At 40.1% G+C, this 71,933-nt stretch overlaps 4 protein-coding genes and 1 long non-coding RNA gene across 5 annotated transcripts in view; all 5 read left to right on the top strand.

Annotated features, from left to right (window-relative positions):
* Nucleotides 1-6,740, top strand: part of LOC113087172 (endoplasmic reticulum chaperone BiP-like) — a 10,591-nt gene extending 3,851 nt beyond the window's left edge. Inside the window, exons 3-6 of the mRNA XM_026255563.1 lie at nt 1-135; nt 3,900-3,957; nt 4,062-4,229; nt 6,184-6,740. The exon at nt 1-135 is cut by the window's left edge and continues 101 nt beyond it. Of these exons, the coding sequence (XP_026111348.1) occupies nt 1-135; nt 3,900-3,957; nt 4,062-4,229; nt 6,184-6,740 (918 nt within the window). The remainder of the gene's footprint in view (nt 136-3,899; nt 3,958-4,061; nt 4,230-6,183) is intronic.
* Nucleotides 6,741-10,731: 3,991 nt separating this feature from the next.
* LOC113070916 (endoplasmic reticulum chaperone BiP-like) lies at nt 10,732-29,180 on the top strand. Its single transcript, XM_026244268.1, has 9 exons — nt 10,732-11,151; nt 14,148-14,374; nt 19,002-19,233; nt 19,321-19,458; nt 19,550-19,662; nt 23,090-23,480; nt 23,842-24,079; nt 24,180-24,347; nt 28,020-29,180. Exons 2-9 carry the CDS (start codon nt 14,190-14,192, stop codon nt 28,574-28,576), a joined length of 2,022 nt encoding a protein of 673 aa, XP_026100053.1. The 5' UTR covers nt 10,732-11,151; nt 14,148-14,189; the 3' UTR covers nt 28,577-29,180.
* Nucleotides 29,181-33,706: 4,526 nt separating this feature from the next.
* LOC113070900 (endoplasmic reticulum chaperone BiP-like) lies at nt 33,707-37,771 on the top strand. The gene is made up of 9 exons (XM_026244264.1): nt 33,707-33,832; nt 34,481-34,638; nt 34,942-35,173; nt 35,261-35,398; nt 35,488-35,600; nt 35,681-36,071; nt 36,260-36,497; nt 36,587-36,754; nt 36,844-37,771. The coding sequence occupies exons 2-9, from the start codon at nt 34,523-34,525 to the stop codon at nt 37,407-37,409; spliced, it is 1,962 nt and encodes a 653-aa protein (XP_026100049.1). The 5' UTR covers nt 33,707-33,832; nt 34,481-34,522; the 3' UTR covers nt 37,410-37,771.
* Nucleotides 37,772-39,780: 2,009 nt separating this feature from the next.
* LOC113068936 (uncharacterized) lies at nt 39,781-47,695 on the top strand. The gene is made up of 3 exons (XR_003279632.1): nt 39,781-39,925; nt 41,024-41,156; nt 47,398-47,695. It is a non-coding gene; the product is annotated as an uncharacterized LOC113068936 (long non-coding RNA).
* A 638-nt stretch (nt 47,696-48,333) lies between these two features.
* Nucleotides 48,334-55,145, top strand: LOC113070884 (ras-related protein Rab-35-like). The gene is made up of 6 exons (XM_026244263.1): nt 48,334-48,536; nt 49,405-49,455; nt 49,653-49,776; nt 51,542-51,666; nt 52,287-52,411; nt 53,565-55,145. Exons 1-6 carry the CDS (start codon nt 48,485-48,487, stop codon nt 53,685-53,687), a joined length of 600 nt encoding a protein of 199 aa, XP_026100048.1. The 5' UTR covers nt 48,334-48,484; the 3' UTR covers nt 53,688-55,145.
* The last annotated feature ends 16,788 nt before the right edge of the window (nt 55,146-71,933 follow it).

Below are 71,933 nucleotides of genomic sequence, written 5' to 3'. Positions count from 1 at the left end.
GATATCTCCAGCCCCACTCCCGACCCAGAGACCAGCCAACCACCTTCCCGACAAACTGAGCCAGAGCCCACCGCAGCCGCAGAGCCCAAGCCATTCACTGACAAGAAGCAGGATCTCGAGAGTGCGACTGACCAGGTGTGTGAGCCGGCAACACCATGCATCGTGGGAGTCTTCGTGGAAATTGAGGGCGTGGAGGAAAGCCCTGCCCACACTTCCGTGACTGAGGGTGAGCTGTATGCGGTCTCGGGAAAGAATATGGAGCAACTTATGGACCTTATGGACTGGTCTATGGAGGTAATCCCTAATTTTCCTGTTTCTCTCTGGTTCCCGTCCAGCCCTGATCCCCCTGTATACCCTCTCAGTCTCCCACTCCTACCTCCTCCAGTCAGTTTCTATGCTCCATTTCCGCTGGTTCCGCCCAGCCCTGAATTTTCTGTTTCTCCGCTGGTTCCGCCCAGCCCTGAATTTTCTGTTTCTCTGCTGGTTCCGCCCAGCCCTGAATTTTATGTTTCTCCAGTGGTTCCGCCCAGCCCTGAATTTTCTGTTTCTCCGCTGGTTCCGCCCAGCCCTGAATTTTCTGTTTCTCCGCTGGTTCCGCCCAGCCCTGAATTTTCTGTTTCTCCGCTGGTTCCGCCCAGCTCTGAATTTCCTGTGTCTCCTGTATTCCCTCCCAGCCTCCCTCTCCCACCTCCTCCTAGACCTGCCAGTCCCTCTGCTTCACTTCCGCTGGTTCCGTCCAGCCCTGATCCTCCTGTGTTTCCTCCCATCCTTCCTCTCTCTCCTCCTCCTAGACCAGCCAGTTCCTCGACATCATCTCTGCTGGTGCCAGTTAGTCCCGCAGCTCACCCTCAGTCCGCGCCATCTGGGCGCGATGGTTCGCCGCTGGATTGCCAGTCTCCAGCTCCGCCTTGGCGTGTTAAGGCCCTGTCTCTGCCTCGAGCCTCCGAGCCCTGGACTCCACAGTCATTCGACCCAGTGGCTCCGCCTTGGCTCTTAGCTCCCTCGTCTTCATCGTGGCCTGGCATCCCACCTGCTCCACTGGGCTCCCTTGTCCCTCCGGCTCCAGCTTGGTCAGTCGTCGACCATCCGCCGCCTCGGGACTCCATTCCTCTTGTTTCACCTCGTCACTCCATCCCTCCGGCTCTGTCAGGCTCCTCCTTCCCTCTGGTTCCACCTCCATCCTCGGTCGCTCCGGCTCCACAGCGGTCTTCCAGGACCCCGCCTCCGCCTTGGTCGCCTGAGCCTTCTGCTCCACCTAGGCCCTCCGGATCCTCGATGTCACCCTGTCTCTGCGGCTGTGCTGCTCCATCTTGGCTCCTCACCCACTGGTGCAGTCTACGCCTGTCGGCCCCCTGGTGTCATCAGCTCATTCATCACCATGGCCCAGCGGTTTTAGAGGTGACAAAAAGGCGACAAATGGCATGGATAGCAGTGGTAAGGATGCCAAGATTACCTTCGATAAAACTCCAACACACATGATGGTGTGTTCAAAGCATTTTCACAAAGGTAAGTTACAATTACTCTCTATAAATGTTAACTAGCATGACATGGCTAGAAAATGAGCTTAAGTTACCAATTTACTAAAGCATAACGTTAATCAGTTTTAAATGTTGTACATCTAGGCTACATTGCAATTTATGTAGTGACTGTGTTTGCAGGCAAACCTGCCTATGAAATGTTGGAGTGTGATCCTGCTTTGATTACAGGAATAAATTATTTAGTTTATAATATATTAAAATAGAAAACAGTCATTTTAAATGGTCTGTCATGGCGTCATGTTAGAATTATACACCATGCTCACATCTAATATGTAAATGTTTTTTTTGTTTTCCAAAAGATTTTGTAATGTCTCTTCTCACATGTAATGTATTTTAGCCATGTCCGTAAATGAAATGCACATAGATTGAATGAAATTCTGCCTCCTTTATTTGTATTAAGGAAGAATTGTGCAAAATCAGTGTTCTTTGGTAGCAAAAACAATTACATAATTTAAATAGTAGTAACAACCAACTTAATTTCAGTTTCTTTACATATTTAACATGTAAATACATTTAGATAAATACATTAACATTTAAATACATTTACATGATACATTTACATTATAAAGAGTCCATAGAAATAATGAGAAACTGGAAATGTAGGATTATATTCTGTTTTTCACTCTTAATTTTTCATTATTTTCATGCCAGGACACTAGCCTATCATGCCATACCATGTAAACGGGCCAAACTTACCCATAATTCTTGGCTTTCTGATAACATTGCCGCCCAGTTGGTCACATATGTTAGCGATCTCTATACTGCGTAAACATGAACATTAATACATAATTATAGTAGACAGGTGAAGAACATGTGACGCGACATTCCCGCATCCGTGCGCACACTCTTTCTCACCTCATGTTTGCAGCTGTCTGCAAATGATCATAACTGATAGATAACTTTGCTCGGGACAAGACAACAGTAGTCCGGCACCAAGAAAAAAACATAAAAAGGCCAAGATGAGGCCCGTCCATCACATGTTCCCTTCCAAAAATTAACCATAGTGTCGAACGAAGCACTAAGATCCAATAAAACTAATAGAGAGATACACCCACGATCAGATGATAAGAGCAGATCATTTGTAACTCTAAGGAGAGCAGTCTCAGTACTATGATACGGTCTAAATCCTGACTGGAAATCCTCACATCTACCATTTTTCTCTAAGAAGGAATATAATTGTGAGGATACCACCTTTTCTAGTATCTTGGACAGAAAAGGGAGATTCGAGATTGGTCTATAATTAACTAGTTCTTTGGGGTCAAGTTGTGGTTTTTTTATGAGAGGCTTAATAACAGCCAGTTTGAAAGTTTTGGGGACATATCCTAATGACAATGAGGAATTAATAATAGTCAGAAGAGAATCTATGACTTCTGGAAGCACCTCTTTTAAGAGCTTAGATGGTATAGGGTCTAACATACATGTTGTAAGTTTAGATGATTTAACAAGTTTATACAATTCTTCCTCTCCTATAGTAGAGAATGAGTGGAACTGTTCCTCAGGGGGTCTATAGTGCACTGTATGATGCGATACTGTAGCTGACGGCTGAATGGTTGCAATTTTTTCTCTAATAGTATCGATTTTAGAAGTAAAGTAGTTCATAAAGTCATTACTGCTGTGGTGTTACTAACTATTAATAAGCAAATTAAGAATTTATTGAGAGAAATTTCGTGGTTATTAGTTAACAAGTGTTACCTATTCTAAAGTGTTACCAAAACTTTATCTGCAGCCAGAACTAACTCTGATGTAAAATCACCAAACTCTTTAATAAAGTCTGTATGGTGGCCTGGTGGCCTGTATACAGTAGCCAGTACAAACATAACGGGATTTATTATTAACATTTGTTTCTCTGGATAATGTTATATGAAGCACCATTACTTCAAACGAGTTATACTTGAAGCCTGCCCTCTGAGAAATCCTGAAAACTTTGTTATAAATTGAAGCAACACCTCCCCCTTTGCCTTTTAGACGCGGCTCATTATTATAACAGTAACCTTTGGGGGTGGACTCATTTAAAATAATTTAATCAACAAGTTTTAGATAGGTTTCTGTCAAACAGCACATCTAGATTATGATCAGTGATCATATTATTTGCAAAAAGTGTGTAGAAAGGGACCTTATATTCAATAAGCCAGCTTTATCATTTGTTTATTTGTATTGCATCTGTTTTTTATTTGTTGAACCTGAGTTAAATTGTTCATCTTAATTTGGTTTGGACATTTTTTTGTATTTTCCAGTTCGGGGACCAGACACAATCACAGTGTGGTTATAACCTAAACCAAGCCATTCATACAAAACACACATCCGGCTCATTTTTTGAGATGCACAACTATGACTGCTGCACTTGTTATAAAATTATACGAGGCCGTGGCTAATGGGGCTGCTGTCCAGGCTGGAGTCTTTTCTGGAGAAGAAGACATTGGTGAGTCCCTCTACAACCTTTAATGATGACCACGTCTAGGGCTGGCCTGTATAACCACACCAAGTCTCTTGTGAGATGATTGAGGACTGAAATGTGTTGAACAGGTGACCTGGTGCTTCTGGACGTTTGCCCTTTGACCCTGGGTATTGAGACAGTCGGAGGAGTTATGACCAAACTCATTCCCAGGAACACTGTTGTGCCCACCAAGAAATCCCAGATCTTCTCCACCGCTTCTGACAACCAGCCAACCGTGACCATCAAAGTTTATGAAGGTGAGCAACACTTAATTTACTTGATTTAATTCTCAATTTACTTTTCTCAATTTTTTAGTTAGTTTACATGAAAATGGTTTTAATGGTTTAGTTTTTGATTTTGAAGATAAAACAAAGCAAAAAATGTTGCTGGTTTGTTATGGGGGTCATTTGATGGTGCTAAAAAGAACATTATTTGGTGTAGTTGTAACGGAGGCCAACGAGTAGTGCTGTGCAGGTAAACCTCACTCCCCGATCTCAAGAGACGCACTAGCGACAGATGCTAGTGGCTGTAGCCATTTAGCCTCCTTGTTAGTGTGTCCGCCTCCCATGCCGGAGACCAGGGTCTACGTGATATGCCGTTACCCACTAGAAAAGGCCAAGGATTTCCGTATACCCACTTCAAAAAGCATGAGGATACGTAGCAACTTCGTTTTGTGTCAGAACTTTCACACTTTCATTCATAAATTCACCCCGTCTGTGTTTGCGAAGTGATTGAATCACGGAATCCAGTCAAAAATGGATCTGGCTGTATAAAGCAGAACGTCACAGAATTTGTCTATTTTTGAATGAATACATCTACAGTAGAGTTATACAATGAATCAAATATTGATATGGACTAGTATATATGAATATTAAAGTTAAAAGAGATTACAATTGTTCTATGTGTCTCTGGGAATGAGTGCTCAATATGTGCATTTTTGTCATTCAAATACACACAATGATCACTGTGTTTTCCCCCACACCTACTCCACCCTCACCACGCCCCCAGCTATGACTAGATGCCAACTGTATGTATTGCTCTTGTCTTAACAATCAAAACTGAAAGTGTATGATGTCCTGCCATCGCTTTTTTCCCCTGTTGATTCTGCATCACGGTCTGCTCTGTACAGTTGGAATCTCAACATATTTAACAGGTTGTCCAGTATGGCGTTATTCAGCCAGGTTTCCGTGAAATCCTTATTTGTCCAGGAGAGCAGAAGTTGTTCATCCATTTTGTTGGGTAAAGGGTGGAGATTTGGCAGATCGATGCTAGGCAATGGTGTTTTGAAATCCACGATGCCTGAGCTTCATGAGCGCACCAGCTCTTGTGGTGTGTTCTGCCAAATGTTCAGCAGGGAAAAAAAAAACACTTTACTTTACAAATTACTTTTGCGGGAAGTCGAGGCCTAGTGGTTAGAGAGTTTGACTCCTAACCCTAGGGTTGTGGGTTCGAGTCTCTGGGCCGGCAATACCACAACTTAGGTACCCTTGAGCAAGGCACCGAACCCCCAACTGCTCCCTGGGTGCCGCAGCATAAATGATGAACACTGCTCTAGGTGTGTGTTCATATCTTTTCACTTCCGTAGCCAGATGGCAAAAACTGAAACACTTAGGAGTTTGTTCCCCCAGGCCATCAGGCTCCTAAACTCAAAACCCAGCATCTACATGTCTCCATTTAATATTCACTTGATAAGTAAGATATGTATTATTCCCTACCTCACATTGGCATACTGATAGTGTCAATCTGTTTGCACATTTGCCTCTTGTACATTCCTGTGTATCTTAATCTTTAAGACTACAGTGTACTTTCCTGCACATTTTCAATTCTATATTTAATTCTACAGTATACATCTTATTTATATTTTATAATATTTTTATTGTTTAGTTTTATTAATACATATTAATTTATATTTATGTTGTGTTGTATTCTTTAATAATTGCAATGTCCATGGAGCGGAACTGACTCACATTTCACTGCTGGTTATATATACTCTATATAATTGTGTATGTGATGAATAAAAATCTTGAATATTGGATGGTGAAAATGACAGATGCCATTATTTCACTCTCTTTTATAGCATTGTCAAGCTTTGCCTTTCTTATTGTTTTGAAAATGTGACCTCTAGCTGCGACAGCAATATGGTATATGGTATGTGGTGCCTTTAATATTCAGAGTAGAATCTGTTCTCACTCTTTCCCTCAATCTTTCCAGGCGAGCGTCCGCTGACCAAGGATAACAACCTCCTAGGCATGTTTGACCTGGACGGCATCCCTCCAGCTCCCTGCGGTGTCCCCCAAATTAAGGTCACCTTCGAGATTGATGTCAACAGCATTCTGCGTGTCACCGGAGAGGACAAAGGCACAGGTAACAAGAACAAGATCGCCATCACCAACGACCAGAACCGTCTGACCCCCGAGGACATCGAGCGCATGGTGAAGGAGGCCGAGCACTTTGCTGATGAGGACAAGAAGCTGAAGGAGCGCATCGACGCCTGCAACGAGCTGGAGAGCTACACCTACTCCATGAAGAACCAGATTAGGAACAAAGAGAAGCTGGGTGGCAAACTGTCATCCGAAGACAAGGAGGCCATCAAGAAGGCCATCGAGGAGAAGATCGAGTGGCTGGAGTCTCACCAGGATGCAGATCTTGAAGACTTCCAGGACAAGAAGAAGGAGCTGGAGGAAATTATGCAGCCCATCATAAGCAAGCTGTACGGCAGCGCTGGCGGACTGCCACCAAAGGATGAAGATGGAAAGGTTGAGTTGTAAATCGTCTAGATTTACAACGTTTTCAGTCGCATGATGCCCTCATCTCTCTAAGTGTACATATTAAACACACTGACATTTTTATACAAGACAGGCGAACCTAAAGCTTCAGATCTCTTCAGGGAAAAACATGGGGGAAGAGTTGCGTTTGTAGTCTAATTTTCTCTTCATTCTGCTGAAGATTCTGTCAGCCCAGTTTGAGGTTTGATTGAGGGTGCAGGAAAAAAAATTATTGACATGTATCATGATTATATCTTCTAAATAGATTTTCTAAAGTGTTAAATTTCTTTAACTTTATTGTACTTGTTATTGGCACATTAAGAGTTATTCACAGTAAGCCGTGAAAAAGTACTCAATGAAGTGTTCACTCTGACGGACACAGCCGAAGTGCGAGCACAAATTCCGCCTCTCAGATGCATGCAATCCTGAATTCAGTTGTCTTTCACAGCTTATTGCTATAATAAGGTCAAATTCACACACACACACTTATGTCAAAGTACACAGTCTGTTGTGTAATACGTAAACATAAGCCAATTGGATGTGCAACATTATATTAAATCAGTGGATTTGTTATAAACTGAGTAATAAACTGTAGCCACCTATTTCACTAATGTTAATCAAAAACAACATGAATCACTTTTTGAATTTCTATTATGGATCAATTTATATGTAGTTCATATACTAAGATTATAGTGTAGTATTTTTATATTTGATTATTCAGTTTCTTTAGTATTTATTAAGACATATTAATTTTAGGATGATGTATGTATTTATTTAATTTGACAGTTTTGCCTATTGTATTTGTCCTATTGTTTATTTTATTTACCAGTTTAATGTTTGAAAGAAGCAAATGAGAGGAAGGAGCTACAATATGTGGTAATGTCAAACAATGCTGCCATCAGCAGGGCTGGAAAGCTTCACTCCACCCTGTCGAGGTTGGCTGCCGGGGCTTTGTATAAACATCTACCATCAAGCTGATTAAGGAGTTGGGAATCCATGGTTAAACTGTGCACAAGACCATCAGAGCAGTGGCAGATGCTTCAGAAAACTACAGTCAGTGGCTATGGTTAAGGAGGAAAGACCCAAACTGGGCCCCAAGAAAATAGGGGGAGTAGGGTGAAAGACGACACACAGACAGAACAAAATGCTGATAATCATTTTGAAATTGATTAGAACAAGTAGGCACTGCACAAAAGTTGTCACACTGAAACACCCTGCTAAGAAGCTTCAGGTGTGCTCATGCTCAGGTGAGCCCTGCTCTCGCTTGTTGAAGCCCTAAGACTGACAAGAGCAGCTTCCAAATCTTCAGTACCTATTTTGCTGGATCTGTCCACTGCTTTTGAAACTGTTAACCACCAGATCCTCCAGTCAAACTTCATGGCAAAAGGGGAATCTCAGGAACTGCACTCCACTGGTTTAAGTCTTACCTCTCAGATACACTGTAAAAAATAAGTGTAATTTTAACTGTAAAATTTTGTAAAAACGCTACGGAAAAAAACTGATAATAGGTTAACAGTAAGTTCCCGTACTATATACAGGGAAAAACTGTAAAAGATCTAACAAAGCATTTAATGTAAATTTACAGTAAAATTCTGTTAATTATACAGCTTTTAGAAGTAAAAAAAGAACAAATCAATGTATAATTTACAGTCTAAAACTGTAAACTGATATTCCCAGAATTCCCTGCGTGACACTCCACGTTTGAAAGTATTTTGTTTAAATAATCATGTTTTTAAATAGTTCTTGTTATCAGTTATGTACATTTGAGCTTTATGTTACATCTTCTGTTGCTTAATGAAAGTTTTTTGCATTATTTAAGTATCACGTGTGTTAGCATGATGGTGTTTTGTGTTTCCATAAATGTGCACCTTCTATATGTTAATATATACTTCTGCTTGTGGTGAAGCTACTTGTGATGAGCTTTGATACTTCATGTGGCTTTCTCTTATACAGTACCATCTTTATTATTAAGGTGGTTGTCAGTATTTTCAAGGTACAAAACAGATTTAATTTTGTGTGTTGTTGAATTTACTGGTTTATATTCACATTTTCTTGTTTGTAAATTACAGCTTTATATTGTAAAATTAACAGTTTTTTGACGTAAATGTGTTTACAGTTTTCTGTATTTTTACAAAATTATTCTGGCAACCACAGCTGCCAAAAAGTTTTTGTAAAAACAACAGGAAATTTTTTACAGTGTAGGTCCTTCAAGGTATCTAGCTACTTGCGTACCTCAGGGCTCAGTGCTTGGACCACTTCTCTTCTCAGTCTACATTTCATCAATAAGTTCTGTCATTCAGAAACATGGTTTCTCCTATCACTGCTATACTGTTCACTCAACTCTACTTCTCATTCCATCCTGATGATCCAATGATAGCTGCTTTCAACTCGGCATATGTTTAACAGTAAAAAAAAAAAACTATTAATGCATTGGAAATTAAGGACCACCTATTTCAAACAATTCTAACAATACTCAATCAGATTGTCTGCAAAAAAGGCGAATGACTCCACTTCTTTTGGACGAGTTTGAATCCTGAAATGACCAGACTATTAAGACCTTTATTATTATTATTATTGTTTTAATTATTACATGATTATTATTATTAAACTCAGTTCTGTCGTTATGATACCAACATCACGTAGTGAGAACAGATAATTGCAATGGACATGCTGCACATGTTTGAAGAAATTATGAATCCTTAGCGGATCGTTTCACAGCTGGAATTAAGCTAAATAAGTCATCAGATAACACGGAAACCAGTTAAACCGTAACACTGGCACTTCTGACATGTTGACGGTATTGAGTCAAAGAATGCCGGCTGAAGGTGTTTTTGTAGATTATGCATTAGTCAGTGGTTATTCTGAATGGATCCGTATAGTAATATGTACAGTCAGGTATAGGCAGCAGGTTTAGTGTTCTTTTGGTGTCTCCCTGTGGTCCTGTTTGGTATCGCAGCTTAACTGGTGCCTATTTATATAAAAAAAATGCTCTAAATAATTTTCTTTTTTTCTATCGGGCAATATATACATTCATTGGGAATTATGAAATCACATAAAAGGGCGAGTGTGTAACAATCAAAACAGACCATCAATTGCTTGCACTAAATTTGGTATTTGTTCAAAGGTTACATGCAATTCGTAGGATTGATTGTATTTGTGAAATAAGATGTATGCTCATGTATTTCTATTTGTAAAGCACAATACGTTTTGCTACACCTCAGGGGGTTTCGCTCACTCTGACCTATGTATGTAGCCTATTTGCAGATCGCTTTCTGTTTGTTTGTGAGTCTACTTTTCCTTTCCGAAGCAGATCAAGTTTGTTTGCAAAATACTGGATTTGTTTGTTTTGTTTTGGCACAGTATTCACTCCATAAAGGTTGAAACAGGATCCGCGCTAGCTTTAGGCAGAGCAGGGCCTCGGGTCTAGGGCCTCGGGCTTTGATGTGAGGCTTCCATAACACCGTCAAGACAGGGAGAAAAATACTAGTCTCTCTGTTCATTCATAATGCAGCTGTGTGAGTAGTCATCTTCTATTTCGGAGTGAATGCAAAAGTTTAGAACACTACTATTTTTTATGTTTTTTTTTTTTAAATAAGTCTCTTATGCTCACCAAGCCTATATTTATTTGATCAAGAAATACAGAAACAAAAACAGTAATGTGAAATAGAAAATAAAGAAGAAAGAAAAAACACGTTTGGGTTTGTATTTATCAGGTGAGCACGGAATTTAATGGCCTTTTTTGAATTGTGATTATGAAAGTGAATAATCCTAATTCTGCTTGCGCAGCATTATTTGGGGTTTTGCGCATTGCACAAAACTTTGCATGATTTGGTCTAATGTTACACGTGACACTGAATCTTCAAATCGCGTATCGATTAGGCAGCTAGAATCACGTGATCAACCAAAAACGAAACCTCATTTTCTTTCCAGTCACGTGAATTCTTTACTTTGCGTGTCGGTATGTTTGAATCCAGGTTTATGAAAGTTGGGTTTTCCCGCAACTCAGATGTTGGTGACTTGGGCAGGTGGACAACATTTGTTTGTCCGTTTTCAAAGATAAAACATTGGTTAACAAACAAACCTAGTGTGTCAAACATAGCTTATAAGGATTTTCTTTTTATACATATAGCCTAATGAATTATAAAGTAAAACGTAAAATAGAATGGAAGGAGATGGCACGAAGGCTTAACTCTACCCCAATTTAACTCTAAAATCAAACCACAAAACTTAATCAAAAACTGAATATGGGACTATAGGTCACTGTCCTGCATCAGGACGTGATTAAACGCTCCAGACTGGTCTTGTAGTGGCACTGAAAGCTGCTGGACTTTATTAGTTCAGACTGTGTCAAGTTCAGTAGGCAACTTCACGAAAGACTTCCTCATTCTGTCTGAAGTTCAAGTGTGACACGAAGGTAAGCGCATTATTGTTATGGTAAATTGTTTTAGTCTCGGATTATCGTACATTATTTTATTTCTATATCAATGAATGACAGTTTCAACTGTAATGGTGTATGCATAAACAAATATAAATATGCTACGTTGTGTTTTCACGTAGACTATATTGGTCCCTTTTTGCATTTACCCTAAATTGACTGTTGACATTGGAAATGATGCATGTGATTTTTCGAGGGTATCAGTTAATATCTTGATTGCCGTTTTAACAGTGTGTGCCTGAATATTTTGTCATTATCTTTAATAGCCTATTTGCCCCTTATTTGATCCGTTTACCTGGAAAATGTCGATTTATATTGTCGTCATTATTTAGTTTCAATGCGTTAAAAATGGTCTTCATCAAACTAGATTGACATGACAATAACATTCTATCCCATTATTGTGAGAGTTCAATGTTTTGGGCTTTTTTTATTGGAGTGGGCAGGATTTGGTGAGCTTTTGGGCTGTAAATGGTCCATCCGCAGTTCACTTCTGAAAATATATTTACTTTTTTTTTCAATATTCCATTAAACTTGCAAACATCAAGTATAATTCTCAGTTCCACGCGCGTGCCCGGGAGAGTAATGAATATTAATGTTTGCTCCACCCACTGAAACAGACAATCTCAGAAACCGAAAAAACCTGCTTATATACAAGTGAGAGCAGAGCAATAAGTTACTGAAACTCAGAGAAAACACGTGTGTGTGTGTGTGTGTGTGTGTGTGTGTGTGTGTCTGTGTCTGTGTGGCATGTGCAAGTTTGGGAACTCCTTGCAGATTCTGTGAAAATGTGAATTATTTGAACAAAATAACAGAGATCATACAAAATGCATGTTATGTTTTATTAAGTACTGTCCTGAGTAAGATATTTTAGATAAAAGATGTTTACATATAGTCCACAAGGCAAAACAATAATAATAATAATAATTGATGAAATCATTTAAATAACCCCATTCAAAAGATTGGAACCCATTGGTTCTTAATGTGTAGTTAACCGGATGATCCACAACTGTTTATTTGTTTTGTTCTTGTTCTGAACAGTTAAACTGAGCACAGTTCTTCAGAAAAATAATCCTCCAGCTTCTGCAGATTCTTCAGTTTTCTGCATCAATTGAGGGACTCAAACAGAACTATTTTTTTCCCCACATTATAAAAAATAATAATAATAATAATAAATGGTCGTGGATTATCCAGGTAACCACACACAGTATTAAGTACCAATGGTTCCCAAATCTTTGAATGGGGTTATTTTAATAATGTAATAATAATAAAAAAATGGTTGTCTTGTGGACTAAATGTAAACATATTTTATGTACAATATGTTACTAAAGACAATACTAAATAAAAAATAACAGGCATTTTGTATGATTTCTCTTATTTTGTTGAGAGGTGGGGTTTAGGGGTTCACAAACTTCTGCATGCCACAGTGTATATATACATATGTAGCATTTTTTTCAGCACTTTGAAGGCTTTTGTATTAGAAATAAACTCATAAAATGCACAAAACTTTGGTTTCACTTTCAAGTTCTTAGATTTGTTATCTAAAAACTTTCCCAGCATGTTGTTGTTAACCAGGAAGTCATCTTTGTTATTATTTAAATTTAAATGAAAAAAAAAAACGAAAAGGAAATTAAGGATTATATCAACAAAAAAGTAACCATATATCCTTGGGTCCTTCTCATAAATAAGCGGCATTTATAACAATATAATATGCACTGTTGTTCAATATTAAATTACAGCTACAGATGCATGATTCATTCGTTTGAAACAAGCAGGATACACAAGAAGCATGTTTCACGCAGATGGTTGAGATGGTAATAAACAAAGTAAACCGTTCCAATGCCTGCACTTACCCAGATAGCACACGTACGTCTGCAAGATGTCTGTTAAAGATCTGGAAAGCATCTGCTGTGTACAAACAATTGATAGATGTCTTTAAGATGTCAGTTTAACATACATTCTAAGTCATAAACACCTTAAAGACTGCTTCAAATCCTTGTATGATCTGGCTCCCTGTTTGATTCATGAACTGTGGGTATGGCCCCTGAGTGAAGCATGTTAATGTGTTCTTGGCTCTCAGCTGAGATTGCAGATGATATTCTTAACTTTAGGACCCCTCTACGTGGTGCCTGTATGAATTCCCTGCAAAGTTTAGATTTTTAAAATTGGAGGTTCGAATCCCAGGGAACACATGATAGGTAAAAATTTGATAGCCTGATTTGCACTGTAGGTCGCTTTGGATAAAAGCGTCTGCTAAATGCATAATTTTAATTTTTAAATTTAAATTTAATTTCCTCGAACTTTGTGATGACTCTTTTGGAACTGTACTTTTACAAACAAATTTTGGCAAGACATTTTAGGTTTCATTAGTAGTAAAATTTATAATGGATTGTGTTCTGTTTTGGAAGGATATGATGCTGGGTTTGAACAGTCTAAAAGAAAAACGCTTCTTGCTAAATTCCACATTCATAGATGCAATTTATTTATTTATTTTAATTTTATTTAGTTTTATCTTGTTGTCATTGTGAAATAATGTTTATTTGTTTGTGATTATATTAATTTGTATAATGTCTTTGATCAATAAAAAATCACCAAAATCTTGTGACCCCTGCTGGTTAAAATCATGAAAATGCAATGAAAATTACTCTAAAACATGCAAATTGCATTTACAAAAGCATTGCAATTATTTTGTATTAATATAAGTAATGCAATTCACATCATCAAATAACATTACATATTAAGTGTCTGTATAACATGTTTTTTTTTTTTTTTAAGTTATTGATGTGCAGGGCTTGTTTTGTTTGTTTTATTGAAAGCTTGTCTAAACAGCAAATAAGAGACTATTAACCTGATGTGATGTCTGCATTTACATCTGCAAGACATATATATTTTAGAGTGTTTGCTCATCTGCAATACATCTATGGGATGTTTCCATCAGATGTCACATATATGCCCTCACCTGTGACCTTTGTTTAAAGTATCATTACAGAAGTGACCATTTGACACAAGATCAAATCAAAATGCGATTGCTCTGTCTGCTCCTGCTGGTGGCCAGTAGTTCCTGCTGGTGGTTTACTGAAGAGGACGACAAGAAGGAAAGTGTCAAGGAGGAAAGTTACAAGAAGGAAAGTTACAAGAAGGAAAGTAACAAGAAGGAAATTATTGGGACAGTGATTGGAATAGACCTCGGGACGACCTACTCATGGTGAGAATTTGGGAGTTTGAAATCATAAACAGGGTTCACAGGATTAATAGTGTGTGCTTGCATGCATGTATGTATGTATGTGTATATGCACATACAGTGCATTAGGAAAGGATTCACAGCCCTCACTTTTTCCACATTTTGTTATGTTACAGCCTTTTTCCAAAATAGATTAAATTTATTATTTTACAAAAAATTATACAAATAATACACCATAATGACAATGTGAAATAAATTAAATTAGTTTGAAATCTATGCAAATTTATATATACAAGTATGTACATATGTAACAATGTAAAATGTGGAAAAAGTGAAAAGGAAAGTGCCGGATGCACTGTGTGTGTGTGTGTGTGTGTGTGTGTGTGTGTGTGTGTGTGTGTGTGTATATATATATATATATATATATATATATATATATATATATATATATATATATATATATGTATGTATGTATATAAATGATAATTATATTGGAATATATCTTTTTGTCATATCAAGTCACCTTTATTTATATAGCGCTTTAAACATGAAAGATTGTGTCAAAGCAACTGAACAACATTAATCAGGACAGTTTGTCAATAATGCAAAACGACAGTTAAAGGCAGTTCATCATTGAATTAAGTGATGTCATCATTCATCTCAATTCAGTTTAAATAGTATCTGTGCAATCATTTGCAATCAAGTCAACGATATCGCTGTAAATTAAGTGTCCCCAACAAAGTAAGCCAGAGGCGAGAGCGGCAAGAAACCAAAGCTCCATCCAGGAATCAGTTCTCCTCTGACCAGACGAAACCAGTAGTTCAATTCCAGGCTGCAGCAAAGTCAGATTGTGCAGAAGAATCATCTGTTTCCTGTGGTCTTGTCCTGGTGGTCCTCTGAGACAAGGTCTTTACAGGTGATCTGTATCTGGGGCTCTAGTTGTCCTGGTCTCCGCTGTCTTTCAGGGCAGTAGAGGTCCTTTCTAGGTGCTGATCCACCATCTGGTCTGGATACGTACTGGATCCGGGCGACTGCAGTGACCCTCTGATCTGGACACAGACTGGATCTGGTGTCTACGGTGACCTCGGAATAAGAGAGAAACAGACTAATATAAGTGTAATGGAGGCCGAGTAGATGTGACAGAAGCTAGTGGCAGCAGTCATTTAGCCTTGTTTTTAGTGCGTCTGCCTCCCATGCCGGAGACACGGGTTCGAGGCCCACTCAGAGTAAGTGCGAGGTGTGGCGGTGAGGACCAGAGAGAGAGGGGTTACATAAGCGTAGATTAACATTTAATCATTTAGCAGGCGCTTTTATCCAAAGTGACTTACAAATGAGAACAATAGAAGAACAATAGATGCAATCAGACCAACAGGAGAACACCAACAGTATACAAGTGCCATGACAAGTCTCAGTTAGTGTAGCACAGAACCCGTAGCTATGTTTTTTTTTTCTTACAAAGAATATGATAGACAAGAAAAGGTAAGTGTTTGTATTAGTTGGTCAAGTGCTGGCGAGAAAGATTGGTCTTTAGATGTTTTTTGAAAATGGGTAGAAACTCTACTGTTCGAATTGTGATTGGGAGGTCGTTCCACCAGCTGGGCACAGTCCAGGAAAAGGTCAACGAGAGTGATTTTGAACCTCTTTGGGATGTCACCACAAGGCGTCGTTCGCTTGCAGAATTGTTGAGTTTAGGTAAGTTGGTGCTGTGCCAGTGGTCATCTTGAAAGCAAGCATCAGTACCTTGAATTTGATGCGAGCAGCTACTGGTAGCCAGTGTAACCTGATGAGGAGAGGAGTAACGTGAGCTTTTTTTGGCTCATTGAAGACAACCCTCGCTGCTGTATTCTGGATCATTTGCAGAGGCTTGACAGTACATGCAGGAAGAGCCAGGAGAGCATTACAATAGTCCAGTCTGGAGAGAACAAGAGCTTGGACAAGAAGTTGTGTGGCTTGCTCTGACAGGAAGGGTCTAATCTTCCTAATGTTGTATAAGGCAAACCTGCAGGACCGGGTCGTTGTAGCAATGTGGTCTGTGAAGCTTAACTGATGATCCATCACAACTCCTAGGTTTCTGACGGTCCTGGAGGGAGTTATAGTTGATGAACCCAGTTGCATAGAGTAGCTGTGATAAAAAGATGGGATAGCTGGAACCACCAACAGTTCTGTTTTAGTAAGGTTGAGCTGAAGGTAATGGTCATATTCCAAGAGCAGTTCTTTTATTTAAACTCACTGATGAGGTAGTAGAATGACGTCAGTTCTATGCTGAAAAAGGTAGTGAGCAGGCCAGTGCTGCACAAAGTGACTGGTGCATGTCATTGTATGTTAGTGGGAGGGGGAGTGGAAGGACCTGGGGGTGTGGGATCTGGGGGAGGGGGGGGTCATAGTTCTGTGGTGCCTGGGGCAGAAGAGGGAAGGGGCGCAAGTGAGAGGAGGTGGAGTCTTCTGTGCAGTGGTGCTGTTTTGTTGGTCAAAGCGAGCGAAGAAGGTGTTCAGCTCATTCAGCAGAGAGATGTTGTTGTCACAGGTCCGTGGTGGGGGGTTGTAGTCTGTAATGTTCTCTATCCCCTGCCACAGGCTCCTAGTGTCTCTGCTGTCACTGAATTGATGAGCTGTCCTCCTGGAGTACTGTCTCTTAGCTTCTCTGATGGCTAGGGACAGGTTGGCCCAGGCAGTCCTCAGGCTCACCTCATCTCCAGCTCTGAAGGAAGCGTTCTGCGTCTTCAGGAGTCTGTAGACCTCCCCTGTCATCCTCGGCTTCTGGTTGGCCCGGACATTGTGAAGTTGTGAAGTTAATCCTCAGTCTGCGGTGTGGAGAATTGGTCATTGATTGTTCTTGTCTTATTTGTGAAGATGCCCTTCTTCTAACGATGTAGAAAGTACATCAGGTGTTATGGGAAGTGTTCTTGGTTCCGGTTTACCTAATTAATGCAGCCTAAAAATCCTTTATGTCTAAGCCAGGTTAAAGAGTTGGGTCTTTAATCTAAATTTAAACTGCAAGAGTGTTTCTGCCTCCCGAACAATGTTGGGTAGGTTATTCCAGAGTTTAGGTACTAAATAGGAAAAAGATTTGCCACCTGAAATTCATTTTGATATTCTAGGTATCAAAGTTTTGAGTTTTGAGAACGCAGCTGACATGGAGGACAATAATGTAACAAGACCTCATTCAAATACTGAGGTGCTAAACCATTCAGGGTTTTATGAGTAATAAGCAAGATTTTAAAACTCATATGATGTTTAATAGGAAGCCAGTGCAGTGTGGACAGGACCGGGCTAATATGGTCATACTTCCTGGTTCTAGTAAGAACTCTTGCTGCTGCATTTTGAACTAGCTGTAGTTTGTTTATTAAGCGTGCATAACAACCACCCAATAAAGCATTATAATAATCTAACCTTGAGGTCATAAACGCATTAATTAACATTTCTGCATTTGACATTGAGAGCATAGGCCGTAATTTAGATATAATTTTTAGATGGGAAAATGCAGTTTTACAAATGCTAGAAATGTGGCTTTCTAAGGAAAGATTGCTACCAAATAACAGGTTAATAGGTTCCTAACTGATGACAAAGAATTTTATGAAGAATACATTTATGGATCTTTTTTTTCCTAGTAATGCTCAGTATTGAAACATTTCTGTTTTATCTATAATTTAGAGCTGTAATCGGGCCTTAAAAGTTAGGCCCGACAGGACCTGAGCCCGACAGGTTTCGGCCCGAGCCCGACAAGTACATTTTGATTGACAGCTTTTTTAAAGCCCGAACCCGTTTACAGCCCGACATTATTCAAATGTGTGCACGCACACAGCTCTTTTGCCTTTTGCCAACAATGAGCAATTTATTCATGTTTTAACATAATTTACTCATAACTAATGTAGACTAGACCACTTGGAAGTTGGAATAAATAAATAAAATAAGTCCTGTGTCACATCGTAACATCTCAGCATTCTAGACATAGGCTCATTTAACATATAAATAGACCAACGCACCAATAAAAACGAGTCATTTTAAAAAATTAAATTAAGATAAATTTTAAATTAAGAAGGTATTTGGCAATAACGAAATTAAGATAAAGGCTCCGCCGGATTTGCTTTATTTAATAACAGAATAATGCCAACATTAGCGTAAATACTCTGTCAACATTATGCATTTAAGACTCAATGAATATTTAGTTATCATTTGAAAAACCTTTACTCACAGAGATTAGGCTAGGTCTACATGTTTATGTGGAGGAAAATGATTGAATCCACTGTAGATGTCTTCAGTGTGTTCCTGCGCTCACTGATGGTGCGTCATTATTCACTCATTATTCTCATTATAAACATGGTCAAAACTTTTCCACACCTCAGACTTTGCTTTAGTTGCTGGTGCAACCAAAACGTAATCACCAGAGGCAAGCCTCCGTTACACCTGCTCAGCTTTCATTTTCGCATCTTTCTCATGCTAATCGAAACACATCACATGACCGCTCGTTTACCTCGCAAACCGGAGCGCAAGCCCAAGCCCGGCCCGAGCCCGCGTAAGATGATAGAAATTAAGCCCGAACCAGACCGAACCCGTCGGGTCCCGACGGGTCCCGTCGGGTTCAGGCAAAGATCTTCAGCTCTACTATAATTAACTTATTAGTTTGTGCTTATACTCTTTTAATTTGCTCCAGTGTTGGAGTGTTCAAGAACGGGCGTGTTGAGATCATCGCCAATGATCAGGGAAACCGCATCACTCCGTCATACGTGGCCTTCACTACCGAAGGTGAGAGACTCATCGGAGACGCTGCGAAGAACCAGCTGACCTCTAACCCCGAGAACACCGTCTTTGACGCCAAGAGGTTAATCGGCCGCACATGGGGCGACTCGTCCGTGCAGCAGGATATTAAATACTTCCCCTTTAAGGTACACATGTCTGCCAGCCTGTGTCTGAACTGTATTTGTCTCTTTGTATTCAACGAAGACACTAAACACCTGCTGTGTCTCTTCCAGGTATTTGAGAAGAAGAACAAGCCTCACATCAAGCTGGACATCGGATCAGGTCAGACGAAGACTTTCACCCCTGAGGAAATCTCTGCTATGGTTCTGACTAAAATGAAGGAGACTGCAGAGGCTTACCTGGGAGAGAGGGTAACGTTTCATCTCCAACACCAAGAAAACAGGTCATCTCTGTTGCGCTGCAGTAAAACTCAACATCTGATCTGTTTCTGTTCTTCTAAAGGTCATACATGCTGTGGTCACTGTGCCCGCTTATTTCAATGATGCCCAGCGCCAGGCCACCAAAGATGCAGGAATCATCGCCGGTCTGAATGTCTTGAGGATCATCAATGAGCCGTAAGTATAGAAGTGTTATTTTAATTTGATATGCTTTACATATATATATATATATATATATATATCAAAACATATCACGTGACCGCTCATTTACCGCGCAAACTGTAGCACAAGCCCGAGTCCACCCCGAGCCTGTGTAAAATGATATAAATTAAGCCCAAACCCGTCGGTCCCATTAGGTCCCATCGGGTTCGGGCAAAGATCTTCAGATCTAGCGGCTATCTTGTGGAGAGGTTCTGGGCTATCAGCTATCTTATGAAAAAAAAGTGAAAGTGGCACGTCATACAGACAAGTTTGGTGACCCACACTCAGAATTTGTGCTCTGCATTTAATAACCCATCCAAAGTGTACACACACCCAGAGCAGTGAGCAGCCATTTATGTTGTGGCACCTGGGGAACAGTTGAGGGTTCAGTGCCTTGCTCAAGGGGACATCAGTCATGGTATTGCCGACCCGAGACTCAAACCCACAACCTTAGGGTTAGGAGTCAAACTCTCTAACCATTAGGCCATGACTTAACTTTATTTTACTCTTATGAAAATGTTCTGGGCTGGCAACCATGACAGGTCAAGACTCTGGAGTGGGAACCACAGGACTAGTGAGCATCAGAACTGGACATGTTGGCGACCAAGGTGGGGACAGCTCCATGGCCACCAGCGCTTGGTGTATTGTGCCCCACTTGTACAATCCAGAAACTTAATCCAAAATTCAGGCAACATGGCACAACCCAGTCAAACAGTCCAAACAAGCAACAAGGCAGGAGACTCAGGCAAAAGGGTAATCCAAGATTCAGGCAAGAAATCCAAAAACCAAGAGTTGCAGAGTAACAACTAGCAAGACAATGTCAACAAACTGAGGCCCTCCTGTCAGAAACCATTGCCGTGTTTCCACCAAAATTTGTACCAGGAACTTTTTTTCCCCCAGACCTGTTGCTTTCTGCGTTTCCACCGCGGTGTAAAGTACCGGGAAGATTAGGCAAATAGACTGGTGACGTAGGTTTGCGATTGTTTCTCAATACAAAGTATGCTGATTTTGGACGTGCATCCTCGGTAGTACAGACTTTGCGCAATCGACTCGGGAGTGTGATGTCCGCGACGACGCAAGTCCGGTCAATCTGCAAACAGCAGCGTACTTGATAACTTCAATCAGCTCGTCATGGCTACTGCAATTTTCCTCTCTGTATATTTACAATAAAACTAAATAGCCAAATAGCAAACACCATTGCCTCCTTTCGTTTTCATTTAAACATAATAAGAGCTGCAGAAATGTACTTAGTTCAGGGATATGTGTATATATACAGCCATTACAATGAAACTTAATATTACATAAATTTGCCTTTTTTATTTTCATTTTAACATATAAATATATTAAATACAGACCAAAGATAACCTGTTAGATTTATCCAAAACAAATTATATTTTGTTTAACCACTGAAGATGGTCAGAGCCAGCGGCACATTTCAGAAGGTGTAGCCGAGGTGAGGCTGCTCTTGGCGGATACATGAGGATTGAGCTCTCGCTGATCGCGTGGAGCTCATGTCTCTGAGATTGGCGAAACACATTTTTAAATAGGTGCTGTCTTTAATAATAAACCACAGATTTGACTTTTAAACAACTACATTCTCACTTGAAATACTTTTAAAATTACATTTCATGACACAATAACAGTAATATTTTGAAAATGATCCGAATAAATGGTGGTTGAACTCAACCAATGCTGCGTGAACTCAACCAATCAGGATGTTTAGTGCTCAAATTCCGCCCCCGAAAGTTCCGGAACTTTGAAAAAGTACTACCTTGCCAGCAGGGACTTTCTGAGGGGCATTTGTTTACCCAGAACTTTATTTAGTTCCTGTTTCCCGCGGTGTAAACACACCGAGTACCAGGCCAAAGTCCCTAGTTCCTGGGTAAAGTTCCTGCGGTGGAAACGCAGCACATGCCCACCAAGAGGCCATGAATACGAAAGACGTGATCAATGACAGCAACCGCTGTTTCTCTGGCTGAGGGTAATTTGGGCAGAGGAACAAAATGAGTTGCCTTCGAGAACCGGTCCACCATGGTCAAAACTGCCATGTTACCCTGTGACGGCGGGAGTCCTGAAACAAAATCTAGCAAAATGTGGGAACAGGGTCTCGAAGGAACTGACAGTGGCTGAAGGAGCCCAGCAGGGGGTCAATTGGAAACCTTAGAAGTGGCACAGACAGTGCAATCCAAAACAAAATGTAGTATATCCCGGGCCATAGAGTGCCACCAGAACCACTTTTTGATGAGAAATACTGTACGATTTACCCCTGGATGACAAGCTACATTATAACAATGCCCCCAACAGATGACCTCGGACCATAATTATATTGGCACATATAAACTACTCGGTGGGCATCTAGGCGGAGGCTCGACTCGATCTCCCAAGTCATACCCAATACCACAATGTCATGTGGCACGAGGGACTCGGGAGACAACGGGCATTCAGATCTGTTAAAAATACGAGACAAAGCATCAGGTCTAATGTTCTTAGAACCTGGACCATAAGAAATTGAAAAATTTTAACTAAGGCCCACCGAACCTGCCTAGAATTTAACCTTTTAGCAGAACTGATTTATTCAAGGTTCTTATGGTCGGTCCAGACTATAAAAGGTTCCTCCCAACCCTCCAACCAATGACGCTATTCTTCCAAAGCGAACTTAACTGCCACCGACTCTCTGTTGCCAATGTCATAATTACATTCATAAGGAGACAAACAATGAGAAAATGACCCGCAAAGGTTAACCTTACCATCTGTGGAAGAACGCTGGGAAAGAACCGCACCAGCCCCCAACTCGGACGTGGCGACCTCCAAGACAAAAAACTGACGGGAGGGATCAGGGGCCACCAGAATGGGAGCTGAAACAAAGCAACTCTTTAGTTTGCAGAATGCGGCTTCAAACCGTTGTTCCCCATAGAGCCACTTGCCCAGAGAGCAGAGTGATGATAAAGACCACTTTGGACTCCTCTGTGGGTAAAGTCGAAGGCTGGAGAGCAGTGTGAAGAGAACAAGTAGTCAAGAATGAACGACATAACAGGGGCTCACTGGAGTAAACAGTCAGAGGCAGTAGACGGGGCTCAATGGTGAAACCACCGTTGCAACAGTCAGGGGATTGATCGCAATGGGCTGTTGGGCAGTTTCAGGTTTTAACTGTCTGACCTGAGTGGTTAAATCTGAGACCTGCGTAACAGGTGGACGTGCCTACACCTGCATCAGTAACCTATATTTTATTATTATTATTATTTCCCCCATATTTTGATAAATTTTAAGCTGTTTCTTCCTTTATTTCAGTTCATGTTTTTATTGCAAGTCTTGTCACTTGAAATAAAATAAAATATTATTTTATGTATTTTTTTATGGTTTTGGTTAATGATGACCCTGATGGACATCTTGTTGCTCTCCACAGAACCGCTGCTGCCATTGCTTATGGTCTGGACAAGAGTGACGGTGTGAAGAACATCCTGGTGTTTGATCTGGGTGGCGGAACCTTTGATGTTTCCTTGCTGACCATCGATAACGGCGTCTTCGAGGTGGTGGCCACCAATGGAGACACTCACCTCGGTGGCGAAGACTTTGATCAGCGTGTCATGGAGCACTTCATCAAGCTCTACAATAAGAAGACCGGCAAGGACGTGCGCAAGGACAGCCGTGCAGTGCAGAAGCTGCGTCGCGAGGTGGAGAAGGCCAAGAGAGCACTGTCCACCCAGCATCAGGCTCACATTGAGATCGAGTCCTTCTACAGGGGTGATGACTTCTCAGAGATGCTGACCCGCGCCAAGTTTGAGGAGCTCAACATGGTAAGAGAAGTTCTGGTTTGCCAACAAATCCTTCAACAAATTCCCAGGTACCGCAGAAAAAATGGCTGCCCACTGCTCCAGGTGTGTGTTCACCACTGGATGGGTAAAATGCAGAGCTCAAATTATTATATGATACATGCTTGACCACGTGTCTTGTCATTATGTTTGTGAAAATGTCTTAAAACTCACAGCAGATTACTAAAACTTTTGAATTAAAATGAAAACAGAAAATCTAATAATTAAAACTAATTCAAAATGTTGAAAAATGCTATCGTAGTTTATGTAATTTTTTTAATCAGCGTGATTGTGCCTGTGTCTGTTCAATGCATGGAAAATAATCAATGTATTGTGCGTTTCTCAGGACTTGTTCCGCTCCACCATGAAACCAGTGCAGAAGGTTCTTGAGGATGCTGACATGAAGAAGTCTGACATTGACGAGATCGTCCTGGTTGGCGGCTCGACTCGTATTCCAAAGATCCAGGAGCTGGTGAAGGAGTTCTTCAATGGCAAGAAGCCATCCAAAGGAATCAATCCGGACGAGGCTGTGGCTTACGGAGCTGCCGTCCAGGCTGGAGTCCTGTCAGGAGAAGAGGAAACCGGTGAGTCCCTGTACAACCTTTAATGATGCCCACATCTAGGGCTGGGCTGTCTAACCACACCAAATCTCTTATGAGATGCTTACTGAAATGTGTTGAACAGGTGACCTGGTGCTTCTGGACGTTTGCCCTTTGACCCTGGGCATTGAGACGGTTGGAGGAGTGATGGCCAAACTAATTTCCAGGAACACCGGTGTGCCCACTGACAAATACAAAGTCTTCACCACCACTTCTGACAACCAGCCAACCGTGGCCATCAAAGTTTATGAAGGTGAGCAACATTTTTTACTTAATGTTGTTGGCTTACTTTTATGACCCAATTTGTATTTAATAGGTTATATGAAAAGAATGTAGATAAAAGATTAAAAAAAGGAATTTCAATAAACTTTTTAAGAAGATTTCACCCCATATTTTGCTACATTTTAAGCCGTTTCTCGCTTAAAATGTTGCTGGTGTTAAATCACATTACTTTTATTTATATTATTCAAATGAAAAGGTACATTTTATTGAAGATAGTTATATTCAATAATCAGTCATATTTAACAGATTTTTTTTTATTTCTAGATTTTGCTTCATTTTAAGTCATTATTTGCTCGAAAACAGCAATCTTAGGTGGCATGGTGTTTCTTACGCACTGCACTTAGACAAGAAGATTGAAGATACAAATACAGCTTTTAATAAGGGGGAAACATAGTCCACAAACATACGTAGTCCAAACAGACAAAAAGTCCAAAGTATAGACAGGGCAGTCCAAACAACAATATCCAGAGTGCAGGCAACAAAGAAAAACAAGGGAAAAGTCAAGTAATCCAAAATAAAACAAAAAAATGGAGCACTGTAAACAAGGATTTAGAATATCAGCACAACGAATCCATGAAAAATGTCTCAGGTTACGCATGTAACCATGGTTCCTCGAAGGAATGAGACACTGCTTCGGAGAATGCTTTGGGAATGACTTCAGCATGACCGGCTCTGAATCATGTGTGTAATCAGCCCAACGGATGGACGAGACATCATAGGTGGGTGATGTAAGCGACCAGGAAGCTTAAAAACATGTGCAGCAAAGCTGGCGTCATCCTCTAGGAATGAAGTAAGTGCCAGCAGAGATGCCGGAAGTGTGGCACTGTGACACAGTGCCACACAAGGAACCATGGTTACATGCATAACCTGAGACGTTGCTTTTCAGACACACGAGTTGCATCGGAGGAGGGTTTGGCAACAAAAATGCCTACGCCGCCAGACATTCAAATCCCTGCCTAGTGTGGAAGCCTGCACAGCTAGGGTGAGAAAACAGGAGAGCCTGGAGCTCTGCAGATGTCCTTAATATAGACACCTGCCAGAAAGGCCTTGGACGCCGCCACACTCCTTGTGGAGTGAGTCTTAACCTCTAGAGGTGAGGGGAGATCAGAGGGATTATAAGCAATTGAGATTACATCTTGAGGGTCTGTTTTGTAGCTGGAAGACTTCTCTTAGGGGGACCATGGTACACAAGCAACCGGTCCACCCTTCTCCACATCACAGCTCTGTGGATGTACTGGACACATACAATTGAGCTTCTAAGCTTCTGCTGGCCTGGATCCGTGAAGTGAGGAAGACTGAAGGCCTGTACTACAACAGGCCGGGGGGTAGAGGAGGAGACCTTAGGAACATACCCCACTTGAGGGTAGAGAAACACTTTGGCCCAACCAGGTGCAAAGTTGAGATAAGAAGGGGCCACTGAGAGGGCTTGTGATCCTCAACTGTCTTTAGAGCAGATATCGCCAGAAGAATGGTAGTCTTTATAGTGAGATGGCTACCAGAGATCTCCTCAATTGGCTCAATCGAAGGCTTACAGAAAGCATCTTAACACCACAGCTAGGTCCCACGTGGGGACACGAGATCATACTGAAGGGCTTAGCCTGAGCGCATCATGTAAGAAACATGTAACTAGGGGATGTCTGCCTATTGACTGACCGGACTGCCTATTGACTGGAGCCTTTAAAGACAACTCTGTATGAAGATGGGTGGAAAAAAGGCAGGCTCCAGCATGTAGTTTGTGGCTCAGTGCGCAGTAAACTCTCATCGACATTACTTTTCCGTGATTCAGCCTTTTTCTCGGGTGGGCCAATCAATGTTCAACTTGGCCACGGCATGAGTTACCACCTTTAAGAGCTCTTCATACTCAGTGGACTGAGGGGGCTGATCCGCAATGATGGGGAAAAGTAGCTGCAGAGCGTGCTTCTGATCCCAAAGAATGGGTACTGGATCTGGTGGGTCTTCTCCATTCACTCCGCCAGATAATCAGGGACCAGTACCGCTAGAGTACCTCAAGGCTCAGTACTAGGGCCATTACTTTTCATTATTTACTTGTTATACTTGGGAGATATCAACAGGAACTACGGTGTTAGCTTTCACTGTTATACTGATTAAAATCAGTTCTACATTTCTTCAAAGCCCGGAGAAACATACTAAATTGAAAAATTTTTGGAATGCATAGTTGATATAAAAACCTGGAGGAGAAGTAATTTCTTACTGCTAAATTCTGAAAAAAAGAGGTGTTAATTACAGGACCTAAAAATGTGCTGTCTAAGACTTGATGGCTGATGCTACTGGACACATCTTCAGTGATGTTCCTGGACTCATTGAGTGTTTTGGGTCTTTCAACATCATACACCCTCATCCAGGCAACCGAACTGTGGTTGATCAGACCACAGCTTGTGTCCAGTTGGCAAATCTAGCTACCCTACCTCCATGGATCTCCTCTCTTAAGCCATAGCCATCTTGAGGCTTTCTCTGCTGCTTCCCGACATCGTACTCTTGTCGGAGTCCACTAAACAAGTAGTTCTATTGGAGCTTACAGTCCCCTGGGAAGACCGCTTGGAAGAGGCCTTTGAGAGGAAGCTCGCCAATTACGAGGGACTGGTCAGTGAGTGCAGACAAGCCGGATGGAGAGCTAGGTGTTTCCCAATAGAGGCAGGATGCAGGGGCTTTATAGCCCGATCCCTGGCCAGAGACTTAAGCTTGTTAGGTATAGATGGGATGAGGAGGAGAAGAGCCATCCGCAACACCATCTGGAGCTTCCTCTCAAAGGCCTCTTCCAAGTGGTCTTCCCAGGGGACTCTAAGCTCCAATAGAACTACTTGTTTAGTGGACTCCGACAAGAGTACGATGTCGGGTCTTAAGGTGGTGATCACAGCATGGTTGGGGAACTTGAGTTGCTGCTCCAAGTCCACCAACAGTTGCCAGTCCCTCGCAGTAGCCAAGATACTTGCAGATGTTTTTGCGGCTGGTTTTGGCAGCTCTCCAGCTCTGACAAAGGCAATGGCTTGCTTGGAGGGTCGGGAGCGCTCGGCCCACTCGACTCCTGTAGCAATGGCTTCCGCAATGGCCTTCAGTACCTGGTCATGCCATATCTAAATTATGACCTATGCTCTCAATGTCAAATGCAGAAATATTAATTCATCCGTTCATGACCTCAAGGTTAGATTATTGTATTTTATTGGGTGGTTGTTCTGCACTCTTAATGAAAAAAACTCCAGTTAATCCAAAATGCAGCAGCTAGAGTTCTTACTAGAACCAGGAAGTATGACCATATTAGGCCGGTTCTGTCAACTCTGCACTGGCTCCCTATCAATCATGTTTCTTACTTTATCTAACTGCAATTATAGTATAACGGTCTATTATCTAATGACAAACATTAACTAGAATGTGTTTCATAAAATACCTCTACTGTCCAAATTTATAATAGGTCAATTAATGCTTTATACTGTCAAAAAATGTAGAAATTTCTTCAATTTACCAGAGAAACACTGAAATAATGTGCCCCATCATTCCACTGTCCTTTATATCGTCATCAAACTTCACCTTTCTTATTGTTTTGAAAATGTGATATCTAGCAGCGACTTAATGTTCCTTCAATCTTCAGAGTAAAATCTGTTCTCACTCTTTCCCTCAATCTTTCCAGGTGAGCGGTCGCTGACCAAGGATAACAACCTCCTGGGCACCTTTGACTTGACTGACATCCCTCCAGCTCCCCGCGGTGTCCCCCAAATTAAGGTCACCTTCGAGATTGACGTCAACAGCATTCTGCGTGTCACCGCAGAAGACATGGGCACGGGCAACAAGAACAAGATCGCCATCACCAACGACCGGAACCGGCTGACGCCCGAGGACATTGATCGCATGGTGAAGGAGGCCGAGCGCTTTGCTGATGAAGACAAGAAGCTGAAGGAGCGCATTGATGCCCGCAATGAGCTGGAGGGCTATGCCTACTCCCTGAAGAACCAGATCGGGGACAAAGAGAAGCTGGGCAGCAAACTGTCATCCGAAGACAACGAGGCCATCAAGAAGGCCATCGAGGAGAAGATTGAGTGGCTGGAGTCTCACCAGGATGCAGATCTTGAGGACTTCCAGGACAAGAAGAAGGAGCTGGAGGAAATTATGCAGCCCATCATAAGCAAGCTGTATGGCAGTGCGGGCGGCCCACCGCCGGAGGAGGAAGATGGAAAGGATGAGTTGTAGATCATCCAGAATCTGTTTTCAGTTGCACCTCACCTCTCTAGGTTTACATATTGAACACACAGACATTTTTGTACGAGACGGGCAAACGTAAAGCCTCAAATCTCTTCAGAAAGACTTGGTGGGAAGCATTAGAGAGTTGCGTTTGCTATCTCTTCATTCTATTGGAGATTTTGTCTGCCTGGTTTGTGGCTCGATTAGGGGTGTGGGAAAATTATATTCACATATGTATCACGATTCTAACTTCTAAATTGATTGTCTAAAGTGATACATTTCTTTAACTTCACTGTACTAGTTATTGGCAAGGTTAGAGTTATTGACGGTACTATGATGGACACACAGCCGAAGCTCAAGCACAAAATCTGCCTCTCAGATGCATGTGATCCTGAATTAAATTCTCTTTCACACTTTATTGCACTTATACTGTCAAATTCACACACAATTATGTCAAAATGCACTCTGTGTGGAGTATTCACATATACACAGTCTATGTCATGTCATACGTGAACATAAACAGTTAGATGTTTTACAGTATCTTAAATTATATCTTAGAAGATTTTGTCTATTGTATGTGTCCTATTGTTTATTTTATTAACTAGTTTTATATTTTTAAATATGCTTAATTTTTATGTACTACGTGATTTTTTTTATTTGTCTCAGTTCTGCCTTGCTTTGATACAAATGACTCCTGGTCCTGACTGCAGTCAGCTTACATGGCATTTGTTTTATAATACTGGGTTGATTTAAATGGGAAGAAAAAACAACAATACATTTTAAGGTTTGCATTTAATTCAGTGTGATTTTTTTCTTCTTTAGACCTATGGGAAGTTGTGGACTAGTGTTTAGCGAGTTTGACTCATAACCCTAGGGTTGTGGGTTCCAATCTTAGGCTGGAAATACAACAACTTAGGTGCCCTTACATAAATCTAATCTTGAGGTTCCAAGAGGTTCCCACCTCTAGACTCAATGCGAGATGTAAACTCAAAATTCAGAAAAATAGCCGGAATTGCGAGATATAATCTCATAATCAAGAGAAAAATTAATCAGTGTTGCGAGTTTATATCATGTTTATATCCCACAATTCTGACTATTCTCAGATTTGCAAAAACAAGTCTGAATTCGATTCATTCAAGTTTATTTGTATAGCGCTTTTTACGATAAAATCCTTGCAAAGCAACTTTAAAGAAAATTAAGTTTTTACAATATTTAGTAGTAGCTGACTGTCAGTTAATGTACATTATGGCAGAAATGTATGGAAAAATCTATTAAAAATGTAATCAAATAGATCATAAAGACAATTAAGAGAAATTATTATATGATGCAATCAAACTTATAGCAATGTTTGGTAGTTCTGTATGTGGTTTCTGGGTTGGCATCATCTGAGGTCATCTGAGGGGTTTGCACAATTTCTTCACAGGAGTTCTAATTAGCCTCAATAGCTTTATTTTCTTGACTTGTCAGATAATAAGTCAAAAACATTCTTCCATTGAAAATAGTGTACTTCGGCAGTTGCAGAGGAACACAGCTGAAGATGGGTTCTATTTCATCTGCTGGTGGCCCAGAACATTTGTTGGTGGTGGCAACTTTATATCCAACTAGTGTGGTGGGGACTTATAACATCTTGTCCTATGTTTCCAAATGAGTGTATCTGCATGCATCCATTGGCATCTCAGGAACTGCACTCCAGCAGTTAAAGTATTACCTCTCACATAGGTCCTTCAAGGTATCTTGGAGAGGTTAGGTGTCCATGTCGCAACATCTTGCTAATGGGGTACATCAAGGCTCAGTGCTTGGACCACTTCTCTTCTCTGTCCACATGATCACTAAGTTTTGTCTTTCAGAAAACATTTATTTTACAATCACTGCTATGCTGTTGACACTGCTGTTGCATTTTTTTTAAATCCACTGATGGGAAACAGGTGTGTCTGTAATTAATTTCTAGATTGGGGATTGAGTGAATTGGAGACCGGAAGGATAAGGAGATGGCATCTGAAAGTGAACGGGAGGGATGACAGGGACCAGATTCATATTCGGATCCGGGTGACTGCAGTGACCCTCTGATCTGGATACAGACTGGATCTGGTGACCTCGGAATAAAAGAGAAGCAGATTAATAATACCGTTATAATATTAATAATAACTAATAATAATGCAGCCTAAAAATCCTTTTTAAAAACATATTTGTATGTTATGTGTGAGCCAGTTTAAAGAGATGGGTCTTTAATCTAGATTTAAACTGCAAGAGTGTGTCTGCCTCCCAAACAATGTTAGGTAGGTTATTCCAGAGTTTAGGCGCCAAATAGGAAAAGGATCTGCCGCCCGCAGTTGATTTTGATATTCTAGGTATTATCAAATTCCATAGTTTTGAGAATGCAGCAGACGTAGAGGAGTACAATGTAAAATGAGCTCATTCAAATACTGAGGTGCTAAACCATTCAGGGCTTTATAAGTAATAAGCAATATTTTAAAATCTTTACGATGTTTGATAGGGAGCCAGTGCAGTGTGGACAGGACCGGGCTAATATGGTCATACTTCCTGGTTCTAGTAAGAACTCTTGCTGCTGCATTTTGGACTAGCTGTAGTTTGTTTACCAAGCGTGCAGAACAACCACCCAATAAAGCATTACAATAATCTAACCTTGAAGTCATAAATGCATGGATTAACATTTCTGCATTTGACATTGAGAGCATAGGTCATAATTTAGATATATTTTTTGAAAGTTCTTGAATGGTTTCTTTGGCCTTGGCTATACAGTTAGAGGATTCAGAAATAGCGGAAGCATGAACAAATGTGATGTAACAGGCTTTCCATTGTAACATTGCGCATTGTACAAAAGGGTGACATCTAGTGGAGATGGAATAGGGCTACTTTTAAACTGTTGCCATGGGTTGATTTTCACCTGTGGGTTAAAGGTTTAAAAAGTAGCATAAATTAATTTTGCATTCTACCTATGATGAAACTAAGCAGTTACGTTTTGTGAACAAGGGCCACTAGCAAGGTTTTTTTTTTTTTTTTTACTGTGTTTATAATCAATATGCAATACAGACTGTAAAATATGTTTTTTTAGTTGTGGAAATTACATATTTTGAGTCTTGATATTTGAAATGTGGCCATTGCACTACCTTTGGCATTACTTTAACCAACAACTAACCACACCACTGCCCCCCGCCCCAAACACACCCACTGTCCTCTTTCTGGAAAACGAAAATATGGTCACCCCATTTAAAAAAGTAAAAATGCAAAAAATTACAAAAATAAAATAAACCTACAACTATTGAAAAAAAAATACTATAATGTATGGTAACACTTTAAAATAAGGTTCATTAGCTGAAATGAATTAAGAATGAACAACACTTCTACGGTATTTATTAATCTTGGTTAAATATAAAAAATATAAAGCTGTGCTTGTTAACATTAAAGCACTGTGAATTAACTTGAACTAACAATGAATGACTGTATTTCCATTAACAGAGATGAATAAATACTTTAATAAATGTATTGTTCATTGTTTATTCATGTCAGTTAATATATTAACTAACATTAACTAATGGAAATTTATCGTAAAGTGTTAACAGATATATAAAGTTTAATGACATAAAATATATAAATTTTTAATTTTCTTGTTTCATTCATTACTAAATTAATAATAATAATTACTAATAATAAGAAAAATTGAAAAAGTAAACATTAATTTATAAATGAATACAATTTTGGCTCATTGCTGTGCATTTACAACATTTTCATAATACACAATAAAATCACAAGTTCAGTGTGAAAATGTCATCATTTACATGAAGTCTGATCATTTCTGTTGCAGATTTACACTTTCCAATCACTGATAGTGTCTAAATGACATTAGCAAGTGTGTTTGACACAGCATGAGGGCCCAACAAACCTTTTGTTTATTTTTATTACTCTTGACTTCCTCTTCCTTTTGTTTGGAGAGCAATCTGTTGTGTATGATTAACCATTCAGAGGCAATATCAAGAATATCTGGTATGTCGTTATATCAATGGTTTCATAATACAGTGATTTAACTATGCTAATATACGTTTGACATATTGAGGTTTTATTTAATTTTTATTGATAGATCATTGTATCTGTTCTATAAAGCATCTGAAGGAAGGTGTCTATAATATCATAATATCTCCCTAACTTAATTTTGAAATGAAATGTTGAATTACTAAAAGACTCTGTTCCAACCCTTTTGTAACTTTGAACGAGACACTATTTCCAGATTGAAATAATATATTACAAGGCCCACATGATTGAAAATCTGAATTATTTCCTCACACTAATATCAAAGGCATGACATGATGATGCCTTTAATTAGCAACACTGGCAAATGAAAGATACAAAATAAAAATATAACACTCAAGCTATACTGAAATATGCTAAATCATTTCAGAAAATTAAATGAAGAAGTCATAATCTATATGTAAGAATAACCATTTAAAGCAGCCAAACTACTTTTTAGAAATCATACCAAAAAAGCATTGCGAGATTGTTCCTTATCCTTGCATCATTACATGAGAACTGATCATTTCTGGTTTGTTGTTGCTCTGCTAATGAGTCACAAAACCACAACAATATCACTGTGAATGTGCCAAATATTCATGCATGCATTTAACACACATACTGGTTCTCAATTGACCCTCACTGGTTATCTATTAACACTTAATCAGCTAAATAAGCTTTTTTTCCTGGATATATATATATGGTCTCATAGGCAAATGTGTATTTATAATGACAAAAAAATGTATGCATTCATTTATTTTGAAATTAGAGGAGGATAATGTACATGATTGTATTTGAGAATATATGTAAGAGATATGTTATGTGTACGTATATGTGAGTTAAACACATGCTGTGTTTAAACCTGTGAAGAATGAGTGGGTTTTTGTACGTTTTAATAAAAATATTCCGAATTATTGAACTGATACTGACGCAAACCAATCAAATCGTTACAGTTCGCCTCAATCGATGACGTATCGGCCGCACTGTACCTGTGCAAATCAGCATCAGCCAGCGTGCAACGCTCCACCAATCAGCGCCTTCCAACGAGCTGCGCTCCGACCAATGGCGAGGCTCCACGACGGGGAAGCGCTGACGGCTTATATACAGCGGAGCGCAGCGCACTGAGTTACAGTTCAGACTCAGAGAAACCACGAGAAGCAACGAGAGAAGAGGACAAATACAAATATAAATACAGACTGCAACCACATTCTGCACAGCGGAGCTCATTACTACACTTACCAGGTAAGTCATCTCATTTAATTTATTAATATAATTGGTTTATGTAATAAAAAGCTGTATCAAAGCAACCGTTATAACTGTTTTGATAGTCTTGAGGAACGTTGCTTACATTGTTAATTAAAGATAACCTTTTTTTTTTAAGTGTTTGTAAATGCAATTAAAAATGTGTCTTGTTTGCTGCTTGTTCCTTCATTCATTCATCATTAGATGGTTACGTTAGCTGGAAGACTAGCCGAATAAAAAAAAAATTAGAAGTCTTAATAGGTTTTCGTCTTAAGTAACTTTTTTTTATTTTATTTTTTTACATTTTATCATAATTGTAAGTAATTGGTCAAAATGCGGATTTTCATGATCCGTGATCAGTACCAGGAGACTTTTTTTTTTTTAAATTTATTTAATTTATTTTTTTGACATTATAGTATCTTTTATTGTTTGTATTGGTCTTTATTAGATACTTAATTGGTATTTTCACATTCTTTATTTAAATGGCTTGATCTGCATTTGCAGCTGGGTTCAATGCTTCATTCTAAACCGTGCAGAAGATGTGTAGTATTTTTCCATTCATTAGTTTTTGCATGAAAATGCATTGCTTTATAGTCGAATGTGCTTCATTATGTACCTGCTCTGACCTCTGACCTTTTATCTTTTTAGGTACTCTTTTCAGAGATCATTTGACACGAGATCAACATCAAAATGCGATTGCTTTGCCTGTTCCTGCTGGTGGCCGGCAGCGTGTTTGCCGAAGAGGATGACAAGAGGGATAGTGTTGGGACAGTGATTGGAATCGACCTCGGGACGACCTACTCCTGGTGAGAATGAGTTTAGATTTTTTTTTATTTTTTATATATATTATTTTATAATAATGTTCCCTTAAAAACATAAAATGTATAGTATTTATTCCTCTATTTTGGTTTAAATTTATATAATTCTAGATTTATTATTGATTTCTAATGTTCAGTTTTACATTTCTTTTATAATATTTTTACACCGTATTTTAAAGGTGACTTTTTTTTTTCATACACTGAATCGTTTATCATTTTCTTATAATCCTGAGCTTAAAAACCTTAAGTTTTCAGTTTCTTGTGTGCTCATTCTATTTTAATTTGCTCCAGTGTTGGAGTGTTCAAGAACGGCCGTGTTGAGATCATCGCCAATGACCAGGGAAACCGCATCACTCCGTCATACGTGGCCTTCACTACCGAAGGTGAGAGACTCATCGGAGACGCTGCGAAGAACCAGCTGACCTCTAACCCTGAGAACACCGTCTTTGATGCCAAGAGGTTGATCGGCCGCACATGGGGCGACTCGACCGTGCAGCAGGACATTAAATACTTCCCCTTTAAGGTACACCTGTCTGCCAGCCTGTGTCTGAACTGTATTTGTCCCTTTGTATTTAACGAGGACACTAAACACCTGCTGTGTCTCTTCCAGGTTATTGAGAAGAAGAACAAGCCTCACATCCAGCTGGACATCGGATCAGGTCAGATGAAGACTTTCGCCCCTGAGGAAATCTCTGCTATGGTTCTGACTAAAATGAAGGAGACCGCAGAAGCTTACCTTGGAAAGAAGGTAAAGTTTTGTCTCCAACACACAGAAAACACATCATCTGTTGCACTGCAGTAAAACTCAACATCTGATCTGTTTCTGTTCTTCTAAAGGTCACACATGCTGTGGTCACTGTGCCCGCTTATTTCAATGATGCCCAGCGCCAGGCCACCAAAGATGCAGGAACCATCGCCGGTCTGAACGTCATGAGGATCATCAATGAGCCGTACGTATAGAATTACTTATGCTTTTTTTCTTTTATGATTTAATTGATGATAACCCTGTTGAACATCTTGATCTCCACAGAACCGCTGCTGCCATCGCTTACGGTCTGGACAAGAGGGATGGTGAGAAGAACATCCTGGTGTTTGATCTGGGCGGTGGCACCTTTGATGTTTCCTTGCTGACCATCGATAACGGCGTCTTCGAGGTGGTGGCCACCAATGGAGACACTCACCTCGGTGGAGAAGACTTCGATCAACGCGTCATGGAGCACTTCATCAAGCTCTACAAGAAGAAGACCGGCAAAGACGTGCGCAAGGACAACCGCGCCGTGCAGAAGCTGCGTCGAGAGGTGGAGAAGGCCAAGAGAGCGCTGTCCGCCCAGCATCAGGCCCGCATCGAGATCGAGTCCTTCTTCGAGGGTGAAGACTTCTCCGAAACGCTGACCCGTGCTAAGTTTGAGGAGCTCAACATGGTAAGAGACGCTCTACTTTTCCAACTAAACCCTGACAAAACTACAACTTCGAGTTTACAGTTCAACAAAGCAATCCCGCATTGTGAATCCCGCATTGAACTCCCAGAGACTAGAGAAGCAGTGATTGTGCCTGTATCTGTTCAATGCATGGAAAAAAAAAACAATGTTTATTGCTTTTCTTCTTGCAGGACTTGTTCCGCTCCACCATGAAGCCAGTGCAGAAGGTTCTGGAAGACTCTGACCTGAAGAAGACCGACATCGATGAGATCGTCCTGGTCGGTGGCTCCACTCGTATTCCCAAGATCCAGCAGCTGGTGAAGGAGTTCTTCAACGGCAAGGAGCCGTCCAGAGGAATCAACCCGGACGAGGCCGTGGCTTACGGAGCTGCTGTCCAGGCTGGAGTCCTGTCAGGAGAAGAAGATACTGGTGAGTCCCTCTACAAACCAGAATCTGTGCTGTATAAGTCACACACAAGTCTTTTATGAGGTGATTAATGACTGAAATGTGTTGAACAGGTGACCTGGTGCTTCTGGACGTTTGCCCTTTGACCCTTGGCATTGAGACGGTCGGAGGAGTGATGACCAAACTGATTCCCAGGAACACCGTTGTGCCCACCAAGAAATCCCAGATCTTCTCCACCGCTTCTGACAACCAGCCAACCGTGACCATCAAAGTTTATGAAGGTGAGTGACGCTTGGTGTCAAAACATTTATGACCCCATTTCTATTCGATTAGTTTATAGCCATTTCTAATTTCTCACTCCTCTTTCCAGGCGAGCGTCCCCTGACTAAAGATAACCACCTCCTGGGCACCTTTGACCTGACCGGCATCCCTCCGGCTCCCCGCGGCGTCCCTCAGATCGAGGTCACCTTCGAGATCGACGTCAACGGCATCCTGCGTGTCACCGCGGAGGACAAGGGCACGGGCAACAAGAACAAGATCACCATCACCAACGACCAGAACCGGCTGACGCCCGAAGACATCGAGCGCATGGTGAACGAGGCCGAGCGCTTCGCAGATGAAGACAAGAAGCTGAAGGAGCGCATCGACGCCCGCAACGAGCTGGAGAGCTACACCTACTCCCTGAAGAACCAGATCGGGGACAAAGAGAAGCTGGGCGGCAAACTGTCGTCCGAAGACAAGGAGGCCATTGAGAAAGCTTTAGAGGAAAAGATTGAGTGGCTGGAGTCTCACCAGGAAGCAGACATCGAGGAATTCCAAGCCAAGAAGAAGGAGCTGGAGGAAATCGTGCAGCCCATCGTAAGCAAGCTGTATGGCAGCGCGGGTGGCCCACCGCCGGAAGAGGGCGAGGAACAGGGCGACAAGGACGAGTTGTAGATCATCTGGACTCTGTTTTGAGTTGCATGGTGCCCTCGCCTCTCTAGGTGTACATATTGAACACAACAGACATTTTGTATGAGGTTGGGGGAACGTAAAGCCTCGATTCTCTTCGGGAAAGACTTGAGGGAAATGTTTGAGTTGCGTTTGTTGTCTTATTTTCTCTTCACTCCGGTGGAGATTTCAGTCAGCCTGGTTTGAGGCTCAATGCTGCTGTTCTCAGGCAGTTCTGTGAGGGGCGCTGGGTGGGAGGGGGTTCTGGGTAAATGTCATGTCACATACTAAAAGTTATTTATTGAAATCTGGCAATTGTAGAAGACATTTCTACCACAATTACAAAATAAAAGTTTGTACAAAATATTTACAGTTGTTCGGGTCTCTTTATTTTTTTTTGTCTTGTCACTGAACTGAGAATTCGTATTTGTTTCACTGAAATTTATAAAAAAAATGAGAACTTGTTTTCAGTCTTGTTGGCTGGGTCTCTCCAAAACGGTTCTTGCTTGGTTTCTATCTTAACAATCATGCCCAGTTTGTAAGCATGGGAACTTCTAGATGTGATACCATACCTGTTAGACAAGGTGTTCCTCAGGGTTCACTATTGGGCCCAATTTTGTTTAGCTCTTATATCAGGGGTTTTCACTGGCCTTCGAGGGTCCGCTTTCCTACGGGATTTACATTTCAACCTTGATCAAACTCACCTGCCAGTAACTTTAAATTAATCCTGAAGACCTTGATTGGCTTTTTCAGGTCCGTTTTTCCCGCTCTGCAGGAAAATGAACCTCAAAGGCCAGAGTTGAGAATTCCTGCTATATATGCTTTCACTTGGGCAGATTATCAGGAAGTATGGCCTTGGGTACCACACCTTTGCAGATGATGCCCAGGTTTACATCACCACTAGCTTTGATGTTCACTGCATATTTACACAGAGTGTAAAAATTAATTTGAGTCTGGATGCAGGGTAATTTTACTGAAACTGAATGATTCTACAACTGAACTGATGTTAACTGGTACAGTGGCTTGTGAATTTATATATATATATATATATATATAGAAAACTGTTCTTCCTGGTCCTTGAATCTGATTGGCTGAAATGGAGTGCTATATTCAGTTATATAGGAACTTCACCCGTTTAATAGTTTGTATCACTCTGCCTGCAGTATTTCTCACTGCGAGTGTCATGGCGGACGACCAAATCCAAAAATTTTATCAATACTGTTTTTGTTTACGCAGCATGAAATATAAAAGCAACGAGTAAAAATACAATATAAGTCATTATAAGTAATTATGTCCCAACTGGATGCAACAAATGCCTCGTTTGTAATGGGTTTTTATTGGTTTTGTCTCATCTCGATGGAAGTCTGCATCACAGTATGATGAGGGGCAAAACATTTCAGTCACATGCTTGAGGTTTCTGGCCAATCACAATGCACTGGATAGCTAGCCAATCAGAGCACACCTCGCTTTTCAGACCGTTTTTAACAAACAGCATAAATACAACACACAAAATAATGTACTTTTTAGCAATGTCATATCTTATGACACTTTTAAGCCAGTACTATATACACCAGATGAGTAAGTAAAAGAGTTAAAATAAAAAATAACAAAACAAAATGTTTTATTTTTTCAAACAGCTCTAAATTCTTATAGCTCACTTATATTAACATTACTACGTAAGAGTCTATGATCCATACAGTCTGGGTTAGAGTAAAATATTAAGTCAAACAAAGTAAAAATTTATCACAGAAGAGCAAAATATGAAGAAAGTATTATTGCATGTCAGGAAGCAGGCGTAATTTCACTTTATTTATTTTTTCATTATTTTAATAGTCAATAAAAAAACTAGTTTGCACTTAATATGTATTTTTATTATTATTAATAATATTTACTTCAGTATGTCTCTCCACTCAGTCTACACTTGTCTACTCTTACTACACTTACCAAAAGTATACAAAGACCCTTGCAATTCATAGTGTGTCAGGTTCAGTGTTCAAAACTTCAATTAAAATAAGCAATGCACAAAATATTTGTTCACTAAAATGAATATATTAGTTCTTCACTGTTTTCTGCAAAATATATATAATAATAAACAATTACTTTATCATAAAAAGAAACATATTAGCAAAACAATTAAGTATTGTGAAAAAAAAACATTTGACAAAATATGCTTTATTTTTCTATAGCACATTGTTTTTTTTAGTTTTTTGTATTTTTCAATAATTTCTTTGGAAATATGTGGCAGGGATTCCAGCCCACAAATACAGTGCACATGCCCCGCCCATAACCACGCCCACATCCCCCCACACATAACCACGCCCACACATCCACTGTAAGCCAGCAGTGGTTCTGCTTCACTCACTCACACACGTGAACAATCTCCCTCTCCTCAGATGTGCTCCTTCATCTCTCCTGATAGAGTTTGACTCTGAATCATCATCATGTCTTCAAACATGAGCCTCAAGACGATGAAACGGACCGTTGAGCAGCTCAAACTCGAAGCCAGCATGGAGAGAATCAAAGTAAGTTGTTTCAATGCTCAGAAATAAGTGATATTTCATTCAATACAGTGATGTTAGACTCCTATGTTAGATTTCAAAACAAAAATATGATATATAGCAAAGCAGCAGAATATGGCTTTAATTTAAATAATTATTATCAGTCTGATTTTATGTAATTATTATTAAAAACAGACATTAAATCATATTCTCAGTGAAATCAGGCATCACATTATTATAATAAAGTAAGAAATAAAAAATAAAAATCTAGATCAGTCTAATGCAAAGACAATTATGGCGGATTATGGTCATCGTCAATATATATTTGGTATCTCTTAAACTAATAATATTTGTAAAAAAAAATAATAATAATACTAATACAGCAATATAAATTTCTGACACTGTAAAAACAGGACAGTTATATTGAGAGGTCATGATGATGTCAGTTAACAGGCTGGTTTATCTTTTTCCCATTTTGTGCAATAGAGGAAACATTTAATATGACAAGCAGTCAGGTTTAGAAATAACTGACTTTTCTGAGTTTCAACAGGTTAATTGTGCTCAAAAAATTATTCTGTTTTGATCTTGATTCATATTTGATGAGCTTTTCCTATTTATTTCTGTGTAGTCAGATTGAAACAATCTTTATTGTATAAAGCACTATAGAAAAAAAGTGACTTGACTTGAACACGAGCAGCATGTGGAAAAAAGCAAATGCGAATAATAAAATACAACTAACCTACAGATTTAAGTTAGTGAAATAAATGTGACTCTGGAGCACAGAACCATGGGCTTAAGTGTCCCTTTTTCGATTTTGAGATGAATAAATAAGCTCTCCATTGATATATGGTTTGTCAGGACGACAATATTTCTCTGAGATACAACTATATGAAAATCTGAGGGAGCAAAAAAATCTAAATATTGAGATTCTGACATTGACAGATTGTGTCACTCTCTTCCTCAAAACCCATGAATAAAACTTCTCAAACTCAAAGCTGATGCAACACGGATTGCACTTAATATGGGTTACAAGTTGTAGCTACTTGACTTCAGTTGTGAGTTCTGAAGGAAAACGGCTTGCAAGTTCCTTCTCCATTTGATCTGAGTGTGTTTGTAACGCAGGTTTCTCAAGCAGCTGCGGATCTACTGCAGTACTGCCTCCAGAACGCCGGTGAAGACGCGCTCCTGTTCGGCGCCCCAATCAGGTGTAAGCTGGTCAGAGTGCCGTGCTCATGCACCCTGCTCTAGAAAGAAGGTGCACAATCATATGAGTGACCACAAACACCTCACAGCTTTATCCAGCTTGCTTTCAATACTAGAACAAGACATTTGTAACATGAAAGTCTTCGGGTGTCAGTCCCTTCTGGTGGTTTTAGCTGGACAAAAATTATATTGCAAACTAGTATTTCTTATCATATTAATTTAATTTATTATCATAGCTATTCATAAACTCACTGGTTTGTAGTGCAAAAAGCTTTAGCGTTTTCTAGGGGTGTAACAAGATGCTCTTGCATCGATAGGACTGGAGCCCTCTCTGGGCTAAACTCTGGGACTGGAGTCCTCTCTGGGCTATTCTTGGGGACTACAGCCCTCTCTGGGCTAAACTTGGGGACTGGAGCCCTCTCTGGGCTAAACTCGGGGACTAGAGCCCTCTCTGTGCTATGCTTGGGGACTAGAGCCCTCTCTGGGCTAAACTTGGGGACTGGAGCCCTCTCTGGGCTAAACTCGGGGACTAGAGCCCTCTCTGTGCTATGCTTGGGGACTAGAGCCCTCTCTGGGCTAAACTCGTGGACTAGAGCCCTCTCTGTGCTATGCTTGGGGACTGGAGCCCTCTCTGGGCTAAACTTGGGGACTGGAGTCCTCTCTGGGCTATGCTTAGGGACTACAGCCCTCTCTGGGCTAAACTTGGGGACTAGAGCCCTCTCTGTGCTATGCTTGGGGACTAGAGCCCTCTCTGGGCTAAACTCGGGGACTAGAGCCCTCTCTGTGCTATGCTTGGGGACTGGAGCCCTCTCTGGGCTAAACTCGGGGACTAGAGCCCTCTCTGTGCTATGCTTGGGGACTAGAGCCCTCTCTGGGCTAAACTTGGGGACTGGAGCCCTCTCTGGGCTAAACTTGGGGACTGGAGCCCTCTCTGTGCTATGCTTGGGGACTGGAGCCCTCTCTGGGCTAAACTTGGGGACTGGAGCCCTCTCTGTGCTATGCTTGGGGACTGGAGCCCTCTCTGGGCTAAACTTGGGGACTAAAGCCCTCTCTGGGCTAAACTCGGGGACTAGAGCCCTCTCTGTGCTATGCTTGGGGACTGGAGCCCTCTCTGTGCTATGCTTGGGGACTAGAGCCCTCTCTGGGCTAAACTCGGGGACTAGAGCCCTCTCTGTGCTATGCTTGGGGACTGGAGCCCTCTCTGTGCTATGCTTGGGGACTAGAGCCCTCTCTGGGCTAAACTTGGGGACTGGAGCCCTCTCTGTGCTATGCTTGGGGACTGGAGCCCTCTCTGGGCTAAACTCGGGGACTAGAGCCCTCTCTGTGCTATGCTTGGGGACTGGAGCCCTCTCTGGGCTAAACTTGGGGACTAAAGCCCTCTCTGGGCTAAACTCGGGGACTAGAGCCCTCTCTGTGCTATGCTTGGGGACTGGAGCCGTCTCTGGGCTAAACTCGGGGACTAAAGCCCTCTCTGGGCTAAACTCGGGGACTAGAGCCCTCTCTGTGCTATGCTTGGGGACTGGAGCCCTCTCTGTGCTATGCTTGGGGACTGGAGCCCTCTCTGGGCTAAACTTGGGGACTAAAGCCCTCTCTGGGCTAAACTCGGGGACTAGAGCCCTCTCTGTGCTATGCTTGGGGACTGGAGCCCTCTCTGGGCTAAACTTGGGGACTGGAGCCCTCTCTGGGCTAAACTTGGGGACTAAAGCCCTCTCTGGGCTAAACTCGGGGACTAGAGCCCTCTCTGTGCTAGGCTAGGGGACTGGAGCCCTCTCTGGGCTAAACTCGGGGACTAAAGCCCTCTCTGGGCTAAACTCGGGGACTAGAGCCCTCTCTGTGCTATGCTTGGGGACTGGAGCCCTCTCTGGGCTAAACTCGGGGACTAAAGCCCTCTCTGGGCTAAACTCGGGGACTAGAGCCCTCTCTGGGCTAAACTTGGGGACTAAAGCCCTCTCTGGGCTACACTCGGGGACTAGAGCCCTCTCTGTGCTATGCTTGGGGACTGGAGCCCTCTCTGGGCTAAACTCGGGGACTAGAGCCCTCTCTGGGCTAAACTTGGGGACTAAAGCCCTCTCTGGGCTAAACTCGGGGACTGGAGCCCTCTCTGGGCTAAACTCGGGGACTAGAGCCCTCTCTGGGCTAAACTTAGGGACTAGAGCCCTCTCTGGGTTATGCCTGGGGACTAGAGCCCTCTCTGGGCTAAACTCTGGGACTGGAGCCCTCTCTGGGCTAAACTTAGGGACTAGAACCCTCTCTGCGCTAAACTCGGGGACTGGAGCCCTCTCTGGGCTAAACTCGGGGACTGGAGCCCTCTCTGCGCTAAACTCTGGGACTGGAGCCCTCTCTGGGCTAAACTCGGGGACTGGAGCCCTCTCTGCGCTAAACTCGGGGACTGGAGCCCTCTCTGGGCTAAACTTGGGGACTGGAGCCCTCTCTGGGCTAAACTCGGGGACTAGAGCCCTCTCTGTGCTATGCTTGGGGACTGGAGCCCTCTCTGGGCTAAACTTGGGGACTAAAGCCCTCTCTGGGCTAAACTCGGGGACTAGAGCCCTCTCTGTGCTATGCTTGGGGACTGGAGCCGTCTCTGGGCTAAACTCGGGGACTAAAGCCCTCTCTGGGCTAAACTCGGGGACTAGAGCCCTCTCTGTGCTATGCTTGGGGACTGGAGCCCTCTCTGTGCTATGCTTGGGGACTGGAGCCCTCTCTGGGCTAAACTTGGGGACTAAAGCCCTCTCTGGGCTAAACTCGGGGACTAGAGCCCTCTCTGTGCTATGCTTGGGGACTGGAGCCCTCTCTGGGCTAAACTTGGGGACTGGAGCCCTCTCTGGGCTAAACTTGGGGACTAAAGCCCTCTCTGGGCTAAACTCGGGGACTAGAGCCCTCTCTGTGCTAGGCTAGGGGACTGGAGCCCTCTCTGGGCTAAACTCGGGGACTAAAGCCCTCTCTGGGCTAAACTCGGGGACTAGAGCCCTCTCTGTGCTATGCTTGGGGACTGGAGCCCTCTCTGGGCTAAACTCGGGGACTAAAGCCCTCTCTGGGCTAAACTCGGGGACTAGAGCCCTCTCTGGGCTAAACTTGGGGACTAAAGCCCTCTCTGGGCTACACTCGGGGACTAGAGCCCTCTCTGTGCTATGCTTGGGGACTGGAGCCCTCTCTGGGCTAAACTCGGGGACTAGAGCCCTCTCTGGGCTAAACTTGGGGACTAAAGCCCTCTCTGGGCTAAACTCGGGGACTGGAGCCCTCTCTGGGCTAAACTCGGGGACTAGAGCCCTCTCTGGGCTAAACTTAGGGACTAGAGCCCTCTCTGGGTTATGCCTGGGGACTAGAGCCCTCTCTGGGCTAAACTCTGGGACTGGAGCCCTCTCTGGGCTAAACTTAGGGACTAGAACCCTCTCTGCGCTAAACTCGGGGACTGGAGCCCTCTCTGGGCTAAACTCGGGGACTGGAGCCCTCTCTGCGCTAAACTCTGGGACTGGAGCCCTCTCTGGGCTAAACTCGGGGACTGGAGCCCTCTCTGCGCTAAACTCGGGGACTGGAGCCCTCTCTGGGCTAAACTTGGGGACTAAAGCCCTCTCTGGGCTAAACTCGGGGACTAGAGCCCTCTCTGTGCTATGCTTGGGGACTGGAGCCCTCTCTGGGCTAAACTCGGGGACTAAAGCCCTCTCTGGGCTAAACTCGGGGACTAGAGCCCTCTCTGTGCTATGCTTGGGGACTGGAGCCCTCTCTGTGCTATGCTTGGGGACTGGAGCCCTCTCTGGGCTAAACTTGGGGACTAAAGCCCTCTCTGGGCTAAACTCGGGGACTAGAGCCCTCTCTGTGCTATGCTTGGGGACTGGAGCCCTCTCTGGGCTAAACTTGGGGACTGGAGCCCTCTCTGGGCTAAACTTGGGGACTAAAGCCCTCTCTGGGCTAAACTCGGGGACTAGAGCCCTCTCTGTGCTGGGCTAGGGGACTGGAGCCCTCTCTGGGCTAAACTCGGGGACTAAAGCCCTCTCTGGGCTAAACTCGGGGACTAGAGCCCTCTCTGTGCTATGCTTGGGGACTGGAGCCCTCTCTGGGCTAAACTCGGGGACTAAAGCCCACTCTGGGCTAAACTCGGGGACTAGAGCCCTCTCTGGGCTAAACTTGGGGACTAAAGCCCTCTCTGGGCTACACTCGGGGACTAGAGCCCTCTCTGTGCTATGCTTGGGGACTGGAGCCCTCTCTGGGCTAAACTCGGGGACTAGAGCCCTCTCTGGGCTAAACTTGGGGACTAAAGCCCTCTCTGGGCTAAACTCGGGGACTGGAGCCCTCTCTGGGCTAAACTCGGGGACTAGAGCCCTCTCTGGGCTAAACTTAGGGACTAGAGCCCTCTCTGGGTTATGCCTGGGGACTAGAGCCCTCTCTGAGCTAAACTCTGGGACTGGAGCCCTCTCTGGGCTAAACTTAGGGACTAGAGCCCTCTCTGCGCTAAACTCGGGGACTGGAGCCCTCTCTGGGCTAAACTCGGGGACTGGAGCCCTCTCTGCGCTAAACTCTGGGACTGGAGCCCTCTCTGGGCTAAACTCGGGGACTGGAGCCCTCTCTGCGCTAAACTCGGGGACTGGAGCCCTCTCTGCGCTAAACTCGGGGACTGGAGCCCTCTCTGCGCTAAACTCTGGGACTGGAGCCCTCTCTGGGCTAAACTCTGGGACTGGAGCGCTCTCTGCGCTAAACTCTGGGACTGGAGCCCTCTCTGGGCTAAACTCGGGGACTGGAGCCCTCTCAGGGCTAAACTCTGGGACTGGAGCCCTCTCTGGGCTAAACTCGGGGACTGGAGCCCTCTCTGGGCTAAACTCGGGGACTGGAGCCCTCTCTGGGCTAAACTCGGGGACTGGAGCCCTCTCTGGGCTAAAGTCGGGGACTGGAGCCCTCTCTGGGCTAAACTCGGGGACTGGAGCCCTCTCTGGGCTAAACTCGGGGACTGGAGCCCTCTCTGGGCTAAACTCGGGGACTGGAGCCCTCTCTGGGCTTGCATAAGACCAGTGGGAACGAAGGAGAGGCTGCTCCATGTGGCTGTGGCGAGCTTGGGTTCTCCGTCAGCGGTTGGCTCAGGCATGTGCTCCACAAAGCGGGAAGATGGTGGGCTGGGCACTGGGTCAGAAGTGGATCCGGCAAGATTATTCACAGGGCACATGGTGAATGGCGATCCATTTCTCGCCAGAATCCACTCCACATAGGCGGTGGAATCTGCTCAAGGACCATCCTCAGATGATGGCACTCTGTTCAGGCTAGCATCATAAAATGTGAGGGCCAGAAACAGTCTGGCATAGCCCTCAAATTATCTTTTTCCCTGCTCCAGCAGGAGGAGGAGGTATTCAGAGTGGGCGAGGGGATCCAGTGACACAACGCAAACAAAAACTGTTAAAAACTAATTTAACATTTAACACCAGACACCGGAACTCTGAATAGGATTCACTTTAAATACACAGGGGGATGCTTTGAATATGCAATTTAATATGCTCTGCTGTTTTGGAGTGGAAGTGACGGGCGCAGCATTGAAATAAGCCAGCATGAAATCAATATGTGTTGTAAAACTATTAAATTTGAAATGGAAAAAAAAGATAAAAAAAACGTTCTCTTGTACATCGCTGAAACATTTCATCTCAAGTCCAGTTATTGTCATTTCTTCCACATGTACAGCACATACATACAGATTTACAAGTCCTCTGTCTGCTCGAAAGCATGTCAGCTGATCAAGAATAATAGCGCAGTCTGGAATCCGGGTTTCTGTTGGGAAGTCTGATCGGACTCTTTTACATCAACAGGAAGTTAGGTTTAGAGGAATGGGGGTAGCAGAGGAAGTCCTGGCATAGTAGTGTTATTGTGTGTTGTCTTTTTATTTAATATACATGTTTCTTTAAATATCTGGCTAAAGGAAAATCTAAGCTGTTGTGAGTCATGACAGCACAGTCAGCCAGAATTCAGGTTCAGGAAAGCGTCTGTCCATCTTCTGCTCTTAACCAGCATGAGTTCAGCTTTGGATGGATGCTATACTTAGTTCTGCACGAGATGTGTCGAAACACGTCTGTCTTTAAATGGATGTAGTCTGTGAACTTCAAAGTGCTGAACTATGAGTGAAATGAAAATTTTGGCATGTTTACTCATCTTCATCTTCATCCCTTTTGCATGCTATTCAAAATGAACATTAGACTTTAACAAAAATTGTTGCATATTTTTGGCTTGATGCTTTTCCATGACATTCTGAAGTGTTTCTATTTCATATTTTATACTCCACAAAATTATTTTTCACATTTATTTTCCTTTTTCCCCCACAGGAGAGAGGAGGCTGATCAATGCAACAGCATGACATGAAACATCATGAGATACACTGTGCAAATCTGAGAAAACTGATGCCTTAAATTTAGTGGATTTAGTGTGTATTTGTCTTATGTGTTAAAATCTTTTTATTATATGCCACAGAATTATATGAAATTGAAACATTGATTTTATGAATTTTAGTTCAATTTAAAACATCAGTTTTCTATATGTGATTCTCTGTTAAAGTGTAATGTATTTCTGTGATGTGCAGCTGTATTTTCAGCATCATTCCTCCAGTCTTCAGTGTCCTTACTTTCACTTTTGATCAATTTAATGAATCCTTAGAATATTAGCACTAATTTATTTTCTTTTTTTTATGTAACTTTTGAATGGTTGTGCATGATGGTTACATCATTAATAATCAGAAATGTTTCTTGAGCAGTAAATCATCATATTATTCTGATTTCTGAAGATCACGTGACACTGAAGACTGGAGGAATGATGCTGAAAATACAGCTAATATATTCGATTTTAACATATATTCACATAGAGAACATCTATTTTTAATTCTAATAACATTTCACAATAGTAAAGGTAAAAATAAATGCAGCATTGATGAGCAGAAGAGACAAAAACGTAAAAAAATGTTTTGACTGGTACTGTATTTTTTTTTATCCGTGTCTGTGTTTGTGTGTTGTTTATGTAATGGCTGTCCTCATTTGTAAGTCGCTTTTGGATTAAAGCGTCTGCTAAATGAATAAATGTGAATGTAATGTAAAGATCATAATGTAAAGTGTGGCTGAAGTGATGCTTCTTCAGCGCCCCCTGCTGGAGGCTCTACTGCAGTACGGCTGTGTGTTGTGCGCCTGCGCAGAAGGCGCAGTGAGTTGTTGTGGGCGGGGTTTGTGTGAGCGGCTGCGAGCCGCCTCAGATCCGCTGTGGGTGTAGATGGGTGTGTGACTCCAACACCACGCAAACCGCTCAAAATAAACCCGGTGGAGACGTTAAGGCACATATACGGCTGCCTCTCCGCTGGGAGAGGAGGAGCAGCGGGAGGTTTCGCTTCCTGGAGAGCTTCTTTGAGCGGCGGAATCGAGCCGGGCCATGGCGCGGGACTATGATTACCTCTTCAAGCTGCTCATCATCGGCGACAGCGGTAAGGAAACACCGAGGATGAGAGACGGGAAGCAGGCCTCGGCTCGCTTAAAATGACACTTAAATGATCCAGAACCTCTTCAGATGCGTTATTTGTGCTGGATTTACACGTAACACTTACACTGATTAATCTGACATCTTATAACTGACATTTGGTGAGGTCGAGAGGGATGTGGTTTCTGATTAAGCTCATGTAACGTTAATGGGCCTGTCAACAGTTCACAGTCATTCAGTCTGGGCGTGTTCTTACATTATATATTTCTGTTGTCTATTAAATTAAAATATTAATATGTTACGTTGCCTGGCTTGTTTCTTGATTTTTCTGTGACACAATTGATGTAAGTTATAAACAAACTCAGTATTTATTATGGCAGCCTGGGTCTATTTATTTAATGTTGAGATGTTGTACTCATATATAAACTAATCTATAATAATAATAATAATAATATATTGTGACAAATATTTTAAATGTTATACAATTGTATATATATAATGTTTAAAAATGCTCTCTCTATATATAGTATATGATTAAATTATACAAATTTGTATAATGTGAATAATATTTTATAAATTTAAAATATTTAAAAATGACATATACATTAAATTATATAAATAAATAAAAAAATATATAATGTGTATATATTTATGTGAATAATGTTTCAAAATAAATGCAAATTTTCAAAATGTTATATATATATAGTATATTTTATTGAATGTAATTATTTATATATATATATATATATATATATATATATATATTCTCAAATTAGTTTTTAAATGTAATTAAAAAAATATATTTATTTATTTATTTATTTATTTTTTTAATTACATTTAAAAACAATGTGTGATGTGTTTCTTCTGTTTCTCAGGTGTTGGCAAAAGCAGTTTACTGCTGAGATTTGCTGATAACACATTTTCAGGTAGGACCCACACGTCACATGTGCTTTTAACAAACATTAACCGTGAAAGACGTGAAAGAGATCTGGTGTCTGCTGTGTATGAGTCGCTCACGCTGACTTCTACACTCTCAGTAATCTCAATGCTGGTTAATGTAATACAGCTGACAGTAATACTAGCAGATGTAGGACTGTCGGCTGATCTGTGTGTGTTGTTGCAGGAAGCTACATCACTACGATCGGTGTGGACTTCAAGATCCGCACGGTGGAGATCAACGGGGAGAAGGTGAAGCTGCAGATCTGGGACACAGCGGGACAGGAGAGGTTCAGGACCATCACCTCCACGTGAGTGACACGTTAAACCTGTTTCGGCTCAATCTTAGGATGCTTTCAAATGAGGAATGAGTTGCTTTCGTTTCACACTTCACAGACGTGAAGGGCTTCCTGGCATTATAAAAAACATTTGATGGTGTAATGTTTGGTGGTGTTGTGTAATGGGGCGGTGGATAAGAGTGTGAGAGCCCCGGGTTCGAATCCACTGTGAGACACCAATGTGTCCCTGAGCAAGACACTTAACCCCTAGTTTATTTTTAATTTGACACATTTAAATAAAATGCATCTTATTTTTTTATAAAACCAAAAATGTATATATTAAATACATATATTTATTCACGTCTGTCAAGTGATTTCACAAAAAACTTACAATATGTTTTCCGGTTTATTTAAGTGTTAATTATATCTGACGATAAATTGCAAACTAAAAAAAATAAATAAATAATAATAGTTGGGGCTCTGTTGGAAATTAAATTATTATTAAATTTTTTTAGCTTTGCGCTGCAGAAAAGACTTGTTGATTGGTTATGCATTTTCTATATGATTATTATTACTGTTAATTTGTAGCTATATTAATATATAATAATTAAAATGTTTTAACCAAATTCTGCAGTCTCACAATAACATTTAAAATTCACAATCTTCCACAATTAATTGAATATTATGCATATAATACGATCCACGATGCTCTTCTGTGATGCTGTGTGTGTTTCTCAAATCCTGTCGTCAAACTGATGATGTGTGCCTCGAGAAAAGTCACCCAGACAACCACTTCCTGTCAGTGATGTCAGTCGCAGGAAGTGAAACAGTCTCGGGTCACCCTTTCCTTCAGAAGATGTGCAGATCGAGTCTCTTTGAGGAACGATCGCTTGTCTTTTATTCCACACGCTGGGGTCCAGGTGGACTCTTATCTTAAGTGTTGACTTCAAGACGATTCTGTGGATTTAAAGATGTTCTAGATGATCTAGAACGTAATGAGCAGAATCTGTGGAGTTCAGTGGAAACCAAGCGTTCCTGTTCAATGTGTTATTTAATCTCTGAAATGTTTTCGAGCTAAAATATTTACTGGAAGTCCCCCTTCGAGATTTTAAGATTTAAAATATTTTAATAATTAAAACATATTTTTATATATAGTTCTCTGGTAACTCATAAATATATTATTTTTATATATTATTAATTTTTTTAAATATTTTTTATTTATTTATGTTTTTAAATGGATAAATATGGATTTATATATTTATATGAAATATTTTAGTGTTTTATTGACTTTTTTTAATTTTAGTTATTTTAATTTAGCATTTTTATTGTTTAAATATATTGCTTTTCATCAACTTTCAAACTCCAGGTTATCTTGTCCTTGTGCTAAACGTTAAAAAAATCATGTATGATTATTTATATATTATTTATTAATTATTCATATATTTTTATTTGTTTTTAAATGGATAAATATGGATTTATATATTTATATGAAATATTTTTGTGTTTTATTTACTTTTTTTATTTTAGTTATATTAATTTAGCATTTTTATTGTTTAAATAAATAGCTTTTCATCAACTCTCAAACTCTTTTCTTGTCCTCGTGCTAAACGTTAAATAATCACATCTAGGTTGTTTTTATTAGCGTAGTCTGTTTTTGACTCATTTCTCTCAGTGAATGTGGCTTTGGACTTTTATTGTGGTTTTATGTTTGTGTTGCTGAAGCTTCAGAGCCCTGATGTGTGTGTGTGTGTGTGTGTGTGTGTGTGTGTGTGTGTGTGTGTGTGGTGGTCTCTTTCAGGTACTATAGAGGCACTCACGGCGTTATCGTGGTGTATGACGTCTCCAGCGCCGAGTCGTTCGTCAACGTCAAACGCTGGCTTCATGAAATCAATCAGAATTGTGACGACGTCTGTCGGATATTAGGTAGATACATTGTTGCCTTTTTAAAATGCATTCTCAAATAGAAACATATGAAAGATACTATAAGTTCATAAATGAGTACAAATATTTGTATCACTATCAAGATTTAAGGTTAAATGTATATGTAGTGTGTTTTTTTTGTTTTTTTGTTTACATGCTCCTGTGGTGTGACATATATTTCTACAAGTATTAATGTTTTTTTTACCAATTTTATATATTGATTTAAAGGGCCTTTTTGATTAAAAACTGTAAAATTAATTTATTATTAATTGTATTAATATATATATATTATATTATTATTATTATTTTATTATTATTATTATTATTTTTATTATTATTTTGCATAGTTTTTTATGTTGCCTTTTTATTGTTATTTTTTTTCTAGCATTGCATTAATGAGATTTTTGGAGGAAAATGTCTTTTATTAATTTATTTACACAATACAAAAAAAAAATGGTCCTTGATATAAATGATCTTTAATCTGATATTTAATTGTTGGTATTTTGTGGATGAAATATGAACTTGGCATTTTTTTGGATGCAGTTTTGTCAGATTCAGTGTTCGGTGATGTTCTGATGATTAATTCTGGGGTTTAACGCTGGTTTCCTGTGCTCTGCGTTCAGTGGGTAATAAGAACGATGATCCCGCCTCTAAAGTGGTGGAGACCAATGACGCGCAGAAGTTTGCTGAACAGATGGGCATCCGACTGTTTGAGACCAGCGCCAAAGAGAACATCAACGTGGAGGACGTAAGCCGGATTAAATCCCATCAGCTTACACAAATAAAGCCTCTAATGGAGTCTTCCTCTCCAGACCAAAAGAGTTTGAGGAATAGGAAGTGTTTCAGAAGCTGATGCTGGAAGTCACTTTTATTTCTGTCGAGCTTTATAAAGAACAGATGGTTTCAAAGCAGCTTCTCGGTAACAGACAGAGAAAATAACAGTGTGAAAGTAGTCAAATGAATTCACTTTCAGCGATAACGCAGCTCCACACAGTCATTATTCAGATCAGTGGTGGAAATACTGTATTTTCCAGGGTTATTACAGTTAACTAAAGCTGTCACATGATATTAAATAAATGCTAAATGAAATACTGAAACTGAAAATACAATATAGAAAAATCAGTCACATGTTTTTCTTTTAGTGAGTTGGCAAGGCACCATTTCTCATTTCCATTTAGTTTCACTCGAGGTACTAAAATAAGCCAAGATTAAGGAAAGTAAAAAAAAAAAAAAAACTAAGACTAATTTAAAACTATATATAGACACATTTAAAAGTGTCACTTGATATATTAAGCCAAGTAAAGCCAAAACCCAATAAAAAAAAAAAATCATTAATAAAAAGCTAGATATGAATAAAAACTATGGACACATAATAACATTAATGAAAATAACCAAATTAAAATATATAAAGAAAAAATTAATACAAGTATAATAGTAAGTAAAACTAAATATTATAAATAAATAAATAAAAATGTATTAAAAATATTTAGATTTTTTAATATATGAAAATGGCAAAATTAATAAACTTTCACAATTAAAAAAAAGGGAAACTAGAATAACTAAGAATAGTAAAACTAAAACTTAAAACTAAATATTATAAATAAATAAAAAATATAAAAAAATTATAAAATATATATGAAAATGGCAAAAACATAACAAAATTAATAAACTTTTACAAATAAAAAAATAGAAAGTAGAATAACAGACATAAAAAAAGAATCTATATATTAATAAACCTTAATAGTATCTCAGTGATGCTATAATAACTGTGTACTTCAGAAGTGTACAGTATGAGCCTTTTCCATGTCGTTTTAAGCAAACGTCTAATGCTCAGAAATGCATTGTGTGTTATGGATTGAGCCGCTGTCACTGAAGTGTGGTTGTGTCTGTGTGTGCATCAGATGTTCAACTGCATCACTGAGCTCGTCCTGAAGACACGCAAAGAGTGTGTGGCCAAACAACAGCAGCAGAGCGAAGTCGTCAAACTGAGCAAGAGCAGCAAACGCAAGAAGAAGTGCTGCTAGTGGACACACACACACACACACACACACACACACTCGAGCGAACTGACACGAGCCAGACAGCTTCACACACCTAACCCAACCCATGAGAGACTAGAACTGATAGAGATTTACTAATGATGAGCTCGTTTGGACTTCAGGAGGACGCCTACAGACTCGAGGCCAAATGTGAGCGACTGCAGCGATCCGGAGCAGATGTGAGCTGGAGAACATCAGGAGTTATGTATTTTAATCACATCTTCACGGACGGACCGAGCCTGCGCTGCTCTGCCAACAACCAAGAGACCCTCGTCTTGCCTTTCGCTTTCTCTTTTGTCTTTCATTTTTGTAAAACTGTATTTTTGTACTAACAGATGATACAATCAGACACACCGTAGCGTTCAGTGAATCTGGTGCCATTGACTGAGAGTCGGTGTATTCACAGAGCTGGGAGGAAACGCTCGGTCTCACGAAAAAGTGTGGATTTACGGGAGTAATTAATGCAGGAATTACACACTCGGATCATCAGAGATCAGGATGAGTTTGTTTCTGCGTCAGATCTGGAGAAATGTAGCACTGCACCAATGGAAGTGAATGGGTGCCGTCAGAATGAGAGTCTGATAAACATCACGATAACCCACAGTGCATCAGTGAACATCTGGAGAAGACAAAACCTGAAACACATCCAGCGTTAAGATGATTTTAGAGAGTCTATAATCCATAATAACACTTCCTCCAGTGAAAAAGTGTTCTGGTCTGAATCAGGAGAGAAATCTGCACAGATCAAGCGTGTGTTGATTGTGATGTGCTGACGGCACCCATTCACTTCCATTGGTGCAGTGCTACATTTCTCCAAAATCTGATGACGAAACAAACTCATCCTGGTCTCAGATGAACTGAGCACATTTTCAGCATATTTTATTTTTGTGTGTACTGTTCCTTTTAATGGAGTAATTCACGCAGAAATGCACATTCGGTCTTCATTCACTCGCCCTCGTGTCGTGTCTGTGGACCACAAGCGGAAAAGTAAAAGTGCTGAGTTATGCGTTCTCTGAGAAGAGCAGCGTGAACATTTTTCTAAACGTCTCCTTTCGTGTTTCACATGAGAAAGTCAGTCAAACCGGTTTGAGATGACGTGAAGGTGAGTAAGTGACGACAGACTGATCATTTCACTGAATGGTTCTCAAGTCGGAGCCTGATCTGTCCTTGTTCTCCGAGCTGAGAGAGAGAGACGACTCGTGTGACTGTAACCTGTTGTCTTTGACTCTTCTGAACACAGTCTAGTTTACTTTCGGGAATATCAAGAGACTGAAAACTGAAAACATCACTCTCCGTCTCGTGGGAGCCAGTGATTTGAGATGTTGACATGTCATCTTCTGTTTGTATGTGTAATGATCTAGTGTACACTGGAAAAGAGGAACTATTACTCCTATTCATTGTCCCAACACGAGTCTAACGATAATAAAGGTTTTAAGAGAACACAATATTCATCTTTACTCAATGTTTTTAATAACTAGTGTGTTTCTGTGGTTGTTTCACCACTAGGTGTCGCTCTAACAGCATTATTCGGCTCACTGTGACAAACTCCTGCAGTCTGATGCTTTTTCTTTTTTAATTCAGATCTACATTTTGCTTCGGTGTTGATGTAATCATTGACTCTGGTTTGTTTCTTTTGTGCAGTTAGAGTTTAAATACATTTTCAGAGACAAAAAAAATGTATTTTTTTATATATATATATGTATATGTATATGTGTATATATATATATGTATATATATATAAAAAACAGTTTAAAAGTTTGAATTGGTTAAAGATTTTTTAAATGTGTTCGAGTCTAATATGAAGAAATACATTAAAAATAGTGAAATATTATTCTAATGTAAATCATCTGTTTTCTGTGTGAATCTGTGTTAAAGTGTAATTTATTTCTGTGATGCTCCGCTGTATTTTCAGCATCATTCCTCCAGTCTTCAGTGTCACATGATCTTCAGAAATCATGAAATCACATTTCTGATTATTATTAATGTTGAACAAAGTTAATATTTTTGTTAAAATTGTGATACATTTTATTTTTCAGGATACACAGATGAACAAAAAGTTCAAAAGAACAGCGTTCATATGAAACAAATCTTTTGTATCATGTATTTACTGTCACTTGTCACTAATTTAATGCATCCCTGATGAATAAAAGTGACGTTCTTTTTTCTTTTTTAAATCTCATTTACCCAATAGATTTAAATGGTAGCTTATTATGGGTTTCAGTAAATTATTGTGCAGCACGACTGTTTTCAACATTGATAATAATCAGAATTGTTTCTTGAGCAGTAAATCATCATATTAGACTGAATTCTGAAGATCATGTGACACTGAATTCATAAGATGTATATAAAAGTCTTTTCCTTTACGGTAAATAACTCTTGTCTGAGTGTTGTTGATTCCGGGGAAATACTAGTAGTTTTAGCTCCAGATGTCCTCATTTGTCGTCCTGCTGGTGCCGTGACCCTGAGGTCATGTCTACCCCATCTGCTCCTGCGAGAACGTGAACAACCACATCTACGCGAGCTTAAAGAGAACAACTGAAAACCTTGCTTTAATAGAAACCGTACAGTGTGTAGGAAGAGCAATGCATTTAAGTTTATAGTAAGATGCATTGCACTTTGCAGAATGATGAGAATGTTTAGTTTTCTTTCTGTAGCATCATTATTGTAGACTATGACTCCCACACTACATTCAAGTCTTCTGATGTTATGTGATGCTTGTGCTATCCAAGATAAATTTGTTTCTTCATCAGGTTTGTAGAAATGTAGCACTGCATCAGTGTCTCATCAATGGATGCTCTGCAGTGAATGGGTGCCGTCAGAATGAGAGTCTGATAAAAACATCACAATAATCCACAGCCCTCCAGTCACTGGAGGAAGTGTTATTCTGGATTATAGACTCTATGTGTTTGAGTTAAAATCATCTTAATGCTGGATGTGTTTCAGCTTTTGTCTTCTCAGATGTTCACTGATGGACTGGAGTGCTGTGGATTATTGTGATGTTTTTATCGGCTGTTTGGACTCTCATTCTGACGGCACCCATTCACCCCCACTGATGCATTTCTACAAATCTGCTGAAGAAATATGTGATTAATTTTATCAGGCAAGTTGATTTCTCAATCTTAGGCTTGGAGCATCGTGTCGTGATTTCTGTAATGATTTATGATTGCTGGTGATATCATCTCGTCTGGGAACTCAGATTATTTCTATTTTCTCTCAATGTCTCTGTAATTTCCCGTGTCTCTCTCCATCACAGCTCGGGGAGGCTGTTGCCATGGAGCTTACAGGCATCGCCAGGGAAACCAGATCTTGACGAGCCAGTGAAACTGGATGAGAGAAATGTTGCGGCTCGTCAGAGGTTAAGAGTGTGCTAATGTAAGTTATGTAGAATTCAGAGAGAAGCGTTTCTCTGTCTGTCTGCCGCCCTGGATGGAAACTGCATCACGTCTGAAACACTTCTGAATTCTGAGTTCTGCATCAGATACTGAGATTTATGGAAACTTGTTCTGCTACATAGTAAAAAATAAAAAGTAACTGCAAATTTTTATCTCACTGGTCAGACTTTTTTCTTGCAATTCCTTCTTTCTCTAGTACCTCTTTCTTTTGGGGTTCCACAAGGCTCTATTCTCTGCCCGTTTTATTTTCACTTTACAAGCTGCCTCTCGAGTCAGTTATACTCGGGCACAATATAACTTTTCACTGCTATGCAAATGATTTGCAAACTGATTTGCCTATGAGGTCGAAAAAATGCTGATGCAGTTGGATTGCTAAATGATTGAATTCATGACATGAAACTTTGGTTGCAGCACAATTTTAGATTTTTGTGCGCTGACTTCAAAGCTTAGACCACCTGCCAAAAATCTTTTGATAGTATAACCTAAAAATTTGACAAACAAATTGACAGCATGATTATAGGAAGTTTTTTTCAGCTACATCTTTTTGCAAAGGTCAAACTAATTTTTAAGCTGACCTTGAGAAAGATATGAAGACTAGACCGGAGCAAGCTTCCCCTTGATATGCATACTATCACTGTTCTGGATCTTTTTAACAATAGACTAAACAATTATTTATATAGACTGACTTTTAATACCTAGCAAGTTTGTGATATTTTAGTGTATTTTTTTGCTGTAGAAATTTATACTTTTGTTTTTACTGCATTATTTTCTGCTCCTTTTGGAAAGCACTTTGGTCAGCTTGAGTGTTATAAAGTGCTATAAAAATAAATGTTGATTGATGATAAATAACTCATTTCCCTCATGTCGTTCCAAACCCGTGAGACCTCTGTTTATCTTCTGAACACAGTTTAAGATATTTTAGATTTAGTCCAAGAGCTCTCAGTCCCTCCATTGAAGCTGTGTGTACGGTCTACTGTCCATGTCCAGAAAGGTAAGAAAAACATCATCAAAGTAGTCCATGTGACATCAGAGGGTCAGTTAGAATATTCTGAAGCATCGAAAATACATTTTGGTCCAAAAAATAGCGAAAACTACAACTTTATTCAGCTTTCACTCCCTTTATGCTGAGCGCAAAATAATCGGTGAACCGTTTTCTTTAACCAGATTATTGAAACGAACTGTCCGAAAGAACCACTGGTGATCCGAAAACTGATGCAACCGGTTCTTCACTCGTGAACGAGTCAATCTTTTGTTTGTTATGTGGCTCGGCTCGGTGTTCATCACAGCAGTTCAGTCAGTGTACTGTTTGAGTCAATGAATTACTCCGGGATATTGGTTTGTTTGAACTCAGAGGGAGTGTCAGACACATTAAACAAGTTAACAGCTTAAGTCATTTGTGGATTAATGCGTATTAGAGACGAGAACAGTTTAAAATGATTCAGTTAAATTTGGTGAACTGGTTCAAAAAGATCCGGTTACATTGAATGATTAGTTCGTGAACCAGATATCACTAAACTGCTTTGTTTTGAACTTTCTCTCACAACAGACACGGAAGAGAAGACAATGCTGAATAAAGTCATAATTTTTGCTATTTTTGGACCAAAATGTATTTACGATGTTTCAGAATATTCTAACGGACCCTCTGATGTCACATGGACTACTTTGATGATGTTTTTCTTACCTTTCTGGACATGGACAGTATACCGTACACACAGCTTCAATGGAGGGACTGAGAGCTCTCGGACGAAATCTAAAATATCTTAAACTGTGTTCTGAAGATAAATGGAAGTCTTAGGGGTTTGGAACGACATGAGGGTGAGTCATTAATGACAAGTTATTAATCTTTGTTAAAAAAATACAAGTCTTAGTTCAAGTTAGCTCATTAAATAACAGTTGCAACTTTCAATTTTAACAATGTGTTATTAAATATTGGAATACGTAAGATTAATGAATGTTCAGAATAATGTTTTTTATTGGCAGTTCATGTTAACTAATGAAGCCATCTGCTGTCAGAGAGTGAATGTGCTTTCATTCAGCGCGTCTCTCACGTGTTCCTCCATGTGCTTCTCATGCGGGCTTGTTTACATCAGAGTGCATTGTCTCCTTTAAGCAGCATACAGCGATGTTGTGCATTTCAAGCAGCTGATGGGAATACTATTCTTAAAATTTGGAATAATTTGTAATGTATATTTATTCACGGTATTTAGAAGTGCCCACGATAACAATATCATCGTGCATATTAATCACCGCAATATATCGCATTACCGAATACCAGCTCAAGTCTCTATATGACCAGCACCTGTATGTTATGAAAGATATAACAGAGTGATTTGATACACATTCTCCAGTAATTTAATTTGCTTAAACTCCGCCCCTTTTATTACAATCCACTATAAGATCGCATTCAGGTCCACTTGTTTTGAGAGCCACGCCCATTTATCAACAGCCAATCAGCGACCGATAGATAGAACCAAGTCCCCCCCACATGAGCATGAGCAAGAAATCTTTGGATGTTCTCCAAAATAAATGCATAAAAGCATCACCTAAATGACAACTAATAATGTACGTTTGTTTTTTTAAAGACATCTGATGCAGCACATTTCCTAATAATGAAAATGCAATGGGATCAGAATTTCCTTGATATTCTTGGATGGAATTTATAGAGTTATGGTTTATTTGAATTGAGCCAAAAATATATGTTGTGATTATGTAATCTAACTTTACTGATAGTGTAGGTTTGTTCTTTAAAAGACAATGTGAGATGTTGACATGGTGGCCTTTTTAAATACTGTTTAACAAGTGCAGTTTTCTTTCTTGGGTTAAAGTATTTTTATGGGATCAGTTTTCTGACCAAAATTGCAGTCACAGATAAAAAAAAAAAAGTAATCAGTGTGAAACCAAAATTTAGTAACTAAAGTAAAAATATATTGCACAAAATTAAAAAAATAAAAGCAACATTTTCAGAATAGCAAACAATGGTCATGGATTGAAAAATAATAATTGTTAATAAAAAATGTATAACGTATTTTAAAAACATAAACATGAATCGAAACAAATAAAAAATGTAAGAAAATTGTAAAACATTTTATACATTTTATATTTACATTTTAATTTTAATTTAATAAAAATTTTAAGAAAATTGTAAATAATTGTAAAGTTTTGATTCATGCTTATCTTTTTTTAAACATGTGATAACATTTATCTATCCTTTTTGTTTTTATATACGTGACCATTGTTTACTATTCAGAAAACTGCTTATATTTAAACATTTTGTGCAATATATTTTAACTTGTTTTTACATTTTGGTTTACATGCTTATTATAATTTTTTTTAAATCTTGACTGCAATATTTTTGGGTGAAAATGTATCCCGTATATTATCCTTATTCAGCAGGAAGTTTGAGTGGCACATATCAAAGGATTTATAGTTTAATTTACGTCGGCTCACAGTAGATGCAGGTGAATCTGTGTTTTTTAACATCCATGATTCACTTCACCTTTAAGAGGATAGAAAAACATGATCAGGCTTCTTTATTTAGCTAAAGCTCCCTTTGTGTCAGCGGTGAGGCGTAACACGGCACTTTGTCTGTCTCTCTAATGGATGTTTGTGATTATGGTGGGTGACAATACAGCGGATGTTCACGGTGTTCTTGCCCTGCTTCCTACAAACCGTGTGTGTGTGTCTCTCATCTGTAGAGCTACAGTCTGACCTGAAGATGAGGACATGAAGTTTACTTCAGAATTAAAGAGAATATTTCCTGCCGAGAGACACAAGTGAGTTAAAAACAGCTCTTACCTCATCTGATGCTTCTCGTTTCCATTCACATTTGACTGAGAATGAAAATGCTGCACAAGGATCAGAACTTCTGGGTTGGGTTGAATTTATGGGGCTACCATATAATAATAATTTTGATAATACTTTATATATTTAAGGTCGCTTTTTAAATACATAATATATAAAACAAACACACAATCCAAGCAAAACAAACAAAACGAATACAGAGACAGAAACAAGATTTTATTTTTTTGTACTTAATTTGTAGTAACTCAATAAAATGGTCTTGTTAACTTTGGAAATTGATATGACTAATATGAATATTTTGCATTTGCTTGCATAAATGTCTCATTGATGTATCAGTCAAACGAGACTCCGCTTATAGATGCAGCGCTGCTGTAAATCATCAAATAATCACAATAAATAATTAACCGTTTGCATTTGCATATATTCGTTCTTACACTGGAGTCTGTGAGGATCAAGCATCAGAAATCTGTTTAAATGTTCAGGTCCTTTATAGTTAATTAATTTGAGCCCGAGGTGAGGTCTCAGGCTCACATTGAGGCAGATACTGTCTCTATAAATAAACACGCAGTCATTCTTATACCTGCAGCATTCACACGGCTCTCTCTCTGATGTTTTTCTTCGGCTTTGCACATACAGCACTCTCTGAAGATGCAGTTTCAGCTAATTAGCTAATTGATAATTAGCTAAATGATAATGGTGTATTCACAAGCTTTTAGTTAGTATGTGGATGTGTGATCGAGACGAGTAATTAAACCCAACTGAGATGGTTTGTGCAATGATAGATTCACTGACAGGTGATTATTACATAAGACCACGTTGTGAGATCTGCTGTTTCACACTCGTTATGTGCTCGTTACGTTCACTTCTACATTCAGACCGTGTTTGCATCGGATAAAGTCATTTATCCAAGTGTCACTAATTCTATAAAGCATTTGATTGTATATGGACCTGAGTGCATGTCATTTTTGTTTACCTGCTATTTAGGGTTGTAACGATTCACTCAACTCACGATGCAATATGATTCATGATACTGATTTCACAATACGTTTCCTCACAGTTTCTTTTAACAAAATTAGATTTAATTACAAGGTGTCCTTTTATTATGGATTGGATAAAATGGTGCAGATTTCTTTGTGAAACTGATATGTGTCAAAAAACTTTACTAAATTGAAAATATAAAACAAACCTCTAATCAAATAAATAAATATAACAAGTATAAACGCAGGTTCACTCTCTGCCAGCAGGAGGCGCTTATGAAGCAGCAGTAATAATGGAGTGTTTCCATGGTTACGGCTGTAAACAAAGCAGCGCAGCACTTATAAACACTGCTTTAATATGCATTATACAGAGATAAAAAGAAAATACCATCTACACTTTTCTAAAGACAGTCAGTTTCCCTCAGAGATACATTCATATAAACTCCAACACCCAAATGATTCGTGATTCGTTTAACATCTCCACCGATCTGAATGGTCACACATTTGTATTGGTGTTCAACCGGCTTGCGGTGCATCATTACATCAATAATAAGTTCATTTAAACTTTTTATGAATAAACTAGCCATGTGCTTGGCTCCAGTTTTGATATCACAGACTAGAGAGAGGTTGTTATAATTAAATTTATTTTAATTTCCTTGTAGAGAGAATACATTCTAAATGAGTTTAGCTGATTAAAGCTTATATTAACTTTTATAAATAAATGATCATATACTAGACTCCAGTTTTGATTCCCTAGACTTCAGAAAGAGATTGAATATGTATTTAATTTTATTTAACTATATTATTATTATTATTATTATTATTATTATTAATAAAAATAATAGTAATTAGTAATTTTATTTCATTTTTTTTCCCTGGAAGTAAATTGTTCCTAAATTGTATTTTATTAGGGTAATTAGGGTAATATTATTAGGGTAATATTATTTATAAGGTCATTTTATTTATTTATATATTTTATTTTTTTCAGTTCCCTGGAAGTAAACCGTTTTTAATTGTAAATTATATTTAATGAATTGTAAATGAGAAAGGAATTTTGATTTCATAGACTTTACAGAGAGAAAATAACGTAAAATGAAACATTAGAACTAAATTTGTTTTTTAAATATGACTTAAAACCACTTTTGAGTAAATGGTGGTATAAAAATGAAACACTATGACAGAATTGTTGTTTTTGAGTGAACTATTCCTTTAATGTTAATAAAACTAAACACAAATCCATCACTGCTCTTGACTGAAGATATTTAATACAGTGTGAAAGCATGGTTTCATTATGTATAATTTTACTACTTTACTTCTTGCGTTAAACATTGCTTATCACTGAACGGATAAAAGGAAAATATGTACAAATAATGTTTAAAACAAAACAAAAACTAACAAACTAATGAATGAGGTAATAAACAAATTAATGAACGATTAAATAATTAAATGTCTTCATTATGTTTTGAATTTTTTTCGCATTAAACGTTTTGCGTCTAGAGATTAAATTATAGACGTGCTACCTACTAAAGGTTAATTTGAACTTTTATGAATAAACTAACATTTGCCATAATCCTATATTTTATTTTACCTTTAGTTTTATTATTATTATTTTTATTTATATAATGCATAAAAATATGATTGCATTTTTTTTTCTTTTATTGATTCAGTGATAAACTATGAGAAACCATGCCTGCGTTGTGTTTACATTCGAATAATTTTACCATTATACTTTTTTAATTTTATTTTGAATCATATTCAAGTTCATCTATAAAAGCATCTCTACAGAAGTAATTCAGCTCAATAACAGTGTTATTATCCAGCTTTAGTTCAAGTTTAGTTCTTATCAGATCGTCTCAATGCAGTCAAATTGAGACCACAACTGAAAATTAAAGTAATATCACCCAACTCTGCATGCATAAATGTAATGTTTTCTTGCTTGTGTTCTGCTCCCAGCGTTTCCTGAAGTTCCCAGAGGAACCCAAAGCCAGTGCACAGTGTTATTAATCATAAACCTGACTTGCTGCTATTTTGACGACTTCTCTGCTGTAATTGCTGGATTTGCTACAGATTGCTCTGCAGGTTTAAGTGAAACACAGGGGATGGGAATTAATTCATTAAGCCTGTTGCGTAAAGCTCAGAGTTTCCTCTTTATCTGTTTTAAGACTTTAGGATTGTTAGCTCGGGGAGTTGGGCAGCATGTGCATTGTCTTAAATCTCTGTGTTAGTACTTCTACATCACAGTAAACATGTTGCAATAGTGATAATTGTGCATACTGTATGTGACTTGCACTGGAAAAACAGTTGATATCACATGACAGCATTCAGAGTCACGCTTTGAGAGCAAACTATGTTTATAGGAAAGTAGAAAGCCACCATGTGTTTAATAATGCATTAACTCACACACACACACACACACACACACACACACACACACACACACACACACACACACACACACACACACACACACACACACACTCACTCACACACACACACACACAGTTGTGTATCTCTGGAGGGCAGTGGGTGGATTTCTGTAGAATTAGTCACCATTTGTTTTATTTTTTTTTACTATTTTTAGTAATAAACGTTATTTATATACCCTTATATTCTTACTGATCGCTGATAAAACTCTGCTGCGTAGAAAACAAAGCTAAAAATAAGGGCAGTTGTCATTTCTGTGCATCTGACGTGATTATGATTGATTCTGTGCAGCTCAGAGGCTTGTTATTGCAATCATAATGTCATGATTCTGTCAGTTTCCTGAGATTCATGGACTTTATTGAGCTGATTAACATATTCAGATGAGCTGATTAGCATATTCAGATGAGCTGATTAACATATTCAGATGAGCTGAGATCATCACGTCTCCTGCAGTCGATGTGCTTGTGTTGTTGTTTTTTTTTTAAATAAATAAACCAATTGTGTAAATGTATGAACAAAAGCCCTCAGCAGCCGATACTGTGTGTGTGTGTGTGTGTGTGTGTGTGGATCTCGCTCCGGGTTTTGGCTGTGACTCACACTGATTAGCTGAGACTGCTGCAGAGAGACAGAGAGAGAGAGAGTGAGAGTGGGCGAGCGAGTCATTGCGCTACAGTCTCATCTCTCTCTCTCTCTCTCTCTCTCTCTCTCTGTTTTCCTCACTGAGCACCTCACAGGTTTTCTCCTCTCGTCTCCTCCAGCGCTCCCTCCGTTCGTTCCGTCTCTGCGCTCCGAGGATGACACCTCCAATCTCGAGGAGCCCGAGAGGCCCCCCCGCCCTGCAGCCGCTGCCCGGCGAGATCATCCTCGCTCAGGCTTCCTCGGACGAGACCTGCCCTTTGTAGGGTGGTGCTTCAGTCGGGCCCTGAGCGCACTGGCCAAGGCTGAGTGAGTACACACACACACACACACACACACACATCTCTAGTCACAGGTGGTCCAGTGGTGCGGAGACGGACACATCACCACGGCGACTGTCACCAGGCAACATTGTAGCTGAGTGTGAGGTATTGCTGGTGCGGGGAAAGCTGCGGTTCACATGTCTTTAAGATGAATGAGAGAGAGCTGTGTGTGCGTGCCTCTGCTTTTAAATCTGAGGGCAACGGGAAACCCTCATCTGGCGTGTGTGTGTGTGTGTGTGTGTGTGTGTGTGAGAGAGAGATGATCCGTAGCACAATGAAACCCAGTGCATAAACACTGTGTAACGTGATCGGCTCTGTTCTCGCTGCGATGTGGTCAACCTTCAGTCTGTTGTTTTGGTTTGCTTTTGCTTCTGATCGTGTGGTGTGGTGTTTATTGATCGAGTCAAAACATGTGCACGTTGTATTTCATCCATGAATTATGAGAAATGCATGAAAAGCATATGCTCATTACCATAATGAAAAAAAAATATTTCAGTTTTAAGCTAATTTTCCTCTGTTCTCATTACTATAATGCTAAAAATAGTTCTCACTATTGAAATTTTTTCTTCTCATTTTATATTTAATTTCCCACAATTTATATACCATTACTACAATATTTTAAATTAATGTTTTTATTTACATTTTTTCATCCCCTATAACACAAAAAATAATTTTCATTATTCTCATTATTAAAAATTACTGTATTATTTTTTATTAGATTTTCCTTATTCTCTTTTCCATAATGAAAAATAAATATCATCACTGTAAAAAAATAATATTAATTAAATTTTTCCCTAATTCTCATTAATTTAATAGAAAATAATTCTCATGTTTATTAATTTTTTATGTAATTTATTTAGTTAATAACCCCCCACCCCCAATTCTCATCACCATATTAAAAACAATCTCATTACTGTTATGGTTTTTAACATATTTTATTTCATTTTCAGTTTTATTATTTTATTAACTTTAACCCAGTTCTCATTACCATGATGCAAAAAAAAAAAAAAAAAAAAAATCTGTAACGTGGAAAACAATTGTAAACTATTTATAGATCATTGGGAGTGGTTGTTGTGTGAAAAATTGTTGATTTCAATCGCAATAAGTATTATGAGAATGACTGAAAAGTAGTGTGTGTGTGTGTGTGTGTGTGTGTGAGTGTGTGTGTGTGTGTGTGTGAGTGTGTGAGACGTGCTGCCCAAAACACACGCCTCAGTGAATGCATTGAGGCGTGTGTTTATTGTTATGTGCTGCTCTGGTGTGTTGAATCAGGTGAAGGTCTCGGTCAGGAGTCTGATCCCAAACGAGACAGAAATAACATGCTTTTCTTCCCAGAAGCTGAAGAGAAAGGGAGAGAGCTTAGTAACGTTAGTCTGAATGAGAATGAACCCAGAAAGCATTTCTATGGGAACCAGGGTTTCCTTCCCACGACCCCCCCCCCCCACCATCTCTCTCCATCCATTCACTCGCTTCTTCTCTCTTTAATCCTGAAATGCGTATTTGTCCTGCTGTGTGTCATGTTATTGCCTTCGTCTTCATATAGCGTTTCCAACACCATGAAATCCCCTGAACACAACACCAGCAGAGGAGCGTGGGAATGTTAATGCAGAGGCGCAGCTGCTGATTGGTGGACAGGCTCCTCTGGAGATGTGCTGTGATATGAGAGAGCTGGATCCGTCTTGAGGCAAACAAAACATCTGGAATGAGTGATAGCGCTCGCAAACCGCCCTCACTGCGCATCTCTCATGCACGCTTCAGAAACGTATGCATTGTGGATGCAGTAGGTGTGTTGTTTGGTAAGCTTGATGTGTGCCGTTATTCATGTAGCGCACATCTGTCAAAAACATGCAGACACAGAAATGCATTCTTTTCTGCTGCACAGCTGACGAACGCATTTATCTGGCAGTACAACAGAAAAACGCGCATTCATAAAGCAGTGCACCTAAAAGAAAGCATGCATTTATCAGACGTGCCGTGGAAAAGCGCGCATTTATCAGACCGTGACGTGGAAAATTGTGCATTTATCAGACCGTGACGTGGAAAAGCGTGCATTTATCAGACCGTGACGTGGAAAATCGTGCATTTATCAGACGTGCCGTGGAAAAGCGTGCATTTATCAGACCGTGACGTGGAAAATTGTGCATTTATCAGACCGTGACGTGGAAAAGCGTGCATTTATCAGACCGTGACGTGGAAAAGCATGCGTTTATCAGACAGTGGCATGGAAAATCGTGCATTTATCAGACCGTGACGTGGAAAATTGTGCATTTATCAGACCGTGACGTGGAAAAGCGTGCATTTATCAGACCGTGCCGTAAAAAAGCGTGCATTTATCAGACCGTGACGTGGAAAAGCGTGCATTTATCAGACATTGCCGTAAAAAAAACGTGCATTTATCAGACAGTGACGTGGAAAAACGTGCATTTATCAGACAGTGACGTGGAAAAGCGTGCATTTATCAGACAGTGAGGTGGAAAAACGTGCATTTATCAGACAGTGACGTGGAAAAGCGTGCATTTATCAGACAGTGAGGTGGAAAAACGTGCATTTATCAGACAGTGACGTAGAAAAGCGTGCATTTATCACAGTACCATGGAAAAGCATGCATTTGGGCAGCAGTGGCTCAGTGGTTCATGTAGGTTGTCTACAAACCGGAAGGTTGGTGGTTCAATCCCCGGCTCCACCTGACCAAGTGTCGAGGTGTCCTTGTGCAAGACACCTAACCCCAGCTGCTCCCGACGAGCTGGATGGCGCCTTGAATGGCAGACACCGCAGTCGGTGTGTGTAAATGGGTGAATGTGAGGCAACTTGTAAAGTGCTTTGGATGGCCATGTGTTCTGTTGAAAGAGCTATATAAATGCAGTCCATTTACCATTTATCAGACAGTGACGTGGAAAAGCATGCATTTATCAGACAGTGACTTGGAAAAGCGTGCATTTATCAGATAGTGACGTGGAAAAGCGTGCATTTATCAGACAGTGACGTGGAAAATGGTGAATTTATCAGACATTGCTGTAGAAAAGCGTGCATTTATCAGACATTGCCATAAAAAAGCGTGAATTTATCAGACAATGACGTGGAAAAGCGTGCATTCATCAGAAAGTAACGTAGAAAAGCGTGCATTCATCAGACCGTGCCGTAGAAAAGCATGCATTTATCAGACATTGCCGTAGAAAAGCATGCATTTATCAGACCGTGCCATAGAAAAGTGTGGATTTATCAGACATTGCCGTAGAAAAGCGTGCATTCATAAAGCAGTGCCGTTGTCTGAAACCGTTTTCACTCAAAAAATTGCTTGTAAATTTCACATATATTTACATTGAAGATAATGCTCTTTGTGAGTGTAGAGCAATACTTTAATTATGCAATAAATAAAATAAAATAAAACAATTGTAAAATATGTAAACATTACTGTTTGTAATTGCTTTTTTTTGTTGATTTGAATGAAATTTGCAATAAGAATTAGTCAAAAGAGCAGTAATACGTGTGTGCAACCTGCTTTTTAGGATTAATTTCGGAGACATTTACACACTAGAAAGCAGCATTATTGAAATATTGAACAGGACGTGCACTGCGCTAGCAATGTAAAGGACACGTGTTCATGCATGTACTGATCAAATGTAAACCTTGAATTCAGTGCAAGTCATTCTGGATAAAACTATCTGCTTAATGCATAAATGTAAATATATTAATCACATTGATCTGTACTCAGGAAAACAAATGTAAACCGTCTCGTTATCTCTACAGTAAATCAGCCAACATTTGTCACTGTGAGAGCTAATTAAATCCCAAAACAAAGTGAAATGCTCCGCTGTTATCATTATGTTTTAGACATGCATTTAAAGTGCATTTAACATGTCAGCAGAAGCGCATTAATGATGTGATATATGTCAAGCTGAAGTGTCCCTGGAGAGACGCTTGTTTTGGGTTGAGTCAGTGCTCTAATTGGAGTGTTTCCTGTCTGTAATGACCGGTGGACTCACGGTTCGTCTCGGTGACATACTCTAGAGCTGCTTGGATAATTCAAAGGCCAACTGGTTTGTCACTACATGAATAGTTTGTCCAGTAATGAGACTTTTCGTCATTCTCTCGCCCTCATGTTCTCTGTTCACACAGTGTTTTTCCATGCAGCGAGCAGAGCAGCTTTACTGAAAAATGATGACAGTATTGTAATCTGTATTTCATTCTTTGAGCGACGTTATCAGGGTTTGGTTCCAGTAGGGCTTCACCTCAACAAACCCTCTGATTATCTGAAGTATTTTGATCCGGAGCTTTATGATTCTGAGCGTATCTGATCTGGAAACAGTGATATGATGGTGTTATATGAAATGTTCTTTAGCATCACAAACCATAAAATGTAGTCAGGGTTCTGTTATGGTTTAGCATGGTTTCCAGAGATCTGGAGCTGATTCTGTGTAGCTCGCTGGTCTGTGACTGACTGTTGTCTTTTAAGGGGCCATTCACATATGGCGTCTTTTGCACGCTCAAGTTCGTTATTTCCAATGTAGACGCGGTATGCGCACTCATAATGGAAGCGACGCGGTCGCGACACGCACACGAAAACAGGTGAAAACATTTAAAAACATCTCAACTTTTCAGAATGCCGCAAGCGCACTACGGGTCATGTGACAAGAATTAACCAATCAGCTTCATCCTTTCCCGTAACGATGTTGAAAACTCTGCTAAGATGAAGGAACAGCTGTTCATAGCTGTATATGGATTGCCATTTTGAAATAAATTTAGCAGCAGAGCTACTGCGAGCGATTTTTAGAGCTGCAAATCCATTTATCCTTTGCTGAAATTTCCGCATCTTCATGGAGAGAGCGAGTCATGGTTGCTTAGCAACGACAGACGCCCCAGGGCCCAACTGCACCTGCGCTTTGGAAAGAAGGAGAAAACGGCGCGACTAGCGCTTTCCACGCATTTTTAGGTGCGATATGTGAACGCCCCTAACGCGTGTTCGAGACCCGCGCCAACACAGACTTACTTTATTTTTTTATTTTATCCTTACTTCACCCACTACGGGTGATCATACCAATAACTTGTAATCTTTACAAGAATATCAGAATCATGCAATGAGCAAGTCTCGTTTATTAGACACTTAATGATATTACATCAGCTTGTACTTTTAGAATCGCCGAATCTGCTGCGGTGGTTCCGTCACATCTGCAGCAGAGACCTGAAGCAGGAAGTTGGTCACCAGATCACACGGTAACCAGTTAAACACCGGAGAGCGCCAAGGGGCAAGGAACTCGACCGGAAGTTGAAGTCGGGTGGGGGCTGCCATCTTTTAGCAGAACTTCACTTGCGTTAGCATTCCCATTGACTCCCATTCATTTTGGCGTCACTTTGACAGCGAATAACTTTACATCTGAGGCGTTTAAAGACTCTGTTTGTCCATTATTTATTTCTAAAGATACACGACAATGTATAAAGGGCTCCATTACCTTCTATGTTACATTATGGCCCCGTATAAACAGTTTTTTGTAAAAAATAGGCTAACGATTGCGTCGTAACCACTCGTCTCTCTGTCGCATTACCGTACAGACAGGAGGAGAAGCTCGCAGACAATTAACTTAATATGGCGTACTGGCGTTACATTTTAAAATACTATACAAAATAATTAATCAGAATACTTACTCCTGCTCACTCACGACAAAGAACTCCCCGCTCAAGCTCACCGTCTCTGCAAGATTAACGATGGCAGTTTGCACGCACAGCTACTAGAAGATTTACATCTGTCAGACAGGTTGCTGACGTCGTCAAGCTTCGTTTGAGTCTGAGAGTCAGAAACGGAAGTGCTAAAAAACGCTAAAAATGGGCTTCACTTGTCTCAGTTGAGTTCCAATGGGGTCGCTGTGTCCATTTCTTTTACTGTCTATGGAGAGCGCCAGGATGTTTTCCTCTGAGGTGCTCGTTCATCGCAGTTGTGCTGCCATGGTACACCATATCGTTTTTTCAATGGCCATTTTATTTGGCCTCTGTTTGAAGTATTCCCATACTTTTGATAACAGTAGTCTCTGTTTTTGTGATAGAATGCAACTTTCTCCATTCCCAGTATGCCATTACGCGAGATGTAAACAGTGTGACGTGTCGACACATTTCACGCACGTCGACGTATTTTTGTAGTCGCCGTAATCGATGACGTCGACGCGCCGTTGCAGCACTACTTCAGACTCCCTGATGCCTTGGAGGAGCTTTGTTTTTTTGCATGCTGACTTAAAAGGTTTATTATGCATATGTCCATCCAAGAATTTCCATCCAGTAAATTATATTTGCTTTTAGCAATAGCTGACGTTAAATTTGTTAGATTTTTTTTTAACAAGGCGAAAAATGTCATGCATTCATATAAGTATCCATTCTTATATATATATATATATATATATATATATATATATATATATATATATATATATATATATATATATATATATATATATATATATATATATATATATATATACACACGCACAGACACACACACACACATTCACAAACTAACCAGCTAAATCAAAAATTAAATCCAGTATATGAAATCCAGAAATATGAAAAGTATATGAAATCCATTTAAATTTTAGAGTAAAATCACATTGATTAGCGAAGCATTATGCATTTAGGCTTTCAAATAAAATTCTTACAAATGGCAAATGTGTGCAAGTTTGTGTTTGTACAGATGCT

This window comes from Carassius auratus, chromosome 5 (assembly GCF_003368295.1).
Source record: "Carassius auratus strain Wakin chromosome 5, ASM336829v1, whole genome shotgun sequence".
NCBI lineage: Eukaryota > Metazoa > Chordata > Actinopteri > Cypriniformes > Cyprinidae > Carassius > Carassius auratus.
Note: the sequence above shows the minus strand (reverse complement) of the source record. Positions and strands in the feature narration are given on the sequence as shown.

Coding starts and splice junctions, on each gene's coding strand:
- LOC113070916 (XM_026244268.1), top strand. CDS start 14,190: ATGCGATTGCTCTGTCTGCTCCTGCTGGTGGCCAGTAGTTCCTGCTGG. Junction 19,663..23,089: donor TTGAGGATCATCAATGAGCC/GTAAGTATAGAA, acceptor TGCTCTCCACAG/AACCGCTGCTGCCATTGCTT. Junction 24,080..24,179: donor GTCAGGAGAAGAGGAAACCG/GTGAGTCCCTGT, acceptor TGTGTTGAACAG/GTGACCTGGTGCTTCTGGAC.
- LOC113070900 (XM_026244264.1), top strand. CDS start 34,523: ATGCGATTGCTTTGCCTGTTCCTGCTGGTGGCCGGCAGCGTGTTTGCC. Junction 35,399..35,487: donor AAGCTTACCTTGGAAAGAAG/GTAAAGTTTTGT, acceptor GTTCTTCTAAAG/GTCACACATGCTGTGGTCAC. Junction 36,072..36,259: donor AGTTTGAGGAGCTCAACATG/GTAAGAGACGCT, acceptor TTCTTCTTGCAG/GACTTGTTCCGCTCCACCAT.
- LOC113070884 (XM_026244263.1), top strand. CDS start 48,485: ATGGCGCGGGACTATGATTACCTCTTCAAGCTGCTCATCATCGGCGAC. Junction 49,777..51,541: donor TTCAGGACCATCACCTCCAC/GTGAGTGACACG, acceptor GGTCTCTTTCAG/GTACTATAGAGGCACTCACG. Junction 52,412..53,564: donor AGAACATCAACGTGGAGGAC/GTAAGCCGGATT, acceptor TGTGTGCATCAG/ATGTTCAACTGCATCACTGA.